Below are 64,851 nucleotides of genomic sequence, written 5' to 3' on the forward strand. Positions count from 1 at the left end.
CAAGTTATGATGGTCAGGGCTCTGGTCTGTCTCTGATTTACTCAAGGGCTTCAAACGTGCCCTGTGACATCATTGATTCCACACACACACACATGCTACAGTATTGTGTTAATTATGTTACAGTATGTTCTGTTTTTATATTTTCACTGGAGTGTTTCCTCTCTCTGAAGTCAGCTCTCCTCTTTGCTGATATAGTGATGGTGGAGTTTCCATGAGCAGACTGAGAGAAAACTAATGCTCTCCATGGCGCTGAAGTGAAAAAGCCCAGGTACATGAGGAGCACATATGAGATCTATATGAGAGAAAACAAACACTCTCCATGGTGCTGAATCCAGACATTTCAGCTCCTTTTTGGTGAAACATCAACAATATGAAGTGAAGAAGCCCAGCTGAAGGTGCATGATGAGCACATATGAGATCTATATGACATCCAGCGTCCTTTTAAAACTTGTGACAGCATGGAGAAGTAAGTGACCCCTCAGTGCTTGCTAACATGCGTCTGTTCCTTCCGGTTTCTCTCTCTCTTTGTCCGTCTCACAGACAGACAAACAGACAATACAAACACTTTCATTTCAAAGTTGAATAAACTCCTACTTTCCTGGAGTAAAAACTATCTCTCCTCTCTTGCTCAGTTTCTTCAGTCTCTCTGGGCGAGTTGGAGGTGAAGCTTGTTCTGCTGCTGAGTTGATCGGACTGTGTACAAAAAAGAGAGTGAGGTTTTAATGTTTAAGTCGTAATCCAAAATCGTGGTCAAAAAACAGGCAAAGGTCAAATCCAGCAAAGGAAAGAAACACAAAAAGACAAACATAACAAGGCAAACAAAGTCCAAAGGGCAAAGGCAAAAAGGGCAAAAGTCAAAAACAGCAAACAGAGTCAAAAACCAGAAAATCACAATAGACAGAAGAAAATACCGCTCAGTAGCTCTTGAATAAGAAGCAACACCTCACATCAAACTAGAATAAAAGCCCAGGCTTTATACTAAACTAATTATGTCAGAACAGGTGTAACCAGTTAATACTCAGGCGACAGAGAGCGGTGATTGGAGCAAGATGGAGGACTGAGAACCATGTGATCCCCCTGGGGATTCTGGGACATGGAGTCCCTAGAGACCTCTGAGCCTGAGGGATGCGTAACGCTAACTAACAATGAAGACAATAAAGATGAATATCTTATTCAAAAATTCATTGTTTTAATGAACTTTCCTGCTAATACAAAAAATAAATAAAACAACAATAGTTTTTTTTTCTGTCAAAATGTAAAATTAAGGATGTGCAAAATAACAGCAATAAAATATAACAAACTTAAATCAGTTATCCCTTAATAACACCAGCGGGTTCTCTGTGCTTCACCAGCCACATGGCCATATCTACACATAAACATCACACAAACAATAAACATCACACAAACATGAGCGTGGATCGCTGCATTCTGTCTGTTGTGTATCCTGTCCCACCTGCTAAGTGAAATGTTTTTGAAAAGAGTAATTTTGGACAGTATCTTAAACTGCCGCTCTGTAATGGTGCTGAAAGCACTCCAGCAACGAAGGTGACTGCCCCAAAATGGCGGCGGCATTGACATGCCTGGCTGGACCCATCACAGTATATGTAGCGTTATGTATATCTATGAGCAACACTATCTCCAGCCATAAACGTGAGTTGCTTTCAAATTCGGCAATCAGTGACGAATGTTTGTTGTAAACATGTTCTCTGTGAACAGTAAAATTTGAACTATTTTGTGTAAACATTCCATTTCAATGGCAAACCTTCGTCCAGCTCCCCTGTAGTGTGTGCGCAAATGTTCACGAAGAAAAACTGTTTGCAAATGTTCTTCTATGTTCGCCAAATTTGAACGCACCGGTGGCCTCACCATTAATACAGCGATGCAAGGTTTAAAACTGATTTGGAATGTAAACAGGTTCATGGTGAATGATACTTTCTTCTCTGTTCCAACTCAACAATTCAGGAGAACATGCATTTCTAAATAAATGTTACAGCTCATAGCATGAAGTAGGACAGCTTTTAACATTAACATTAGCTAACTAGCTAGCACAGCTATCTTACCGACATTTACTCCTGTTTTATCTCAGGCTCTGTCTAATTCTTTCTTTTTAGCTTGTTTTTTGTCATTTGTCTTCTTCTGATTATTTGTCATGTACACTGTTGTTGGCAAATGAGGAATGGCCAGTGTTTTACTTGCTGGTGGTTGTTTATCCAACATTGCTTTTCATGAGATGGTGACAGAGCAGTGATTGACACTCTGTCAGACACCTTTCCTGGCCCTGATTAGTTGTTTTGATTCTGGCGTGGATTCTTCCAAATGGCCTTGGAAGCACTAGGTGGACCCAGAGGAGCCTGTTGCTTTTTTTTAATAAAACAAGTGCAATGATGTGAAACTGCCTTCATTTTATTTTTTAAAGACTTTTTTGGACAAGAACAAATGAATGATTGAAGATTCACAACAAAATATTAGAATGGAAAGAAAACAGAAAAAAGGGAAAAATAGCAAAATGGCAAATAGAATGAATACTTTTTAAAATAAATGGTTCAACGTTTGGTCTGAGAGTTCTGTGTCCTCTCTCTTTTCTGCACTTACACTGATCCTGATTATCTGTCTTAATTAATACAGAGTGTTGGGGTGGGTTGCACCAACAAGAATTAAATTAAAGAGATAAACAGGGATTTGTCACTGTAAGTTTTATTTTAAACTGAGTTGTGTTGCAGCACCTAATCTTAAACATGGATTTAAAAATCTGTAATTAAAGCCTTAATCAATGATTAAAACCTGAACCTGACCTATTATAAATAAACAGTAACAACATTACTCTTGACACCAATCATTGTTTATAATCTATTTTTTTCCATTTTAAGTGAAAATTAGCCTATGGCTACACTACAAATAGCTCTCACCAGTAAAGAGCAAATTTAGTCCTTTAAACAGTCTGTTATTAGACCCGGAGGCTCGACGTCAGGGGGAGTCTTTTAACCAGCACTGACAAGACCGCAATATCTACAAAACCTGTAGATAATTTGAATCTAAATATTTTAAATACAAAGGCTCTGTATGTTATTCTGTAAGTTGCAGTGTAACGGTAAAAGCTTCATAATTACTAAAATCTAAAGCTTAACACTGAATATTATTAGATTAGTACTTTAGCCATTAGCTAGCTGTCTGCCAAGCTGTTCATGCTAGATCAACTAGTTCAGCAAACGCACATTCTTACCTGGAGTGTATTTAGTCGTTCAGCTGTTTACTTCATTTACACACAATTGTAACTATAAAGCATGAGTGCATTAGTGAGATCCCCCTGCTGCGTTTATTTTCTTCTATTTCAGTGATGCACACACAAGCTAATTGAGTGCTAATAGCGCCCCCTTGTGGGGAGAATTGATAACCATACGTGAGTGAGTTACAATTTTTCTATGGTGCTTTATATGTATAGTTTCTCTCGGAGAGAGATTTTCAAACACATTTTGTGAATTTAAACCAACAACTTTTTGGAATTTTAAATTTAATCCCTGAATGAAGTTTAAATCTGAGTTCAAAGTGTTGTGAAAAAAAGATTAAATTTAATTCAGATCTACTGTAAAAGTAATCCAGGATTAAAATGATGGTTTAAAATGCAAACCTGATTATTTTTAAACTAGTTTTAAATTTGGTGCAACATGTTTAATAGATAAACCTTGATTTAATCCAAGTTTAAGCTTAATCCTTGTTGGTGCAACCCACCCTCAGTTTAGTGCCTAAACGTTCTGTCAGTCTTCCTCGTGTTTGAAATGCAGCATGTCCTCTCTTCCAAATTCTATCTTCAACCTCTTTACATCTTTACACATCTTATCTTTACACAAAGATGTTACCTCAGTATAATAACACATCATCAAATACAAAAGGTATCATATATCAGTTCAGACTCAGACAGCAAAAAGAGCTAAAACTAAACACATCATGTCTGAGACATACAGTATCAGAAAGACAGATTAACAGTTATCTGGTGTCCAGAGTTCTTCTGCTGGTCCAGATATAGAGAGGAGAGGACAGTTCAGAATTATCTCTCAGTCCCCAGCAGGAGATTAAGTACATTACACACTTAAATCATAAGAAACTCGATATACAGAAATAAACTTGAAGCAGTGATTAAGGCTGTGTGGAAATGATATCACATAATAATAATCACAATCATTACAGACTTGCAAATGATATAAGAGAGAAAAAGCGAGGAAACGTTTATACTGTAATGCAATATTAGGCAATCTATCTGTTTTATAATTCATTTGTAAACATTTATAATGTTCTGGCCAATTTTTGGGTAACGACAGTACAACTGTCTCTAACACAACAGTGAGAATCACTCGTAGAAAATTATTACAATAAAACAGCACTTAGAACTTCTTGTCTCTACAGCTTTTGTAGCTTCACTCTTTTAAATGATATACAATGAAAATGAACTTCTCTTATTTAAGGTCTTCAGCCCAAACCATTCATATACTTAAACTATAATTAAACATTTTTGGTAGCAAATAGATTTTTTCTACTAACACACTTCTAATAAAACTTGATGCGCTAAATAGACACAACTCAGACTGTAACTGCCTATATTGAATATGATAACACACTGGTAGCATCTGTATAGAGAGTGTAGCTCACTAAGGCGGATAGTTTTCAAAGAAAGCGATGAAAGGTGAAAGGACACTTTGTGATATTTGGCCATAAATCTGGCCTTGACTTTTTCTTAAGACCTTTCTCATAAACAAATTTAAGCAAAAACCTAGGAAGATATTAGTGAATGATGCCCAATTTTTATGCTCCTTGAAATATGAATTATGATCTATAACAAATTCACTTGTTGAGTTTGAAGAGGTTTGAATGTAGTTTCCTGAGGAAAGACACTGGCTGTGGTCTCTCAGTCACATGATTCATCTCTGTCTGAGGCTCCTCCTCCACGTCATCATAGTCTGGAAAATAAGTACATTTAACTCAAATAATACATCTTTATTTTATAGGACACTTTATTCCAACAGTGTCTAAAAATCAGTAAATAGAGAGTGATGTAGGATCTGTTTAGTACTGTAGGCTGCAACTCAGTTAAAATTGTTCATTAAAGTCAACTTAATATCATAATGGGCATTTTCGCCTTATTACTTCTTTATATGTCTGGTCATATTAAGCCCATTTCATCATTTAAAAGACAAAAGTGTGTTCCAGTAATCTTCCATCAAAATATACTGACTTTTGCTTGCCTATAAAACATCTTCTGATTTCTGATTACATCACTAGGCACCAATAGGAAAATAATATTAACCACTAATATTACATTTCACCTCCTCTTTCAACCACCCCCATATATCATCAAGAGGAAATGCTAAACTAGTTCTGAGATTTTCTGTGATACTGTGTTTCACTTACACATACATAACAAACATAACTATGCAGAAAAAATAAAGTTTCATGATTTCCAATTTACATTGACTTTAAATTTTCAGTGACCATAGTGTAATATATTAAAAATGTTTCTATGTGAGTGTTTCAGACAGACAGCTGTACAGATGAGTTAGCTTGTTAGCTTTGTTATGTTTACCAGGTTAGCATCTGTTTACTAAGTTGCTTGATGAGAGTGAGACGGTAGGGAACATATAGTTTTGTTAAAGCTGTGTGGGAGTGACAAGCGACATCAGCCTTGTGGTCAGTCAGACAAGATTAGGACCAAACAAATTTATGCCAGAAAGGAAACAAATTCTGGCAAAATATATCAGTTATTGAACATTTGAAAGTAATTCATTGGACATATTGTGTACATGTATATTGTGTTCCCTCAAAATTAATCTACTTAGAATGCAACACATTTATTGTATTTACTGTTTCCTGGGGCTTTCATTGACAATTCTCTTTCAAAGAAAAAATATATGAACAGAAAGGAATTTTATCAGATGATGTATTCAATATTTACCGAACTAACCAACTTTATGCACAGATGTGTAATGTGTATAAGAGGCTACAGTGCTCTAAGTGAATACTGAATGAGTTTTACCTTAAAGGTAAATTTATAAGTAATCTATAAAGCTGTAAAAAATAATGTGTCTGTATAAAATGTATGATTTATGATAACTGACTTTTTTTTTTCTCTTCAGTGTCTTAGCGATCTCTCATACCACACTCACCATGTGAATAAATATGGCAGAACTTCATGTTTGAATGGACAGTGCAGTAAAAAGACTTACCTTCTGCCCCACATCAAAAAGTGAGGACACTGTTTATTTTTCATATGCCATAGATCAGGGCTGCCCGTTCCTGGAGATCTACCACCCTGGAGAGTTCAGATCCAACATGTCTGGCTCTAATGGTCAGATGCCTCTGAAGGCCTTCATTTTCTGGATCAGGTATCTTTGATTAGGTTTGCAGCTAAACTCTGCAAAGTGGTAGATCTCCAGGACCAGGATTGGGCACCCCTGCCATGGATAATGTAAACATGTTTTTAGCAGGCTTTCTGTGCACTAGATTTAAATCATTTACTCCCCCTCCACATATCATAGCAGAATATACAATAAGATTAGACACTCACCTTTTACCCCTCCTACATCCTATTTAGCAGGGATTACATCATCATAGTTCTCTGGTGTATCCACTACACAAACATGGAAAGATAAATGTTAACAATAAGAAACCAACTGACATTGTACTGTGTTGCATTAATTAAAACTTACTTGTCATAATGTTGGAGTTTAGTCCAGCGGTAACAGCATCACCATAGTTATCTGTCATGTCTTCTGTCAAAATGTGGAGATAAATGTCATTAAATCAGCATCAGTATCATCAGTGACTGTGTTCATGTTTGAGATTACAGTATTGTTACATTACAAGTCAAACCTGTTACAACAGCTGAGCTCTGATCAGCAGTGATGACATCATCATAATTCTCTGCTACGTTCTCTACACCAAAACACAGAGACATTTAAAGGATAGATTTTTAACAGTTGCCTGCCATAGGTATTTGTCAGGCGTTTCACTGTAATCACTGAATGTGGGGTTTTCGCTATTAAATGAAGTTTTGACTTCCATTTGAGTTATTCTGGTTTAAAAAAATAAAATGTATAAATTGCCGCTGTCAGGGCAAAATGTTGTATATCCATTTTTCATATTTGTAAATAATTTGAAATCACCAACTTCTCTTTACATTGCATCAAAATTTCATAGTGAATGGACCAATAGAAATGATCCAAAATTACTTGGAATAAATAATTTCTCTATTAACTTCCATTAAAAATACTAAAGATTTGTCATTATCTTGTAAATTGTAAAGTTAGCTTTTTTGAGATACAATGTTTTGTTCTGGCAGCAACAGTATATATCGATGCTGTCAGAACAAAACCTTGCACTTTCAAAATTAAGGAAGAGAAGAGAAGGAAAAAAACATGATTAGCATATCTTGCAAAAACTGAAAAACCTGCCTGTACATACTTGTGGACTGTAGGGGACAGTAAAGCCCCACAAATGACTTAAAAAGTCATTACAAATATAGACTATTATACCTATTCTATGTTCATAGCATTTGTAATGATTTTTAAACTACTTTAATTTCTACTTCTTTCTAAAACTAAAACCCCGAAACAGAAACACACCTGATACACTATCAGAGATCTGTCCAGCAGTGATGACATCATCATAGCTCTCTGCTGTGTCCTCGTTTGCTGATTCACCTAAATCAAATAAAAGCAGACTGACTTTACAAACAGTGCAGTCATATTTTTACATTGTGGTTTAATATACAGGTAAAATCAGGTGAGTAATTAATAAGGGAACCCACTTATCAGGCCACTGGCGGTGACATCATCATAATATTCTGCCTTTACTCCACTCAGAGACTTTGCTGTAAAAAGAAAAAATAACTTATGTTTAATTAGTTTTATAAATAAAATACTCATTCAGAGATGTTTTAATGTAAATTCATTTTTTTGTGAGCTACCGTGTGTGACTCCTTTAAGATTATGGAGGAAATCATTTTTGACAGATACAGATGTATCAAATATTTAATTGGAGAAACAAACTAGATTTAGCATTGAAGAGAATTTCATTCTAAGATACCAAAGAACAATAAATGTTTCAAGAAATTCTCTAAATCACAACCTGGATAGAGTTGGTTGGGTGGAGGAACCTAAACCCATACCCAATTAAAAATATTGATACTTTAGTTTGAAGCAAAATTATCTTTCCACAAAACAACTTGAGCAGAAGTAAAAATGTACAAGATACATACAAATTAATTAGTAACCAAATGTTAATGACTAAAATGTAACTGGGTAAAAGGTAACCTGAGAGAAGCTCCTCATCCACATTCTCATATCCTGAATGCTGTTCTTCAGAGAGGATACTTCCTGTTAGAGGAGAGCAGAACAGAACATCAAACACGTTCAGAATGCAGAACCACCCACAATTCTCTGAGTGCTATGGATCATTTTGAACTGGGTTCGTTCTAAGAAATGATAGCAGCGCAGCCAGTAGAGGGCGCTCTCTGCCACACTGGTCAACACAACACTCAATCACTCAGTCATTTACTTGGTCAATAACTCACTCGGCCACTTATTTGATCACTTATTCGATCACTCAGCCACTTGCTCTGTCTTTAGGTCACTCATTCACTCACTAAGTCATTCACTTTGTCTCTTGGTCTCTCACTCAGTCACTCATTCACTCACTCAGTTATTGACTAACTTCGTCACTCATTCAGTCTCTTTGTCACCTACTTGGTCACTCATTCGGACACTCTGTCATTTGGTCACTCAGTCACTTATTCACTCAGTCAATCAATTTACTTCTATGTGACTCATTCAATCACTTGACCACGAACTCGGTCACTTGATCCCTCATTCAGTCAGTTGTTTACTCACTCACTTATTAACGTAGTCAATCATTTAGTCACTTGGTCACTCGCTCACTCTGACACTTTGTCACTTATTCACTCGGTCACTCACTCAATTTGTTACTCATTCACTCCTTCACTTGGTCACTCACTCAGCCAGTAAAATGTGCAAAAATGCAAGTATTCAGATCCACAGTCATATCAAGTGAAGTGTTTCAGTGAAATGCAGTACCTATATTTATACAGTGTTCCATAATTTGGAACTGCAAGAAGTGGGGAGTGAGTTAGTCCCATATTTGTTATGTATATGTGTGTGTGGGTCCGTGTGGGTGTTATGTGTATGTGTGTGTGGGTCCGTGGGAGTTGTGGAATCTGATGGCTTGTGGAAAGAAACTGTTGCACATTCTGGCTGTGAGGGCCTGAATGATGTGGTACCTTCTTCCACATGGCAGAAGAGAGAACAGTTTGTGTGAAGGGTGTGCAGGGTCAGTCACAATGCTAGTGGCTTTTGGATGCAGCATGTGGTGTAAATGTCCGTGATGGAGGGGAGAGAGACCCCGATGATCTTTTCAGCTGTCCTCACTATTTGCTGGAGTGTCTTGCGGTCGGAGGTGGTGCAATTCCCAAACCAGGCAGTAATGCAGCTGCTCAGGATGCTTTCTATAGTGCTTCTGTAGAAGGTGGTAAGGATGGTGGGTGGGAGATGAGCTTTCCTTAAATTCTGCAGGAAATAGAGATGCTGCTGGGTTTCCTCGGTTACGAAGCTGGTGTTCAGGGTTTAAGTGAGGTTCTCTGCTAGATGAACACAGAGGAACTTGGTGCTCGCAACAGTTTGCACAAGGGAGTTGTTGATGGTGAGTGAAAAGTGGTCACTCTGTGCTCTCCTGAAGTCAACAACCATTACCTTGTTTTGTCCACATTCAGATGTAGGTTGTTGACTTTACACCAGTCTGTCAGTCGCCGCACTTCCTTTCTGTATGCTGACTCGTTCTTGCTGATGAGACCAACCACAGTCGTGTCATCAACAAACTTTATGATGTGGTTGGAACTGTGAACTGCTGCACAGTCATGAGTTGGCAAAGTGAACAGCAGTGGACTGAGCACACTGCCCTGGGGGGCTCCAGTGCACAGTGTGATGGTGTTAGAGATGCTGCTTCCGATCTGGACTGACTGAGGTCTCTCAGAAAGAAAGTCCAGGATCCAACTGCACAGGGAAGTGTTCAGGCAAAGCAGGGTCAGCTTTCCAACTAGATGCTGAGGGATGATGGTGTTGAATGCTGAACTGAAGTCTATACACATCTGTAGAGCGGTTGGAGCAATATACAGAGGGTCCAATGAAGGAGGCAGCTTGGTCTTGATGTGCCTCATTATGAGTTTTTGAAGGACTTTAAGACTTTTGTTTTTGATCACCCTCATGATGGTTGCTCAAGTGAAGAACTTTTGTGTAAGCTTAAGCAAGGCAATCATTCTGTGTCAACCTACACTATGAAATTCCGCACATTAGCTGCTGGTAGTGGTTGGAATGAGCCTGCTCTCTTAGTAGCATTTCAGAATGGACTCAATCCAGATGTACTCACTGAGTTGGCATGCAAACATGACAATTTGACCTTAGGTCAATGTATTAACCTCTCTATTCTCTATAAGGCTGATCAGCTTCTTCAGAAACAGGCCTTGCACAAAAGTTCTCCTTGCACTCATATGATTTCCAGCTCCAGTTCCTGTTCTGGTTCCCATTTCTGTGCCGATTCCAGTTCCAGCTTGGCTCTAGAACTCATGCAGTGTGACTCATCAAGGCTGTCCAGAGAGGAGAGGCTCCATTGTCTTCACGGAAGTCTGTGTATGTATTGTGGCGCTTCTGGTGCACAGGTGCCAACCCCGGTAAAATGTTTCACCATTAATCGACTCAGGAGCCGAGGGGAATTTCCTACATTCTGAAGTGAATTACTCAGCTTACTTCAACACTCACATCCAGCAAGTCCATCTGTTAGATAATGATTTATTTGTTAAAGGAGAAAAGTGTGATTTTAATTTACAAAGAGTTTCATTCTTAGGCTACATCATTAGTGCTCAGGGAGTCTTAATGGACGATCAAAAGTTAGAGGCTGTGATTAACTGGCCCACTCCTCACCTCTCACTGCTCTACTTAAGGTAGCATTCAAAAGGTTGGATTGTAGCCCAGCAGCACAGCCTGCCTTCGCAATCTCAAGACTACATTTACTTCGGCACCTATTCTCAAACATCCTGATCCCTCTAAACCGTTTGAAGTAGACATGGATGCTTCGGAAACTGGAGTAGGTGCGATCCTGTCCCAGCATAGTGGTAACCCTGAGAAACTTCACTCGATAGCCTTCTAATCACAGAAACTGACCCTCGCAGAATGGGACTATGGTATAGGTGATCATGAACTCTTATCTGTTAAACTCGCAATAGAAGAATGGAGACGTTGGTTTGAGGGAGCTGCTCACCATTTCCTAGTCCTAACTGACCATAAAAACTTAGAGTACCTCCGTTCTGCCAAGTGTTCAGACCCTCGTCAGGCTTGTTGGTCCCTTTTCTTCTCACATTTCCAATTCAGTATCTCTTATCATCCTGGTTCATGTAATTCAAAAGGTGATGCATTGTCAAGAATTCACCAGTGTGACTCTACAAGAGAAAATCCATCCGAGCCTGAGTCTATTCTCCCTTCTTCTGTCCACATAGCATCAATCCACTGGGATATCGACAAAGAGATCACCAGAGCCCTAGAAAACTGCAATGTCCCAGACAGCTGTCCTCAGAATAAATTATACGTACCAGTTCAACTTCATGACCATCTGGTTACTTGGGCTCATTCCTCTTTTACCTCTGGTCATTCTGGTCAATTCTGTACACAACAACTTCTAACAAACCACTACTGGTGGGAAACTCTTAAACAAGATGTACACAAGTTTGTCTTGTTCTGTTTGTTATGTGCTCAAAGCAAAACACCTAAGACTCTCCCAGCTGGTAAACTACTGCCTCTCCCTGTGCCAGAACGTCCATGGTCACACATTGCAATTGATTTTGTTACCGATTTACCCCGCATCTGATGGTTTTACAACTATTCTGACTGTAGTAGATTGTTTCTCAAAAGGCGTTAGGTTTGTTCCTTTTAAATCACTACCCAATGCTTTTGACACTGCCGTAGCACTGTACGACCACATTGTCCATAATTTTGGCATACCTGAAGATATAGTGTCTGATAGAGGTTCTCAGTTCATGTCTAGGGTATGGTCTGGCTTCTGTGAACACATTGGTATCAACGTCAGTCTCACCTCTGGTTATCACCCGCAATCTAATGGGCAATGTGAATGGGTTAATCAGGAGTTAGGAAAATTTCTTCATGCTTTTTGTCAGAATAACCCTGAGGGAGGTCTGGGAGCAGACTCATTCCAGCATTGAGGCGGCCATTCAGCGCACCGAAGAACAAGCTGACAGGCGTCATGGGGAGACCCCCTCCTTTCAGCCCGGAGACTGGGTTTGGTTATCCACCCAGGACCTCAGGTTTAGGGAGGGTAGCCATAAGTTGTAACCCAAGTACACTGGTCCTTTCCAGATTGTTAAGAAAATCAATGATGTCACAAACAGACTTAATATACCTGCTCAGTATCTCACCCACATTTCATGTATCCCTCCTTAAGCCTGTGGTCCCAGGTCCTCTGGATGAGGTGTCACCTGACGGGGCTCCACAGGAACTGCTGGAGGTGGATGGTGCCCCTGTCTACGCTGTTTGTTAGGTGCTGGACTCCCGGTGATGTGGAGGGATCCTCCAATATCTTATTGACTGGGAGGAATATGGACCACAGGAGAGAAACTGCACCAGCGAAAGATGTTCTGGACCCTGGGTTGGTGGTGGATTTCCGTACACTTCCGTACACCGTACATTTTGTCACTCAATTGGTTACTTAGTCATCTACTCAGCCACTGGTATGGACTCTTGGTCAGTTGGTAGCTCATTCAGTAGCTCACTTGGTCAATCTCTGTCATTTGGTCACTTGGTCACTCAGTCCCTTTCTGTGACTTGGTTGCTCACTCACTCAGTCATTCATTCATTGGGTCACTTGGGCACTCATTCACTCACTCCCATGGTCACTCACCCTGACACTTGTTCACTCACTGAGTCACTTTCTATCACTTGGTTGCTCGCTTGCTCACTTGGTCACCTATTTAATCACTCACTTGGTCACTGACTCACATATTCTCTTGGTCACATGCTCAGCCACTTGATCACATTTGGTGAAACTGGTTGGCTTACTCAGTCACGCATTCATTCACATGGTTGTTGGTCACTTAGTCACTCACACATACTTTTTGCTTTGGTCACTCAGCCACCTGGTTACCTACTTGGTCAGTCACTTGGCCACGCAGTTACACTCAGACATTCAGTCACTCACTCGGTCACTCACTCACTCACTTGGCCACGCAGTTACACTCAGACATTCAGTCACTCACTCGGTCACTCACTCACTTAGACATTGTCTCATTTCATCACTCACTTTGTCACTTACTCTGTATCTCACATTCTCTGTCACTTGGTAACTTAATCACTTGGTCACTTACTCCCTCAGTCCATCACTTACTCACTCAGTCAGTCACTTGGTCATCTACTTGGTCATTCAATTAGTCACAAACTCAGTGATTCACTCTTACTCATTTGGCCTTTCTTGCTGACTCCCTTTATCATTTTCTTATATGGTCATTCTTTCACTCACTCCCTCATTTTGTTGGTTATACACTCTCCCTCTTCCCTCTGTCCTTTTTACACACACACATACAAATACCTAGGTGCCTAATAGATGCTTATCAGCAGAACTAACACACTACACTACATGTCGACCTACTCTAACTACACATTTCTTCTAATACACTCTTAAGTCTTATTTAGCTGATTTACCTTTATTATTTTTACAACCCCAATTCCAAAAAAGTGGGGATGCTGTGTAAAATCTAGATAAAAACAGAATGCAATGATTTGCAAATCTCATAGACCCATATTTTATTCACAGTAGAACATAGAACACATATCAGATGTTGAAAGTGAGACATTTTACCATTTCATGAAAAACATTAACTCAATTAGAACTTGATGGCAGAAACGCATCTCAAAAAAGTTGGGACAGGTGCAACAGAAGGCTAGAAGTAAGTGGTACTCATAAAAACAGCTGGAGGAGCAATTTGCAACAAACTCACATGACTGGGTATAAAAAGAGCATTTTAGAGGGCTTTGGATATCCCACCATCTACGTTACATAATATCATCAAAAGATTCGGAGAATCTGTAGAAATCCCTGTATGTAAGGGACAAGGCCGACGGTCAATATTGGACGCTCATGATCTTCAGGCCCCCAGGTGGCACTGCATTAAAAACAGGCATGATTCTCTACTGGAAATCACTGCATGGGCTCAGGAACACTTCTGTGAACACAGTTCGCTGTGCAATCCACATGTGCAAGTTAAAGCTGTATCATGCAAAGAAGAAGCCATATGTCAACATGATCCAGAAATGCCAAAGCTCATTTGAAATGGACTGAGGCAAAATCGAAAACTGTTTTGTGGTCAGATGAATCAAAATTTGAAATTCTATTTGAAAACCATGGATGCCGTGTCCTGTGGACTCAAGAGGAGAGGGACCATCCAGCTTGTTATCAGCACACAGTTGAAAAGCCTGCATCTCTGATGGTATGGGGTTGCATTAGTACCTATGACGTGGACAGCTTACACATTTGGAAAGGCACTATCGATGCAGAACAGTATATAGAGGTTTTAGAACAACATATGCTCCCATCCAGACAACGTCTCTTACAGGGAAGGCCTTGTATATTTCAGCAAGACAATGCTAAACCACATAGTGCATCCATCACAACAGCATGGCTTTGCAGAAGAAGAGTCTGGGTGCTGAACTGGCCTAGCTTCAGTCCAGAACTTTCACCAATAGAAAACATAGCTAGAATCCCACATCAGACAAGAATGGGACAACATTCCTCTCCCAAAACTCCAGCAGTTGGTCTCCTCACTTCCCAGAGGTTTACAGACTGTTTTTAGACTCTTTTTTGAGATGTGTTGTTGCCATCAAGTTCTAAATGAGTTAATGTTTTTCATGAAATGGTAAAATGTCTCGCTTTCAACATCTGACGTGTTCTGTGTTCTACTGTGAATAAAATATGGGTCTATGTGATTTGCAAATCATTGCATTCTGTTTGTATTTACATTTATTTACATTATACACAGTGTCCCAACTTTTTGGAATTGGGGTTGTACATTAAGAAAAAAATAGTGAAAAAAAAAAAATTTAATTATTGATTATTTGTGTCAAGCTCTTAAATCATAGTTCTTTTGAGAACACTATATTTTTTTTTTATAACTAAGAGTGAGCTAGCATTATGTCTAATGTAAGTATACTTTAATTTAATACAATAATCCTCATGTAAAACACTCCATATATCACTCACTCCTTTGAGTTGAGTCATTTCTTTTAGTGATGGATCTGCGGTCGATCTCCTCATAGACTGCCTCAGTGAGAGTCTTACGCCTCCTCTTAGAGAGCACTGTGAGGGAGACAGAGAGAAACATGGAGCCAGTTCAGTAGAAGAGAAGACTGATGACAGACTGAAGGACTAATGATGTTTAGAGAATGTACAGAAAGTGGATTGTAGATGATCTCTGAATCTCTCTACCTCTCCTGAGCACTCTGTTCTGGTAAAACAGCACAACCAGAAGCACTAAGGCCAGGAAGAGCAGCACTCCCAGAACCAGGAGAGACACTGGATAGATGGACAGAACAGCTGCTGAAAGAGTTTGTGAAGGAGTGTTTGCTCTCTCCACTGGCTGACCAACTGCTAATAAAATACAGAATAGAAATGGTGTAAAGCACTGAACAATTTATTCAGAAAATTGAGAAAACTAAAGAGACAAAATTGTACCTGTAGTGATGAAAGTGGTGATTGTTGTTGTGGGTGCAGTAGAGGTAGGTGCAGATATCTCTGAAAATACAGAAAAAAACACAAACAATAAACAGCCAACAACACACACAAAGAACAAGTATCCCATGTCATAATGTGTTGGTACAAAGGCATAATTTTGTTTTATTTGCCTCTGTTGTCCACAGTATTATATCTGTACTTAAACAGTTCACAAGTGGTTAAAGGTGCACATTCTCCGGTTTTAATACAGGGCAATTCAATATCTAGGACATAGCAGTGGTCCAGTAAATTAGTCATGTTTAGTTCTTTGTTGCATATCCTTTGCATGTAATGACTGCTTGAAATCTGTGACTCACAGACATGACCAGGTGTTGAGTATCTTCTCTGGTGATGCTTTATCAGGCTTGTACTTCTGAGCTCCTGCTTGTTTTGGGGGCTATTTCCATTAGGATTTTGCTTCAGCACACAAAACCATGCTCAATAGGATTCAGACCAAGTGATTGACTTGGCCAGTCAAAAAGTTTCCAGTTTTTAGCTTTAAAACTTTGTTGCTTGGGCAGTATGTTTGGGATCATTGTCTTGCTGTATGTTGAAGCGCTCCAATGACTTTGGAAGCATTTTTTGTTGCTAACTAGTAATTTGCATCTTGCAGTGTAGCCTCTGTATATCTGTTTATAAAGTCTTCTGCAGACAGCAGCCATTAATCCACACCTGCCTCATGAAGAGTGTTTCTGATCTGTCACACTGGTTTATGGGGCTTTTTCTTCATCATGGTAAGAATTCTTCGGTCATCAGCTGATAAAGTCTTCCTTGGCCTACCAGTCCCTTTTGTTGACAACCAGCTAAAGCAGACTTCAAAGGTGACCAAAAGCCTAGATTCGAGACTAGATGATGAAAGCTCTCTTACCTGTACTAATGAAGCAATTAATCACAGCTGAGAAATCAAAAACACCTGTGAAGCCCTATGTCCCAAACATTATGGTGGGCACTGCACAGAGTAAAGCTTTTAGTATTAAGTTGCAATTTTGATTCTGATTTCTTACTATTTAAAAACTGAATATGATAAACTAACATTAGAAAATATTAACAAAAATTATTAAAACATTCTGCAGATAAATAACACCATGATATTATTGTGTTTCGTATTGAATAGTGTTTTGATTGGAATCAGGAAATCCAACATCCAGCAGCTCCTCTGACCTGCACAGGTGACTCCAGCGTCCTGACTGTGGGAGCAGTCAGTGTGGTTCTTCAGGGAATGAGGACAGTCCCACAGGTGAATCTCATTCCCTCTACACTTCACTCTGTTCAGCCAGATAGGCCCTACACCAGCACCAAAGACAGCACTCCCATCAGCACTCAGCGCCAGCCCACAGCCCAGCTGCCTGCAGACCACCTGAGCATCCCTGATGTCCCACTGATAATCACAGACAGACCCCCATTCAGCATTATGATATACCTCCAGCCTCCCAGAGCAGCTTCCATTTCCTTCACTCAGCCTGAGAGGCAGGTGATCTACATTACATGAGGAGATACAGAACACTGATTAATTACTGTTTCTGAGCTCATTAAATACAGTAATAGTACTATATTTTTTACTACAGCAAGATATGTTTGGGGCAATAAAGTTCACTTTGAAAAACACAAGAATGCATAAGCTAATGATGTGCATTGAGCTTTGGAGGGCAAGAGCACTTGTGCGACTGATTTCATTGGTTGTCTAGTGTCCTTACTTGAGCACTGTCTCTGGTGGTGAAATGAGGAACATTTAAGATGGTTTTGTAGTGCAAGATGATTTTCCTCTCCTGTGAGTATGAAAAAATACTTTACTAACCATAGAACTTCAACATTCATTTACAAATTTAACTCTAAAGACATTTGAGTCATAGAGATTCCTTATGGTAACATCTAAAAGTATTGTACAGGAGAAAAGAAATTCCTACCTAAGCAGGTAATTTGAGCCACTTCATTGTGATTATCACACATGTTCTCTCTCCAGGGTGAAGATGGACAATGCCACAGAGTGGAGTCATGACTCCTACATTTCAGATCATCTAGCCAGTTAGGAGCTGATTTCACTCTTGCATTGGTAGCCCCCTCATTGCCAGATCTCCCACAGTTCAGCTTCTGACAGATTAAACTTGCTGTTTCTTTATCCATCCTATTTACACACACATTACCCCAGGTTCCATTGTAGAACACTTCCAGATTCCCCTTACAGCCCTCAGTGAGTCTGATCTCCTTAAATTCTGGTGCAAGAAGGATGCATTAAGAAAACTTTTATATTGAGTCAATTTTTATATTCATTTCTCAAACATTGAAAACGCATAGTGTTCTCTTTATAAAACTCCTTAATATCAGCTAATCTTATTTCTATATTGAATATTATATTGGGACTTATATTGTGAAGATTTTGGACGTATGAGATGCACATATTAGACGTTAATAGTCGCCCCATGTCTAAAAAGAGCTTATGTCAATTTCAGACAACACTAGTGGCAGTCATCACGTTACCTGAGCACACAACCCCTACGTCATCCTTGTGTCCACATTCATAATCTTCACACAGCTGAGATCTGCAGTTCCACAGGGATGTCTCGTTCCCCTCACACTCTACCTCATTCAGCCATATGGGTCCAGTTCCAGGTCCAAACCGGGCTGGTACCGGAGCACTGAGGGCCACTCCACAGTGCAGCTGTCTGCAGACCACCTGTGCATCCTTAATATCCCAAAAGTCATCACTCACTGTCCCCCATGAGCCGCTGTGGAAAACCTCCAGCCTTCCTGCACAGTCTCCCCCAGAACCAACCAGCCTGATGGAGCTGTGAGCTAAATTGAAGCACAGGTTCAAAGCCACACACAAAGACAAAAGTAATAAGACTGAATATGTTCTCCACTAAATATAACCAGCTTGTTTTGCTTTAGTAATACTTTTTTGAAATTATTCTCCCAAGTCATAAACTTGTTCTAGTTATTTGAATATGAATTATTCTATTTTTATTCTAGTTAAAATGTTGTAACATTTACTAGAGCAGGTGATTGAGAGCTGTTCTCTGGAGCTGCAGTTGATTGCTTGTGCACTGCTGCAGTTCCTCAGATGAGCTTCACTCCCAGTACAGTTGAAACCCTGTCACACACATGTGTCTGTGTTCAGGACTGGATGTAGAGGAGCTGGAGAAGTTGAACACAGAGCCACAGCCCAGCTGTCTGCAGACCACAGAGGCCTCAGACTCACTCCAGGAGTCCAGCAGAACTCTCCTCCAGTCCTGCCTGAAGTACACCTCCACCTCCCCTTCACACTCCATCCCTCCAGACAACCGCACACGCCCCTCATGAAACTCCAGAGAGGCACCTACAGGAAATATTCAGAACTCAATTTTAGATTTAATTTTATTTTCCAGATTTAATTACCTTTTAAGCCACCAGAAATAAACATATTTATACATGAAGAGGGTGCATATGACATGAGCTCACCACTGCAGATGACTCCAGCATCCTGTTTATGAGAGCATGCAGATCGACTCCATGATGAAATGGGACATTTTGACAGGTGTGTTTCGTTCCCCTGACAATCAAACACATCAGCCCAGATCTGGCCACTCCCCTCCCCAAACCAGTCTGACCCCAACACAGCCACAGCACTCCCACACTTCAGCTGACCACAGAGGACACTGGCACCTCTCATATCCCAGCTTACATCACACACTGTGCCCCACTCACTGAGGTACTGGAGCTCCACTCGACCAGAACAGGAGTCAGAGCTGCTCACCAGTCGAGCCCCTGTGTGACCTGAACACACAACTAAGAAGTTATTAAAACAGCAACTAACAGAATTCAGATATAATGATTTCTTAGTCGTTATGATGATAAATATTTAATGTAAAAAACCAGAATGCTCCAATTTTATACTTAACCTGAACATATAAGTCCCACATCACTGTCATGAGTGCAGTTGTGTTTGAGTGAAGATGATATTGGACAGAGAGTAATTGCAGTTTCGTTGCCACTACACTGAAGCTCCTTTGACCACACCTGACCCTTCCCTCTGCCAAAAGCAGCTGCTCCCAGCACCTCCACAGGAAGCCCACAGCCCAACTCTTGACACACAACCTTTGCATCCTGCTGGTCAAAGTCAGCATCACACACTGTGAACCAGGTCTGACTATGAAGCACCTCCACTCTCCCAGAGCACTGGTGAAAACCATCTGTAAGTCTGGACTTTCTGTGACCTATGTTCATTTAAATAACATTAAAATGAAATGTCATTTATAACAATAATACAGCCATTCAAAAATACTGAGTAATTTTAAAAAATGACTTAGCTACACAAAGTCAACAGGTAACAGAAACCTAAGCTCAACAGGAAGCGTATTCTTTATAAAGTTCTACATCCAAAAAAAATTCCAAAAAAATTGGAACAGTATGTAAAATGGTAATAAAAACAGAAACCATTAGTAAATTGTGTTTAAACTGTATTAAATTGGAAATGCAGAAACATGATATTTGATGTTTTACCTCATTAACTTTATTGCTCATTAGAAACATGATGCCTGCAATACTTTGGGACAGTTGGGACAGCAGCCTGTTCATCAGTGTGTTACATCATCTTTCCTTTTAACAGCATGTAATAAACTTTTGGGGACTGAAAACACCAGTTGATCCAATTTTGAAAATAGAATTTTTTGTCATTCTTTAGTCATACAAGTCCTCACAACTGTGTGGGGACATCGTTGTCATATTTTGCACTTCATAATGCCGCATGTTTTCAATAGGAGATATGTAGGTCAGTCTAGTACCCACACTCTCTGATCACACAGCCATGCTGTTACATATGTATGGCAGCATATGTTGTTTTAAAAACTGTAATTATCTTTCATATTTCAACATTAAGCATGGTGCTTTCACAGATTTTGTTTTGTTATGGTGTCAACACAGATCAGACGCTTACAGATAAAAGGACAAGTTTGAAGTTTACTTGAGGTTTTGATGGAGGTACAGAGGGCGTAGTCAGAACAGGTGTGGGTCAGAACCAGAGAGCAAGAGATCCAAAACAAGCGGGATATCTAGAGAGTAGCCAAAAACCAGTCCGAGTTCAAAAACCAAAATCTCATACAATATCCAGCGAACAAACCAAAAAGGGCAATGACAAAAAGGGCAGGTCAGAAATATGGAAAACAGGTCATACACCAAAGAACTTACACAAACAAAGACCGCTCAATACGCAACAAATGGTGTTGACTATATTTCGCAAAGTTCTAAGCTAAAGCCTGGGCTTAATATACTAACTGACTAATGAGGTGTGACAGTTGGAATAAGAGTCACATGGTCTCCCACTGGTTCATGGGAGTTGAAGTCCTCTGGGCCGTTCAAGGACTCAAGTGATCTGAGGAAACAGGAACAGGTGGAGGAGGCGTCCTCGGCAGGAGGCGCGACATTTTTGATAGCTTTTGAACTTTACCCTGGTAACAATCTGGATAGTCATTTACTTCTATAGCCCAGAGAACACATCACCCATTATATTCATAAATATATGATATCTCAAAGGTTGATTCATTAGACCACAATACAAGTTTTCCCTGAGCATCATTCCATTTCATATAAGTTCAAGCCCAGAGAAGTCAGCAGGGTTTCTGGATGTTGTCGACATATGACCATGGTGCATAGTACAGACTAACTTGAAGTTGTGGATGCAGTGATGAAATGTATTTATTGACAACAGTTTGTCAAAGTATTTCCGAGCCCATGCGGTGATATCCATCACAGAAACACAGATTTTTAATGCAGTGCCGTATGAGGAATCAAAGGTCATGGATGTTCAGTTGTGATTTTCTGCCTTCCTTACACACATATTTATCAAGATTACCTGAATCTTTTGATAGTATTATGCACTGAGGAGGGTGAAATAACTAAAATCCTTGCAATTGCTCATTAAGGAACATTGTTAAACTGTTGCGTTATTTGATGATGCATTTTTTGCATTTTGTGCAAGTAGTGACGCTGACCCATCCTTGCTCAAAAAGACTAGGCCTTTCCTGGATGTTTCCTTTCATACCCAAACAGGATTGCATCACAGTGTTCCTAGTCCCAACTTTGCAGGCATCAATTTCAGAATGAAACACATTACAGAAAATAATTAATTAGATAGGGTAAAACAGGGGTGTCCAATCTTATCTGCAAAGGGCTGGTGTGGTTGCAGGTTGTCATTCCAAATGAGCATTAATTATCTAGTCTTTGTATGTTTTTCATTTATATACAAGTCAAAGTTGATTTACAAACACTTGTTTTTATTTGCACTTTTGGGGTTTTTACATCTCTAATAAATTTTGATACAGGTGACAAGTCAGCGGTTTTCAAAACTTAAACAGACTAAATTGTTATGACTGTTTAAAGCATACCTGAACAGATAGTTTTGATATCGTTATGATGACCACAGCTTTGTTCGCCCCAACCCAGTGATCCACAGTGTTTCAGTGTAGACTCTGATCCACTGCACTGTACATTACTTAGCCAGATTGGCCCAGATCCTGGTAGAATTTCAGTATTCTGTGGTTCTCCACAGTCCAGTTCTCTACACACCACTGCAGCATCACTCTTGTCCCATCCAAGATTACACACTGTTCCCCACTGTCCTCTGTGAAGAACCTCCACTCTCCCGGCACAGCGACTGCCACCATCCACCAACCTCACACTGTCTGTACAACACAGAGAGAGAGAGAGAGAGAGAGAGAGAGAGAGAGAGAGAGAGAGAGGTTTAAAAAGGACAATCCTATGGACAGACAGTGAGATAGAATCTGAGATAATCAAACAGTATTTTTGAAAACTATGTTTTCAAAATATGTGTCTTGTGTTGAACTGTGATATCAATTGTAAAAGTAAATGCAGGTCTTACCTGCACACACCAGTCCCACATCACTGTCATGGGAGCAGTTGTGTTTGAGTGAAGATGATGTTGGACAGAAGTAAATCTGAGATTCGTTGCCTCTGCACTGAAGCGTCTCTGACCACACCTGACCCTCCCCTCTGCCAAAAGCAGCTGCTCCCAGCATCTCCACAGGAAGACCACAGCCCAGCTCTCGACACACAACCTCTGCATCCTGCTGGTCAAAGTCAGCATCACACACTGTGGACCAGGTCTCTCCATGAAGCACCTCCACTCTCCCAGAGCAGTGAGAACCACCAACCAGCTTGACTTCTAAAATATTATCAAGAGAGAGTAAACACCATTCAAGGTTATCTAATGACAAAAAAAAAGAAAAAAAAAATCATTAGAATTTAATAAGCTTGGTGGGAAACACTTCATAAAAGGGAACATGAGCTGACAACAATTAAGGCATTTACTAAGGAACAAGTAACGAGGAAGTAATGAGTTATTAAGCAGGAACAAAAAAAAAATAGTCATATATAAACAACTGTAAGGCTAGATTTTTTAGCATTAAGTAATGCATGTACAAATGTATGAAGGAGGCAATGAAGGCTTATTTCAATTTGTGAATTTCTCAGGAATTAATGTCTTAGTCTCCCCCAAGCACAGTGTTCTATAACATTCTGCCCTCTTATCCCATTCACTTGTGTTTTGTTTGCAGCACCATCCTGTCAGTATCTTGTCCATCTCTGTTTTGTTCTACGTTGTCTGTTTCTAACTACCAGTCTCTGTGTTCACTCAATAAAATCTAATACTTACACTGTTATCCATTAGTCTAAAGTCCTCATTTATGCCATTGTTTTAAAGGGATACCGTTGTAATTGTTTTAATTTATACATCATATTAAAATATAAAAACAAACAAACAAACAAACAAATAAATAAAAAAAACAGAACACTGACAAAATTAAAGTAAATTACACAAAAGTATTTTACCAGGGCATGTGGAAGTGTCAGAGTATGTGAAAACATCAGCAGACTCAGACTGAAGAGAAGCCAACATTAAACATCAAAAACCTAAGTAACCACACAGTTCCACAATGAAAGGGACTATAATGACAAGTCTAACATGCTTAGTGGATTTATTAACAAACCTCAAGTTTATATGTTTCAGGAATAAAAACACAATAAACACAATTATAACCAAATAATAAAGAGAAACAATTGATCCATTATCATGCAACAACCAGATTAAAGGCAGGGTGCATTTGAACTGGGGATGAGGATCGGAGTATCAAGAAATAGGCAGGTAGAGTACTAAGTAACAGGGAGCCCTGCTTAAACAGGAAAAAAAAAGAGTAACACAGAGTTGACCCCACTGGACCAGAGGTGAATTACCCTCTAAAACAAGAAATGATAAACCTATAGATGTGTCAGTTACATAAACTGCTCTTCTTCAAAATTAGGGTCAGCCCTGCCCTGTGGAGATGGCTGAATATAGGTGGCTCATATGGCAGTGAGTATACGGCGTTGTCATCGATATATAGACAACACAGCATCTCCCTTGAAGATTAGCCAACATGGGTTCTATCAGTTGCTGGAATGATGCTGCAGCTGTGGTGAACACAGCCTTCTCTACACTGTCCTGATGATGCCTCACTGTAGCATCTCATGAATGGCTTCCTATATGACCTGTTGCTTCTTCTGGGACTCTCGGTATGGATGGTGGCATATGGGGAGGCCGTCCAGGGTTGTGATGCAGTGTAGCACTGCTGTAGTCTTTCCCACTGTAGTGGCTGCAGCTATTTGGGTTTTCTCAAAAGACAGCCCTGGTTTGGTAACCAGAGTCCAAAGGGTTATAACAGCTCTGGAACCTAGAGGTAATGGACATATGGTTACTAATAAAATGAACTCTGGGTCCCTCTGGCCAAGACTAAGACACTTGGTAACTTTATGACTTGGTTCCCAGACCTCTTCTTCCTTTTTATCTCAAGCCATAAGCTTAGTAATTTCAGGACACTCTCCACACAAGCTTAGTGTGATTTGAATTCTCAATGAAATCTATTCATGCAACATTTCAGAACTATTGCCACTACCACATCGAAACTCAACCTTTTCATCAGAGGCTATGATATGGTTGCATCATTCTGTTGCCTTCTTAGTTTGTCTTAAGTCTAAAATGAATAGTATCTAGCCAACGTTCCATGCTGCCTTTGTTAAGAGATATGTGCCTTCTTCTTTTTAATCTTAAAATGGAATTTCTGTTGAGATTTTTTAAATGTTACATACTTCGTACCTATTAACTCCTGGCCTAATCATGGTCTTAGGAATGTTGGATTGTTAGCTAGTAATATAGAGCCTTGAATTATGTTTATCTAATTAGAAGTCTTAGTATTAGAAAGGTTAGTATTATAGAAAATAAGTGGTGGTGGTTAGGCATATCTTGCAGATTTGTATAATTTTGAGGCTGCATGCGTTTGTTTCACTTATATCTACTGTTTTCTTAATAATTGCATGTAATCATTCCCTTTTTCTTTCTTCCCATTACATTGTTGTGGATGGGATACCACTTATGTCTATAAGTTTTTCCTTATAGTCATATCAGGCTAAAAGCCTCAAGGTATGCAATGTTATATTAATTCTTCTTTGTGGAGTGGTAAATGAGTTTGCTAGATTCCAACCATTCAATCACAGAACAAGGAGGTTAAATAGTCATTAAACATAAACGCTGTAACCAGGTATCTAGGCCAGGTCTCCACCCCAAAGAGGAGGGGTTGGGTCTGAATGACCCAGCTGGCAACCTGACCTCAGTACAGTAAACCTAAACTAGTCCACTAAGAAAGTTCTCCTTTTGTTTCAGATCTGAGAAGTTAAAGTTCCTTGTAGCTTTCATTTGTCTTCTTTGAATTCGTCATAGTGTGCTCACAAGTAAAAATGCGAAGACTCTACCGTTTTTATTAGATTACCATTTTAATTAGATTAGCAAATCACTAGATTAGGAGGAAGCCAGAGACCAAGACAGTCAGCCCAGCATCCCACTGGAGCTTTGCCGAGAAGCCTGCCACTTCAAGAGACTGAGTGAAAGACAGACCAGCCAAACCAAGTCCATGGCACCTTTAATCCAAGCCAAGTCAGACAGCAGGGCACATGAACCGTTGATGGTACCCTGTGCAGAGCGCAAACTGAATCTTGCCCTTCAGTGCCATGTGATCCATGTCTGAGGACTCAAATGCTGTTGATTTTCAGCCCAACACCACTTCCACAGAAAGGACAACCTTTTCAATCATCTGCCCAGTTGATGCTGTAGCAGTTGTCTTTCTTTAGTAAACTTGAGTCAGAAAACTATCTATTTTAGATGCCCCTTTAGCTACCAATTCTCTTCACACACCACAAACTAGTTTCTTAAGAATATCTATGTAAGAATTGTGAATTTTACAGCAGCCAACAGCTCACAGTATCTCTGATAAGTGGGTGTGAGGCGACAGGCTGCAAAGGCATTACTTTCTTTTTTCCCCGATGCAGCTGAGAAAGAACTGCCCCAATACTGTGGTTTGAAGTGTCAGTGCCCAATATGAATTGACCACTGGCAGCAGGGAATGCAAGAATAGGTGCTCAAATGAGACCATGCCTGGTCTCATTTGAGATTCTGCAACAGGCTTGATAGACCTTAGATGCTGGATGATAGATGCTGGATGCTCTACTCTACGTCTCTTCACCCAGAATGATTACATTGTCCAAATATATAAGTAATTTATCCCACTGTAATCCCCTCAACACTAATGCCATGGCTCTTCAGAAGGTGCTAGATGCATTACATAACTCAAAGGGCATCCTGGTGTAATGATATAACCCACATATTAACAAAGTAACAAAGGCTGTTTTGGAATGGTCCTCATTGCTCATCTCTATCTGCCAGTACCCTGACTGTAGATCCAATGTAGAAAAGATTTTCGCTCCACCCAACAATTCAAGGGATTAATTTCTTCTAAGAAAAGGACAGACATCCTTGTTCCCAGATCATCTGAGGCTGCAAAAACAGACTGATGCTCCAGTAACAAAGTGGTTAACTTCTGCTGCTGTGCTTCTGTCAGAGCTTCACTGGAGGCAGTATACAGCTCTTTCAGATGCTCAGGAAGATCAAGAGCACTTATAGTTATTATTCCTCTAATGCTGTGCTCATCAGTGACTTCATAGCCTGAAGTCACTGATAAGGACACTCAGTACTTTCCATCTCTCCTATGTGTCAACCTGTGGTGTGCAGCAATTCGCTACATTCTCTGTAGGGCTGGCTCTGAAAAGAAACTATGTGACTTTCTTTCTTACTCTGACTCACATCAGGGTAGGCCTCCACTAACAGCCCCAAACAAGTTCTTCTCTCTAGGGGTCTGCTAGAAGCAGACATATTACACAACCATTCTGGAATCTGGTGTTTCATCTTAATCATAGTGCTCCTAGAGGAAAGTCCATCGGCCAGGCTAACAGGCTCCAAAACTGCAGGGACTTCTGGTTTTAGGTTATCTACTACCTCCTTACCTGTGTCTGCATTGCAAAGAAACAATTTCTTAGGCTTGTGCAGTTCTTAATGGGAAGAATGCTGAAGGTTTTTTTCCTGACATGATTGTAGATTCTGCCCCTGTATCAATAACTGCAGTCACCTGTATGCTGGCAACACTTACTACAAGGAGTAGGCTGGGACCCCTGCTCTCAGCCCAGTCAACGTGTATGACGTTTTTTCCAGAGACATTATCTTACGGCTTTAGGCAGGACTGATGCTGATGCTGCACAGAGGCTGTACTGACTTCACTGTCAGTAAAGCTGAAGAGGGGCAAGGGGAGTGTAAACAGCTTCTCTTGAAGTGTGCCTCCTCCCCACAGAAGAAACATGGACCCATATTTTTTTTTTGTTGGACTAGGGGACTGTATCCTGGTCTTCTTCATACTACAGTAGGGCTGCTTTGTGTTTCCACCTTCATACCTAGTGACTAGGCGAGGTCCCTCTTGTTGAGGAGATGCAGTTGTAGAGGGTAGGGTGGCATTAGAGGAGGGTGATAGCAAGTGATCTAGCACAAGCTGATGTTTACTGACCTGGTTCTGTGTAACATAAGTGGGAGCTTGAGCTTCCTCATCTGCTAATTCTGTCAGCCCAAGAGACCATTGTGTTCTTCCCTGTAGATCCAGATTGTGGCCCAGATTGTGTTCATAGGTAGCTACCAATGTCTGAGATACATCTAATATTGTCAGGTCATGGTTCATAGCTTCATGTGCTACCTTCTGATTGCTTTAAGAAAGGCATCAGCAGGTATCTGCTCTCTGAGGTCCGTATCAACTCCTGGATAAGCAAGCATGACAAACCTACAGACCTCTTCTGCAAACTCCATGGCTGTTTGTTTAGACTGTCATAATTCTCCAAGTCGTTTTCAGGCTGTAGTTGGAAGTTCTTTCTGCCCAAAGCGGAGAGCCAGTTGTTCTTTCAGCAGAAGTAAGTGCATCACACATAATCTTCACATACATGCTCAGGAAGGTAGCACGAGTACCTGACAGCCGCTCCACACAGACGTTCATGCAGTTTATCACCCCAGTCAGCATTACTCCTTCAGGTGTTCTGACACGAGATGTGGTGTTATTCTGAGTATCAAAAGAAGCATGTGAATCAGCATAGGCACTGCTATCATGGCTGTCGGTGGCTGTTTTTGCAACTATTTGGTGTGCTGTAACACCACCTTTACGTGCAGTAGCGACTGAAATTACTGATTCGGTGCGATAATGAGCGTGGGAGTCTTTCCTTACAGAAATGATTGGAGGTTGCTGTCACTGGGGAAGTAAACCTAGCAACAAGCAAGCACAGGGGCAGCACATGTGGTGATGAGTAACTAACTTTCACTTTAGCACTTGTTTAATATGTTGCAAAGAAGAGTTACTACCAGCCAGTTCCACCTGATCACTCGTTAGGACAAATTCAGCAGCATATATAAACTATTATATCCCTCTCTTGTTGGACAGAAGGCTGCTCCTCTCACACACCGGATGGCAGGCTATGTTTCTTGCTTGCGAGACAGCAGGCTAAGTCCTCTTCGGATAGCAGGCTACTTTCCTTGCTCGTTGGTAGCAGGCAAATTTCCTCATTCTTTTATTATTTTGCGTAGACAGCACTTGTCATGCTCACTTTCTCTGTGTGGGTGGAGGCATGGAATGACTCACACAACAACTGAAGATGTAGTTGGAAGGTGGATTAACTTGTAGATAAAGTCTTGCAACAGAAGATGTGAATAGAGAGGGAAGTGCTCTTTCTCAGTACCATTACTCACTACCATTACAGTATTATTGTCTTTCAAAGTATGATGCCTTGCTATAGGCAAATATACCATTTTTAAGGACCTCAACATATACTGTTAATCTTATTTTCTTCCATATTAACACTGTAACTATTTGTTTTTCCATGGGACTACTTTTCTTTGAAACTTTTTTCATTTGTTTAAGTGCCACCATGGTTACAGTTTAGGTTAAATTAGTATTAACATTGAACATTATCATGCACTGAGACAGGGGGGCTAGGGCTATGGCAGTTTGCAGCTAAGTAAAAAAATAAGCAGTAAGGAGCTGATCGCTATGTCAGTAATCTTGTGCGCATTAACCCTAACACCTTGTGTGATTATTAAATCTAATTTTGCCCATGAATATAGGTTGGCTCAGTAATGTGTTGAGAAAGGTCAAATGAATGCAAGACATGCAAAAAATCCATGGCCTTACAGTCAGTATGGTTGTCAACGTAAAGGTTAAAATCATTTTGTTAAAAGAATCATGTCATAATCTGTAACACAAACTCAAAAAAAATTCTGAGAAGTTGGGGAGAAAGGATGGTGTATGTTTAGGTGGACGATAGACTGTTAAACAACAATGATGGTTAGCTACTAAATAAAAATCTTAGGTACTTTAGTGAAGGTTTTTAGTGAATCTTACAGGTGTGAGGGTTGCAAGCCCACCACTATTTCTATCCTCCTGAATCGAGGATATGAAACTGTACTGAGGAGGACAGGTTTCAGTCAAGGTATAGGTGCATCACTAGAACAATACCAGGTCTCAGTCAGAAACATCAAGTCTAACACATTATCAAATAAGATCGTTTACATAAGTGTTTTTATTCTTGAGTGACCTGACATTTAGAAGAGCCAAATTAAGTCAGGCACTAGATAACAACTAAATTATAGACATACTACTGTAGAGGAAGAAGTAACAGTGATTGATTGTTTGTCCATGCACATATTCAGTAACATATCCTAGCACTGAGAATTTATGATTAATGTGTAAGTCTCTAATGATTTGCTAATTTTTTGACTGTAGTACGGCCTGTGCTACCCTGGGCTCAAGAAGGACACTGAAGGCAGGAGAAGTGTCTGCAGCAGCCATTTAACTTTATTTTTGACTCCAAACAAACATGAAATCTCACCAAATCAAAAGCTGACCACTTTTCAGTGGCTTCAAAATCTTCTCCCCAGCGTCCCTGAGGGTTTAGTCTGTGCCCTGTGGCCGTCATCGGTGCCCAGGGGATGGGTGCATGCCATAGTGACAAACTAATTTAAAGTGATGCAGACAGCTTAGTTGTGAATCAAAAGTTATCCATGTTAAAACATTTATTTAGAAGAATGAAGATGCCTGAAGATAAAACAATTCTCCTTTATTCAGCAATGGCTTTTACACCATATTGCTTGAAAGTCATGCGCAAATATTGAAAAAAAAATGTATATGAGACTGTTGGAAACAGGCTTGTACTAAGCTCTGGTGCCCTGTGAGTATGCTTTGACAAAAAAACTTAGCGGTACATACATCCATGTGTTTGTGTGCAAGTGTGGCTAAGGAATAGTATACCAATTTGTGGTGACTAGTAAAGGTTTCCTTCCTTTTGGTGACATTCATTGTACCCTACTATTCAAGCTTCTTCTAAGCTTTGTATTAAAATAAAAATAAGTAAGGTCAAGTAAGCAAAAATGGCTGTTTATGCAACACAGACAACTCAGTCATCTACTGTAAATGGTGCTGCATACTCTTGTAACACACTGGTATCAAATAGAGCATCACTAGGAATGTAAGACACTTGAAAGTGCATATAATGATGCTGTATTTTTTTTTCGTAAAAATGCCTCTAGAACAGCGATTGTGGGACGGTGCGTGAATCACAAACACTGCCGAGGGACACGAGTGATGGCGGGAGGAGACAGGGAGGCGGAGCATCGAGCTCTCGTTCCCTCTCGGCTCAGGTGCTCACGTGTCCTTCACGAGCCTGGGGTAGCACATAACGTGCTACAAATGTAAATCTATAATGCATTGACAGACACAGTACTGAGGACCATGCTCCAGAACTATAGTACGTAAGTATTGTACAAAATAATTTTGTTTTGAAATGAGATAAAATAAGATTTTAGTCTATGTTGTGCTGAACCAATTAAACCAATTAGCAAATTGAGTGTTGACCAGATCTTATTTGGGTGGTGAACCATTCTCAGCACAGTGAGGAGGATGGTTCAAGTGGCAAAAGAATCTCAAAGGACCACAGCTGGGAAATTGCAGACATTAGTTAGATAATGGGGTCAGAACATCTACTAAACTACAACTAGACTCCACCTGCTGTCAAGGACCAACAAACTCAAACGCCTACACTTTGCCAGACGCTACTGGATCTTTCAGTGGGACTGTGTTCTATGGTCAAATGAGACCAAAGTAGAGGTTTTGGGCACCAGATACTAAGATAGCCATGCAGAAAAGGTCAAAAGGATAAGCAATAAATAATTTTTTTACAGCCCATTTTGCTCATGTTTACCAGGGGAGGGCCCTGTATTTAGTATAGGTAAGTAACGTAGTAAGATGTGTCTGGTAAACAATAATATAATAATATAGTCAATACTAACTAGTACTATCTGCTTATGGATTAATAAAAGATGATACAAACTACACTGAATTTACATTTGTGTGTCCAGACATTTCTAATGCCATATCCCAATTTAACATTTTTTTATGTTTGCAAATTTAAAATGCAAAAATATGTAGGGATCACAGAATACACTCTCTGGCCATTTCTGCAGTCCAACATTACAGCCGCTGCATTGTCTCCGTCATATCAGTATAAACAGATTGAGGCCCTAAAACAAGAAAGTCAAATCCTCTACAATGTTTATGGCCCTAAGCGATAAAGGTGTCATGTAAGCCTTTCTGAGGGCAAGAATTTCTCAGGTCAGACTTCTTCTGAAAGCATCATAAAAAGTGTCTCTGTTAACTCAACCTTCAGGAACAATGGCAGACCAAAGCCATAAAACAATGATTGCTATAAGGGTATCACACACAGCCCTCAAAGGAAATTTTCCATTAACAACACTGAAATTTCACAGCACACCATAACATTCTGTTATATGCCACATGCTGCTTATGCAATGTTGTATGGATGAAAAAAAATGAAAAGTTTTTCACATAGAATTCATAAATTCAGTCTGATTCGCTCATCAGAAGATGAGATAACACATGCAAACTTCTGGACTGATACCAGGGGACCACTGACTGACACTGCCGGAAATGCTTTAAATGCCTTTTAAATTCCTGATTTAAAATGAAAAGTGCTATATAAATAAAAATAGGAGAGATTGGAAAAGATTGGAAAAAAATGGAAAACTGTGTAAAGCTGATTTTTGCCAAAACACATTTAATTGCAAGAACAGAATTAAAGTGGAGCTTCTAGCAGTAGGATTATGTGCATTAACTTTAACTGATTATGACTTTTCTTCCAGACTGTTTCAGATTAATGACTCTTAACTTTCTGTTTAATTATTCATTAGTAAATGCCTTAATTACTGTCAGTTTATGCACACTTACTATAGAGTGTTAATGGTACTAAAGCTAAAGGAGGATATCATTGCTGGCTGGTTTAAAACAGTAGGCTCTCTGGAAATGAACACAACACAAATGGTCAAAACTGGTCTAACAGATCCTGAAAAATCCATATGTCCATTACCAGAGAAAATACTATGAGATGCTTTATTTGCTGTTCCTCAAAATATAGCCCAACAAATGCAAGTCCCTAAAATATTAAAGATCATAACTAGTTTAAGTAAAAAATAAAGTAAATGTGATAGCCTATAAGCTAAATTCCTTTTGGATGTTTCTATAGTTTACCTGAGCAGATGACTCCAGCATCTGAACTGTGACTACAGTTATGTTTACCCCATCCTGCTGATCTACAGTTCTTCAGTGTAGACTCTGATCCACTACACTCTATGTTATCCATCCAGATTGGTCCTGATCCTGGTCCAAAGTGAGCTCTACTCAGTGCATCTACAGCCTCTCCACAGCGCAGCTCTCTACACACCACTGCAGCATCACTCATATCCCAGTTCTTACTACACACTGTTCCCCACTGTCCTCTATGAAGAGCCTCCACTCTCCCAGCACAGCGACTGCCACCATCCACCAACCTCACACTGTCTGTATAACAAAGACAGAGAGAGAGAGAGAGAGAGAGAGAGAGAGAGAGAGAGAGAGAGAGAGAGAGAGAGATGGACATCATATACATTTTTATATAGTGAACATAAAAACCCTTATTGAAATTGTAGGTTTTTGTGATGTTGTCACACTTCCGGGTTCTCCTCCCTTGTCTAATGCTCTCCAGGACTCCAATTCCCATAATCCCAATCCTGATGATGTCACTCCGTCCACCAATCACAAACAGCTTCCTCGTTCTCAGTCACCTGAGTACTAATGCTTTACACCTGTGTTTTAGGCTTTATATAGTTCCTGGTTTGTTCTCCTCACTGCGAGGTATTGCCCTTTTTTGGACTACTGAGCGTTTCTTTGACTGTTTTTCTAATCTTGTGTATCAGACCCTTTGCCTGTTTCTGGATATTGCGTTTTTGTGTTTGCCCTTTTGCTCTGGTTGTTTGTGCATTTTTGTGTCCTCTGGTTTTCGACTTTGGCAAGGCTTTTTGGATTCCGATTTTTGGATTTGCCCTTATACTGTCTCTCATTAAACCATTTCCTTTTTAAGATCCGCGAGCGTCTTTCTGTGTTTGTGCAGCATTACAGATGTAAAGACATTAGGTTAAACCATGTCACTTTTTCATCTTTAATGGGATCTTGCAAGTAACAAAATTCAAGAAAAAGGGAAACAGATTATTAAAAATAAAAATAATTGAAAATAATACCAAAATAAAAACTTTTTCTCAAAAAAGTCATTTTCAAAATGATGTCAAAAGACAGGCAACAAACACCTGCAATCCATTAATGTAATTCTGATCCCAAAAAAGAATCAGCTGTTCCTTTAGCTTAACAGCTTTAATAGGAACAAAACTTCCTTTTAGAGATCTCCTTTCCTGCAGATTTCCCACCTGTATCTAACATGTTTCCCCCCTAGTTACTTAACACTAATGCATCTGATACAGCCAATCAAGGACTTCTGAAGAAGTTAAATAGCTGGAGCAGGTGTGGCAGATTGTGATTGGAACTAGACTCTGTAGGATGGTAGATCCAGTGTTGGTGACCACAGCTGTAGCATTTTCATGATTGCATCCTTCTGGGATAGGTCAGGAAAATCCTCAACACTTGATGACAGGACAAGAAGAAAAATGATCAGGGAGGCTATAAGAGGCATACTGCGACAATAAAAAGCTGGAGGAATTTCTGGCAGGTACCGGCCACTCCTTACATCTGACAACAATCTCCCATGTTCTACATATGTTGGGCTATAGGGTATAGCAAAAAAAATAAAAAAGTCATTTTTCACAAAAGAGATCATCCAAGCCCATCTAAAGTTTGCAAAAACACATAAAATCACCCCCCAAAAAAATCTGATGACACAAATGTTGGAGTGTTTGGCTTGAATTCTATAGAATATTTTTGGCACCACGACAACTCAGCTCTCACCCAAAATCATCTGATGAGACAGATGTTGAAGCTTTTGGCCTGAACTTTTAAAAATATTTTAGAAAAACAGTTGTGGGCATGCTCTGTATTGAAAAAAAAAATCTTTGCTTTAAACGCTGTTTGAGTTGGGTGCTCTTTGGTGTTAGGGGAAAAAAATCAGTGAGGAAAAAAAGAGATAGAAAAAAAAACTGTCCAAACCAAGGCACTCCTTAAATTAAAATGTTTTTATTGTAGTGATATTTCCTAGCTGAACTGTTAAAAAATGCCCATGTGTAGCAGCTTATGCTTTCTTCAGGGCATAGTACAAGTGGGCTAAAGGGAGGTATTTAGACATGGCAAGTTAATTAGTCAGGCACAAACACAGGTGCCTATGATCAGTCAGGTGAAAAGTACACCAACAAGACCCGAGACAAAGAAAAAAAGGAAAATACACATACAAGAAAACATAAGTGAAAAATGCATGAACTATAAAACTTTTCAATATTAAAAAATTGCATTTAACACACATACAAAAACACAATTGAAGTAAACCTCACCATCATCACAGAAATGGTCTATAATCTATTTCTTCATGAAGACCTGGGTATTCCATAGCTTTTAATTTCCAGATCCAAAACGTTGAAGTAACAGCTTCAGTCCATCACCCCCATGAATGGACCTTATAATTTCAATACTCTGACTTTTTTCAAATACAAAGGGTTACTGCAATCTACTTCCTTGTGGTGCTAGCCATGAAGTAGTGTTCATTATTAACATGGACTGTGTATTTGTGTTCTGCAAAACACTCTTTTAGCTTATTTTTTGTTCTATCCCACATAGAAGCACCAACATGGACACTGTCGTTCAAATCAGAGAAAGAATTCACGGTAATCAACATATCAAAATGTGTGCCAACACAAGACTCCATAAATGTTCTATAAAGAAAAAAAACTGTCATTTGCCCCCACATGCAATACCAGTGAGTTTCAAAGAAAAGTAGACCTTTCCCGATTTTAGAGAAACCTTCACCTTAAAGTACGTTACCACCAGAAGAAAAAAACATTTAAATAGCACATCTGAATAAATGTTAGAATAATGTTAGAATAAATTCTAACCCCACTTTTGTTTTCACTAGAAAGACATCTCCTGACAATATGTTAGGAAAAGGACTAAACAAAACAAAGAAAATTATTTAGAGAGAGGGACACACTCAACATTCTAGAGTGAAATTAACAAATTATCATAAAACCTGCAGATAAAGGGGGTGCAGTAGTGGTCATGGATAAAAGCTTTTATAGTGATGAGGTCCAGAGCTACTATCCACTTGAAATCTTAAAATTCTTATCCCAAGCTAGAGAACAAAACTGGATGTAAGAAAACAAACTTGCCTGTCAAATAAATGAAAATCCTCGAATTCTGTGTTTTTATATGTTACCCAAGACTCACAAAAATTTGGAACATCCTGAGGGTGGACCCATTATCTCTGGTAATGAATCTCTAACTGAGCCGTGTTCTCAGTTTGTTGACTTTTTAATAAAACCTTTTGTGAGAGATCTTCCCTCTTTTCTTGAAGACACCACGGATGTATAGTGTAAATGAATATTGGGCTACAGACCTAAACTGTGACTCTAGATATAGCCTCTCTATACACCAATGTAGATCATCATGAAGGCCGTCTAGCCCTACAGTATTATTTGTCATAGAGTTCTGGTACTTCTCCACCGAATCATTTTCTGCTTTCGGTGGTTTTTACATAATAATGTGTTTCTTTTTCAGGATTCCGTCTATAGGCAGCATAAGGGCACAGCAATGGGTGCCTGTTTTGCATCTAATTATGCAAACATATTTTTGGGTCATTGGGAAAAAGTGCATATTCATAACCAGTTAAATCATCCTGTTTGTCATGATATTAAGTTTTGAGTTACTTGAACTTCATAACTACATTAACACCATCAATCCAAATATAAAACTATCAGTTGGTTACTCCAGAACACTTAGGCTATGTTCACATTACAAGTTTCATTGCTCAAATCCAATTTTTTGTTCAGATCCAGTCTCTCTAACGTGATGGTTCACACTTGTTTATGTGAACCAGCGTCCTGAAATGACCCACATGCGCACATTCTACTCACATCACGTGAGTAAATCACGTGCGTCATGAAGGACAAACAAACTAACGAGTAGAACGAGCCTTTGGTGCCAAGATTATTAACTCTGGGCACCTCTCAGCTGTTCATTATTGTGTGAAAAAGGTGTGATGTGTTGCTTTTCCACCGTTTCACAGGGCTTTAACTTCTGTTTAGCGCTGCTGCCATGATAAGGTTGAAAGATGGTGAGTGCGCAGTGGAAAAAAATACATGAAATCTGATCTGAGCCTTCTCATTAAGGTCGCATGGCCACGAATTGGATCTGTGTCCGATCTATGACCACATGAAAGTGGCTCAGGTCGGATTTGCAAAAGATCAGATTTGTGTGTCCACACAGCTCTGAAAACATCAGATCTGACATTAGGGCAAAAAAACTGATTTGTGTCACTTCAACCTGGTAATGTAAATGTACCTTATTAATTTTCTGGATTTGGCTCAGTACAGATGAGAATCGTTTTCCTCATACTTCAATATATCACAAATGTATGGACAAGAATACAGTATTAAGTGTTGACAGTTGTCATTAAGGGGACTTAAATACAATATCCCTTTTGGACATTTCCAGCCTTTAAGACATATTTGTGATGAGGAGTCTGTTTTTGAAGAGCAGGGTCAAGAAATGAAATCTATATCCAACACCATTAATTGAGAGTGCAATAACCAAGGCAGGATCATTAACATGCAGTGATCTCCTGAAAGAAAAAAAAATGTTTTATGACACAACATAGTTGCCATGTCTAAAGGATTAAACAAATTATAAAATGGAACATAATGCAAAGTGACCCAACATTTAAAGAAAGGCACCTTCCATAAAAGATAGGTATGGAACTATCTACCAGGTTTTAAACCAAGAAGATGGCTCAACAAAGACCTTTTGGGGACTTTTAAATGTGGCACATGCAACCGTTGTGAGGGTATTATCCAAAATAGAACATACTGTTATTTAAGGATGCAGAGAGAGTACAAAAAGACCACAGTACAGAAGTACACCACAGTAACCCTTTGTCTTTAAAAATTTAGGATATTAAATTCATGAAAAGGTCCATTTATGGGGGTGATGGACTGAAGCTGATACTTCAACGTGAAACATTTTGGATCTGGAAATTAAAAGCTATGGAATACCCAGGTCTTCATGAAGAAATAAATTATAGACCATTTCTGTGATGATGGTGAGCTTTACTTCAATTGTGTTTTTGTATGTGTGTTAAATGCAATTTTTCAATATTGAAAAGTTTTATAGTTCATGCATTTTTCACTTAGTGGTTGTGTTGTGTTTTTATATGTATATTGTCCTTTTTTTGTGGGTATGTGTTTGAGAGACATCTTCGTATATGCCACCTGTGTTTGTGCCTGGTTCTGATTAAGGAAGAAGGGGCCAAAAATTCTACAATACTATAAAGACATTTTAATTTAAGGAGTGCTTTTGTTTTGGAGAGTTTTTTTCTTTCTTTTTTTCCTCATGTAAAAAAAAATATATATTTTTGGCACAGTGACAACCCAGCTCATTAACTAAAGATCATCATACCTAGTGTAAAGCATGTTGGTGGGAGCACCATGTTTGGGGGCTGCTTCTCTTCAGCAGAGACAGGTGATCTGGTCAAGATAAATGGGATACTGACAAGCTCCAAATATCAAGATATTGTGGCACAAAACCTGCTGGTCTTTGTCAGAAAACTGAACATAAAGAAGAATTTCTATTTCCAACAAGATAATCCAAACCTCACACCCCAAGTTAACCAAGAAATGGTTTCAAAAAGGAATATCAGTGTTAAGAATGGCCCAGTGTTCTGGCCTAAGTTGCAGTTAACCACCTTGCCACTACATGGTGCATTTTTTTGTTCTGTGACAGCAAAATACACTGTTAAGAGCACATTACATCTGCACATAGCTCTAAAATGCATCTTTATCCACTCTGCCTGTAATAATATATTCAAGCATCGTCTGTAAGTAGACTTTGTATTGATATGCTTAAATGTATATTTCTTTATTGGAGAATGATGAGCTTGAATTTTTTACACATTAAATATGTGCTAACTGTATGATTGTTCGGCTAGCAGCACATTTCTTAGCTGTTGTACTCACCGAGGAAACGCTGTAAATTATTTGACAATTACTAACAAAGGTAATTTAATTCAGCAGTTGTATCTGCTGTAATGAATGCTTTCACAGTATTATATGAGTTCCTGGAGCACTATTCCACTGAATTGTGAATGGCAATAAATCCATTCAAATATAGAGGTTTATCTGTCTGCCCAGCTGTTGAAGCAGACGTGACAAGTGAGGGCAGAATACCCAGTTAAGAATCCAAACCTCAGTCCCATTGAGACCTGAGAAATGACCTAAATTGCGCTGAGCACATAAGATCACTTGGCAATTTGAAGGAGCTTGAATTTTTCTGAAGTAAGAGTTTCACAGGTGTAAAACCTATCACTTAAAGACTCACTGCTGTAAAAAATGCAAAAGGTATTACAATCTCATTTCCAAAAAAGTTGTCACGCTGGGTAGAATGTAAATAAAAATTGGATGCAATGATAGGCAAATCATTTAAACCGTATTTTTAAAGGAAAATACTACAAAGACAACACATGAAATGTTGAAACTGAAAAATTTGATTGTTTTTCGAAAAATATATGCCCATTTTGAATTTGATGCCAACCACATGTTCCAAAAAAGTTAGGACAGGGGCCTGTTGACCACTGCGTTTCATCACCTCTTCTTTTAACAACACTCTGTAAGCGTTTGGGAACTGAGGAGACCAACTGCTGTAGCTTTGAAAGTTAAATGTTTTCCCATTCTTGTTTGATATAGGATTTCAGCTGTTCAACAGCTCGGGGTCTCCCTTGTCATATTTTTCATTTCATAATGCAGCTAATGTTATCAGTGGTGTCAGTTTAGCACCCGGACTTAATACGGAGCAATGCTGTTGTAATACATGCAGAATGTGGTTTGACACTGTCTTGCTGAAATAAATAAGGCCTTCCCTGAAGAAGACGGCATCTAGATGGCAGCATATGTTGCCAAAACATGTATATATCATTGAGCATTAATGGCGCTTTCACAGATGTGTACATCACCCATGCCATGTGCACTAAAGCACCCTTATACCATCGTGAATATTGGCTTTTGAACTGTGCACTGATAACAAGATGAGTGGTCTTTATCCCAGAGGACACAGCGTCCATGATTTCCAAAAAGAATTTCAAATGTTGATTCATCAGACCACAGGACACTTTTCCACTTCCCCTCAGTCCATTTTAAATGAGCTCAGGCCCAGAGAAGGTGGCAGCATTCCTGGATCCTGTTTATATATGGTTTGTTCTTTGCATTTTAGAGTTTTAACTTGCATTTGTGGATGTAGCAATGAACTGTTTTCAAAGACAGTGGTTTTCAGAAGTGTTTCTGAGCCCATGCAGTGATTCCCACCATAGAATCATGTCTGTTTTAATTCAGTGCCGCCTGAGGGCCCAAAGATCACGGCCAGCAAATACTGGTTTTTGGCCTTGTCCCTTGCATACAGAGATTTCTCCAGATTGTCTGAACCTTTTAATGATATTATGTTCTGCAGATGATGAAAAACAAAAGTTCTTTGCTATTTTATGTTGAGAAACGTTGTTCTTGAATCGATGCACTATTTGATCGTGCAGTCTTTCACAGAGTGGTGAACCCCTCCTCATCTTTACTTCTGAAAGACTCTCTGGTATGCTTTATTTATACCTAGTCATGTTACTGACCTGTTGCCAATTAACCACCAGGTGTTTTTTTAGCATTACACAACTTTACCAGCCTTTTGTTGTCCCTGTCCCAACTTTTTGGAACGTGTTGCTGGCATCAAAATGGGCATATATCAGAGTGAGAGTGAGACAGACAGACAGATAGACAGACAGACAGACAGAGAGAGACTGAGACTGGGACTAACCACACAACAGCAGCAACTAGAGAAGATTGTTCACAGCAAGCATTTCGTCTTTGTCTTATCATTCTTTTTATCTTGATGTTGGCTGAAAAGCCACAACTCTTTGAAAAGAAACTTCATTAAAGCAACTGCGGTGGTGCTACCTTCTGCTCCCATGTCCTCCCTTTCCCATATCACATCCAGGGAACATTACAGTATCTATTTGGTTTTCTCTTGAAATTTGTAAGTTGGAAGTTTATTTTAAAGATAGAGAATGTTTGCCATGATTTGATTTCTGGCTTTATATCACAAAAACCTGTAACTTTAATAAGGTTTGTAGAATGTTTGTGTATATTGCATACATTTTTCTCTCTATCATGAAGAATGAAAAAGGCAAGGTTAAGATAGACACAACAAGCTATTAATTGCAGGCTACAGGAGGCATGCTCCTACACTTGAATTTGAACTGAACCGAAGAGTATTGACACCCAAGTTAAATAGCATCTTCCCTCCCCATATGTCCGGCACCAGTGGAGGGCCTGACAAGTGTTTTTGTTTTCAATACTGCAATTCAGTGAAAAATGAGATAATCAGAGAAGCAGTTCTTACCAGCACACACCAGTCCCACATCACTGTCATGGGTGCAGTTGTGTTTGAGTGAAGATGATGTTGGACAGAAGTGAATCTGAGATTCGTTGCCTCTACACTGAAGCTCCTCTGACCACACCTGACCCTCCCCTCTGCCAAAAGCAGCTGCTCCCAGCATCTCCACAGGAATCCCACAGCCCAGCTCTCGACACACAACCTCTGCATCCTGCTGGTCAAAGTCAGCATCACACACTGTGGACCAGGTCCCTCCATAAAGCACCTCCACTCTCCCAGAGCAGCGAGAACCACCAACCAGCCTGACTTCTAAAATATTATTATGCGAGAGAAAGGAGAATGTGTACTGACATTAAATATGTTGGAAAGAAATACTATTGAAAAAAGGGAAAATATTAATCAGGAAAGTAGATTCAGTGATTTTCATATTGTTGTTTACAACAGTCTACCTGAGCAGATGACTCCAGCATCTTTAGTGTGATCACAGGTATGTTTGACCAATCCTGTTGATTCACAGTTCTTCAGTGTAGACTCTGATCCACTACACTCTATGTTATCCATCCAGATTGGTCCTGATCCTGGTCCAAAGTGAGCATCACTCAGTGCATCTACAGCCTCTCCACAGTCCAGCTCTCTACACACCACTGCAGCATCTCTCATATCCCAGTTATCATCACACACTGTTCCCCACTGTCCTCTATGAAGAACCTCCACTCTCCCAGCACAGCGACTGCCACCATCCACCAACCTCACACCACCTGTGCAAGAAGAAAGAATTGGAATAACAAAATAAAGGAAGAGGTTGCTGACATATATGCATGCAGAATCAGAGATACAGCAAGATATAGATAATATGTTGACCTCCTAAATAAATGTACCTGCGCACACCAGTCCCACATCACTGTCATGGGAGCAGTTGTGTTTGAGTGAAGATGATGTTGGACAGAAGTGAATCTGAGATTCATTGCCTCTACACTGAAGCTCCTCTGACCACACCTGACCCTCCCCTCTGCCAAAAGCAGCTGCTCCCAGCACCTCCACAGGAAGCCCACAGCCCAGCTCTCGACACACAACCTCTGCATCCTGCTGGTCAAAGTCAGCATCACACACTGTGGACCAGGTCTCTCCATGAAGCACCTCCACTCTCCCAGAGCACAGATGAGGACCACCAACCAGCCTGACTCCTGTTATATTAATGTGAGAGCACAGAGGTTATGTAGTTCTTTCTTATGACTGAGATTGTGCTTATTTACATTAATTTTATTAAAATGTACTGAATCTTCAATATTATTTACCACCACTGAGATAAACAATTACAAAATCTCTTGTATTCAGCAGTGGAAAGTAACAAATTACAGCTTCTCTCGTTACAGCAGGGTGAACTCAGCAAAAGTGGTAAACTTTTTGATAAATGTGCTAGGGGACAACTGAACATTTATATGTTTACATCTTATGAGTTTTTGTTATCACAGTTATCACAACTAAACGTACAAGTGTAAAAGGGTTAAAACTTTAATAAATACAGTTTTTATCTGAATGTATTAAACCTAGAACAAGGTAAGGTACAATGTTTCACTTGGGATGTTTTGACTGCAAAAAGAACAGTGTTTTATGCTTGTAAGACATTTACATATTTAGGGCACCACAGTGGCGCAGTGGGTAGCACTGTTGCCTCTCAGCAAGAAGGGCCTGGGTTTGATTACCGGCCAGGCAACCAGGGTCCTTTCTGTGTGGAGTTTGCATGTTCTCCCTGTGTCTGCATGAGTTTCCTCTGGGTGCTCGAGTTGTCTCCCACAGTACAAAAAGACATGCAGTCAGGCCAATTGGACACGCTAAACTGCCCCTAGGTATTTAGCCAAATGTGACAAAATATTTTTGTCACATTTGGCTAAACAGTCATAAACTGTGCTGACTTAATATTTTTAAAAAGAAGCTCATTTGAAGAGTGGCATGGAACTCCCTCACTCTACCTAAACTGCTCTCTATATAGTATATTCAGTATTTAATCTCAGAATATTTAGTATTTAGTTCATTTCTAGTAAGGTACTTTTGCCTTGCTACTGTAATAGCTGTTACAGAGTAAAAATAAATGTGCATATCAGCTCATATACCAATCAGAAGAAGGGCTGATTAAATTTAAAAGGTTCAGTTCTGAAAGCCAATCAAAAAAGAGCACCTTCAAGCCACAAAAACTATTCAGTTCAGCCCTGATGAGTGTGTTATGATACTTGAAGGAATAAGGAACATGAGCTGAAGGAAATCTGAAAGACTAAAGATTAACCGAAATTGTAAAAGTCTAGAGCCATGTGCTTCAGTAGTAGCCTAATATTTAATCAGAAAGAACACAGAATGAACAGAATCTTCACTAGTTGAGGACAGCCCTCAGCCTTTTGCATGCAGGTTTACGTGGAGAGCTGAGGGCTCCAGGTGACCAGAACTGCAAAAACTTCAAATCAGACCAATCAAGCAGGATGTCAGGCTTTTCTTAAGAATGTTCATTAAATACTGACCTCATTATTCACAAAGTTCTTCTTAGTGTTTTGCCAGCAGGTTGCAAATTTCAGTCAAAATAAATAAGTAAAGGCTATAAGAGTAGATGCAAGAGATTAATCATAATATTAATAATTATCATAGTAATAATAATGATAATAATAATAATAATAATAATAGCTTATTATTATCATAATAATTTGTATTGTTAACAATAATAATCCTCATCATAATATTAAAATAGTGTATTATGCATTTAATTTATTAATATGATACAATCTAAAAATATTCTGTAGTACATTACATAATATTACATTATATTATATTTATTATAGTATCAGACACTCCTTGTAGTATTATTATTACTGTGGTTAATGTAGCCTTCCAAATATTCCTCCTCCGAATGCTCCTAAAAGTTGACAAGGCTGAAGTTCGCTTGCTATTCACATTTTCCCATTCCACTTTAAATCGTGCAGTTCCATTCTGCACCAGAATTTACGCATGCCACCTCTGCCTGGTGTGAGCCAATCTGCAGTGTGACTGATGCAGCTTGTATGTGCTGGCTGTTCATACATACAGCATTTGTGCCGTGGAGCAGGGGTGCATTTCCCAAAAGTATAGTTGCTCACTATGTTAGCAACTTGCATACTTGGAACCAAGCAGTTGCGATGTGTCTCCCAAAAACATAGTTGGAACTATCAAGGTAACTATGTTGGTAATTTACGTAGTATGAACTGTTGTTAAGTGACACAGGTGTTTCTTAAAACCATAGTTCGACTGAACGTTCACAAACAATGTTGTTAAGTTAAGGCAGGAAACACGCTGGACAGGTCGCCAGAAATGGCTTTTTTATTGCATGGCTAATTTGGCACAATGTTGAATGTTATTTCTGCACGAGTCCTGTGGCTCTCCTAGTAAAGCTTCCATGTAGGCCATTGTTTGAACTTTTCAAAGAGCAAACTATGCAATTATTGTTAATTTTATTTTGATCATAAAGAGGAAAATAGACCTTGACGGTCAAGACTGTTGAACAATTACACTAGAAACAGCTGTCATATACCACTGAAATACTGTATCTAAAATATTGGTAACACTTTACATTAAGGGTCGCTAATCAATCATTAAATATATAATAATCAACTATTAGTTTCCCATTATTTAGTTATTAGTTAACTCTTCATTAAGCATTAGCTATTACTTAGTAATTGATTAAGCACTTGTCAATTAGTAATTAAGTACACCATTAGTTGATAAGTTAGTTTGTCGTTAGTTTGTGACTTACTTACTCATTATCTGTGTGCTAATTGCTGCTTATTACATTGTTAATTAACTAATAAGTATTTTTCTTCATACAAAGAAGTAACGTGATAACTTACTAGCACTTATGTGTTAATCCCGCTAATTATCTGTTAATTAACTTTCCATCACCTCCATATATTCAGTTGCTTCACTTTTCTCACTTTGGTTCATTAAAGATGCTTATGGTCACATCTGACCGTAAAATGAGTGCACACAAATTCATGGACGGTTTTGTTATTCATCACATTCATCTTGGCATATCTGTACTCATATCTGGTAGGAGTGCATGTACATTTGGGCATAAATGCTGGATATGTGGCTAATTAACCAAAACTATTAACAACATAATCTGTAATAGTAAAAATAAAAACAACAATAGAAAATTTCAATAATACTAATTTGTGTGCATGACAGGCCAGTACAAAAGTGGATGTACTTACTTTACATGCACAATGATATAAACAAGTGCTGCAACTATTTCATGTTCCATTTAAAGACACATTACACTGTGCTTTTGTTTCATACTACTGACTCACAGCTTCGGTCATACACTGCAATAATACAGCGTTTATTTTAGGGAATTAATTACACTAAACAATCACTCTACTATGTTAACAACACAGAGTATTTAGTTTTATTTCACATTTTATTTTTTCCAGTTGTTGTCATTTTAATACTATTAAGTTTGGTCAGCAGGGGAGGAGTGCACTCACTGCTGGACATCAAACTCCACCCACGAGCACGGCCATTGGCTTTCATGCCAAACACTGCCGTTTTATTGGCTGGCTACTGAAACATCTGCATGAATTAGGGTGTGCTTCATGTAAATGATATGTAAATGAGGTGCTGGTAGGCTGGTTTCATGCACTGAAGCTGATTTATCATTTATGCTCAAATCTCCATTTGTTTCCACATCGTACAAAGTTGTTATGAATCAGACGCAGAGCAGTTCATACCTTATAAAAGGCAAAAAAAAAACGTGTTCTTTTTTTTACGTAACTTTGATGATTAATGGGCCCTTTTCACAAGATTCGTGACTACTTTCGGTTTAAGCATTAGCAGGGTAAAACTCACTTCCTGCAGACGCGATGTCAGAGTGTTTAGTAGTGAACTGTAGCGTTAACGCTCAAACACGGAGCTACAGCAGCTGTATTTTAGTTTTCCTGCACGGTTGTGACAGTGAGAGTAAGAAGTGGACGGAGGCTCTGATTTAACTGTAAACAGAGCTAAAATGCTGTGTGTTGTTTTTTCCTGCAGTTCTGCTGCAGCTACTTAACATCAAGCAGCCTCTGTGTCTTTGTACAACCTGCCAGCGATTTCGGTAATCTTCTGTTTTCAAAAGAAAGAAGAACTTTTATATGTAGCATGAATGTTATAGACTCTGCTTATATTAAGCTAGCTATACTGGCTAGAAGCTACTGCTAACCAAACTAGCCCGGCTAACATGAAGCAGCTTTTTCAGATGTTTTTTTCAGCTAGGAGTCTCGTTTTTGACTGAGCAGTGAAAGGTGGATGTTTTCTGAAGTGCTGCTTCAAAAATTGCCATGAAACTATAAGAATAATGCTGTTTGGCAGATCGCTAACACAGCCAGCGTTAGAGCGAACTTAGCTTTAGAGTTTGATGCTCATAGGAAGCTGGAGTTTCTCAAACTGCTAATGGTAGGCTAGCTAATTAGCGACTGTAGCCTGCTAGCCTACCGTAAGCTAATACAGTGTAAACGATGTCTATCAAATAGACTTTACATATAAAAGTTTTTGTTTGTGTTTATGTCAGAAGTCACTGCCATCATGTAGCTAAATGTGTCACAGAACCTGCTCCACATTAGCCGGCTGGTGGCAGCAGCTGATGAAAGCTAGCATTAACTAACTAGCTTCCTTATTTTGGGAACACAGCTACAGTTAGAAATGGCTTCTAGCGTTGCTAGCTAACCTAGCTACAGCTAAACAACGTCTACCAAATTCATACTACACAGAAGAACTTTAATTTCTTTTGAAAACAGAAATATTACAGAAATCGCTGGCATGTTGTACAACTACAGAGACACTGCTTGATGTGAGCAGCTGCAGCAGCAGTACGCAGGGCTCCACCACACACAGCATTTTAGCTGTGTTTACAGTTAAATCGGTAACACTTTACATTAAGGGTCGCTAATCAATCATTAAATATATAATAATCAACTATTAATTTCCCGTTATTTAGTTATTAGTTAACTCTTCATTAAGCATTAGCTATTACTTAGTAATTAATTAAGCACTTATCAATTAGTAATTAAGTACACTGTTAGGTCATAAGTTAGTTTGTCGTTAGTTTATGGCTTACTTATTATCTGTGTACTAACTGCTGCTTAGTGGATGTACTTACTTTTCATGCACATTGATATAAACAAGTGCTGCAACTATTTCATGTTCCATTTAAAGACACATTACACTGTGCTTTTGTTTCATACTACTGACTCACAAACACAGCTTCGGTCATACACTGCAATAATACAGCGTTTATTTTAGGGAATTAACTACACTAAACAATCACTCTACTATGTTAACAACACTGAGTATTTAGTTTTATTTCACATTTTATTTTTTCCAGTTGTCATTTTAATACTATTAAGTTTGGTCAGCAGGGGAGGAGTGCACTCACTGCTAGACATCAAACTCCACCCACGAGCACGGCCATTAGCTTTCATGCCAAACACTGCCGTTTTATTGGCTGGCTACTGAAACATCTGCATGAATCAGCGTGTGATTCATGTAAATGATATGTAAATGAGGTGCTGGTAGGCTGGTTTCACGCACTGAAGCAGATTTATCATTTATGCTCAAATCTCCACTTGTTTCCACATCGTACAAAATTGTTATGAATCAGACGCAGAGCAGTTCATTAAGGTAATGACACAGAGCAGTTCATTAAGCTAATGCTTAATGAAGAGTTAACGAATAACTAAATAATGGGAAATTAATAGTTGATTATTCTAAATTTAATAATTAATTAGCGACCCTTACTGTAAAGTGTTACCGTTTACTGTCTTTAGATGTTGCTGATTATTAATGTAAGCTAACATTTAAGGAGCTAATAGGCATTAGGACTGTCACTAAAATTTACTATTATTAATTGCAACATGTTATTTTAACTTTTAATTTAATTAATTGTTTTTGGCCAAACTAAACAGTAACAAACTCTAAAGAGCCTTTCACTGAAACTACAGGGAGATTCACTCGAAAGAGGCCCCGAATATTCTGCAGGACCTCCCGTTAGGATGAAGCAATCTGAACCAAAAAAAAATACGCTACATACCTTGACGTATGTGTAATCAACTGCATTACATGCGATGCTGAAAGTGATCTCAGTTTTCTGCCAGACACATGAAGGACTACGGGGGTATGCAAAGTTGCAAACAGAGGTTAAACGTCACGACGGCTGTCAGGATTCACTGTAAAACTGCTACATACACAATATGGCGAAAAGTATGTGAACACCCCTTCTAATGACTGAGTTCAGGCGTTTCAGCCACACCTACTGTTATTAGGTGTTTAAAATCAAGCACATAGACATGCAAATCTCCATAGACAATAGAACAGACAGTAGACAAAATAAGAACATATTAAAAGAGCACAGTGTCTATTTGGATAAGACTCCTGGCCAGCAAGCTAACTTCCCTAACTTTGAGAAGCATATTTGATGGCTCATAATGACATTTTCTTTAATTGATTTTAAACAAATGAAGATGACAAATTGGGCAAATTCTGTTCCTCTTGTGTGCTCAGCGATGGTTCTAAACTATAGGAGCCCTATGCAGGATTTTACTGTAAAGGCACCCCCAAGTGAACCTGACTTAGCATTTGTTTGCTTAATTGGCTATTTGAGTAAGAAATTAAATAAAAAGTATTGTCTTGTAATGTTTTTTTTGTGCAACATAGAATGTCTTGTTGTTGTTGTTGTTGTTGTTGTTGTTTTTATTTAATATACTTCCACTGCATACATCCACTTCAAATTTACACACATGATTTTTGTACTTACAAATATGAAAAGGTATGTATTGATAAGTATAAAAGGGAAAAAATTCAGAAGTAAAAAGAAAAATAAATCTACACTTTAATGCAAAAATAAAAATAAAAATGTTGTGTGGCATCATTATAAAAGGTATTAGCATTGGCTGAGAAGATTTCACACAAGTAGCAGTTATGGTGAAGGTGAAAAGTTCTTAACATTCTTAAAGTTCTCAGGGACTACATGATAAAAATGACTTTAAATACTAATTTATTGTTCAAATTTATAAATACAAATCTGTGTGTAAATTTGAAATTACCAACAGGTTTTGTGAATATTTTAAGCAGTCTTCTCTGCAAAGTTTAGACAGCTCCCTCGACGCAGATCCCCAGGGTCTAATAATGGTAGAGTGTTTAAATATTCCAGTGAGAGCTGTTTTGAGGTAGCCCTGTGCTGGTGTTCACTCAAATGAGAAGGAAAATAGTACAGATAATGGTAGGTCAAGGTTTTAAACACCGATTAAGGCTTTAATCGCAGATTTGTTACTCCATGTTAAAAAAATTGGTGCAAAATAACTCAAATTGAAAAAAAAAACCTAGATTAAGAAATCCTTGTTCAGCTTTAAGGTCTGTTCAATTTAATCATTGTTGGTGTAATCTACCCCATATTTCTGAACACATCAGGGCCGAACTGTAGTGTTTAGTAGATGAGCACTGCTGTGCTTTGATTGGCATTCAGAAATTAATCTTTTAAATTTAACCTGGCTTTCTTCAAACTGGTTTATAACTAGAAACACACATTTTTCGCTCTATGTAGTGTAGTTCTGTATTGAGGTCATTGTCTTGTGAGATTTGGGGGAAAAACAAGGTGAGACAATAATGTGTGGTTGGAACTAGAGAACATTTAAAAACAATTAGAGGCTGACAGCATTTTAACCGGAATTTGACTCAGCTAACACTACCTGGATCTCTGAACCTCAAAACAGTTGATTAGTATTTCGAATACAAAATGAGTCCTACAAGTTTTTTTAATACTACTGCATTGCACAGGAGCTCTGGTACAGTGAATCTTTGCCAACCTATCAGGTGAGAAAGGTCAGAAGAAAGGCTTGACGCGTGCTTAAATTCATTAAGAGAGTTTGCTAAACTTGAAAATTCAGCATTCTTAAGTCAGACATGTTGCGAGATCAACTGGTAGAAAAGTGCTTCAACAAGTGACTGTGTGACAACCTCCTGCAAGAAAAAGAGTTAACTCCAGACACATTGTTAACAGTAGCAAGAATCACAGGCAGCACAGACGAATTAAATAAGCTGTTGGAGCAGATGAGTAATTTGAAAGTCAGTCACAATAATTTCACTAAAGTGAATAAGAGCAAATAGAAAATGACTTGAGAGAATGTAATGAAACTGATGCAAAACACTTTATAAGTGGTTTATCAACACACCTATTAAATGAGTGTGGAGCAAAAGCAGAGACATCCCAGGATCACAAACCAGACAAAAAGAAATAAACGACTGAACGACTCGTGAGAATGCTTTGCAAACTAAGCTGCGAGGACTCTGAGGAATTCATCTACACCATTGATTCTGAAGGAAGAGACCACAGTCAAGGTAAATGTACAAAGGTTTAAAGTGACCCTTGACACTGGTAGAAAAGAAACTAGTGGAAAGCACTCTGTAGGTGTTTTAAGAGGCTGTTTATGCATGAAGGTACCACTCTTAACAAGACAGACAACAAGTTCTATGCATATGCCCAGGATGTTCCTCTAAGGGAGGGGTGCCCAATCTTATCCACAAAGGGCTGGTGTGGCTGCAGGTTTTAACTCAGCACACCTGATTCCACTTGTTTAATCAGTTGGTTTCAGGCTTCAACCTACTGATCAGGTGATCTCCTGCTTTGCTGGAATGAAAACCCGCAGCCACTGTGGCCCTTTGTGAATCAGATTGAACATCCCTGTTCTAAGGTTTGCAGGCTACTTTGAGACAAGCCTAAAGTAGAAGAAAATAGTAATTACAGATCATATTTTGTCTGTGTAATTCAGGGAAATTTGAGCCTTTGCTAGAGATAAGAGCTTGTTTTGAGTTTGAGTCAGTTTCTCCTCTAAAGTGCACAAAGTACAGCAGTATACAAACAAGTTCGCAGTACTTAACAAAGAGTGGCTGAGTGGAGGCCTAATGTGTACAGTGAAAATTTCAGATGCCCCTCCACTGATTCTGCCCTGGCAGTTGCCCTGTTGTTCTATAAGACAATATAATTCTGCCACTTTCCTTGAAAAGCTTGAAAAGACATGTTGCAGTACAAAATGACTATAAGATATGATTTCATTACAGATAAGTATAATTTATAAGTTCATAAATAAGCCATAGCATGGCTCAGCATGTGTCTATCACTGAACAGGTTTGTTAGACACAATGCACCATATAAACGCTGTCCTTCAAACAGATGAGTGATTTGCCATCTTCCCCTCTTGCTTAACAGTTGTTGTTTTCTTCTTCCTCTCTACATGTCTCTACCTCTCCTTCGAGCAGATAATTGATTGACAGGCACAGAGCAGAGGCGGGACAACCAAATGACAGAGAAATCCTGTCGCTGCCCGCCTCGTTCTATAATGAAATGGATACAGCCCTGGGCATCTTCGCTCCCATGGACGCTACTACAGCCAGTACATTTCTGTTATCAAAACTGTAAAGTGCCCCAGCTTGGGGATAGTTACACTGAACTGTTGTCTGAGTGGTTTCAGTTGACCAGTCACTCACTAACGCCCCACAGATGACAATAAATAATACAAGCATGTCTATAAAGTGAAAGCCATATTTATAATGCCATAACATATAAATGCATTATAACATATAAATGCATTATAATGTCATGAATGTGTTTATATATTCTTAGATATGAAACTTCTAGGACTATGAGAATAATACTTGGATTCATTATGCTTAGAAGTGTTGATAGTAAAAGAGAAAGTGGACAGCCAGTAACATAATTGATTTATACAATCAGAGGAATCGTGAACAAGCCAATAAGAAGCTCAATGACCCAGCAGACAAGATTAGAAGAAACGCTATCTATGTGGTTGCCAGGAGTCAGAATGATTGACAGCCCTTAATAATAATTTCCTTTATTAATACTTTCACTAAAACAAATTAACACTGCAGTTTCAATCTTCTTACTTATGTGTACATTTTCAGTATTTTTCTATCTCTGCTGTTTTTGCAAAAACGTAATGCAAGCTTTGAAGCATTAAATAGAGTTATATGAAGAAATAGTACAGTTTACCTGAACAGATGACTCCAGCATCTTTAGAATGATCACAGTTATGTTTACCCCATCCTGGTGATGTACAATGTTTTAGTGTAGACTCTGATCCTGTACAGTACACATCATCCATCCAGATTGGTCCTGATCCTGGTCCAAAGTGAGCATCACTCAGTGTAGCTACAGCCTCTCCACAGCGCAGCTCTCTACACACCACTGCAGCAGCATTCATATCCCAGTCATCACTACACACTGTTCCCCACTGTCCTCTATGAAGAACCTCCACTCTCCCAGCACAGCGACTGCCACCATCCACCAACCGCACACTGGCTGTACAACAGATACAGACAGAGACTTTACCACAATTCTAAACAGTGAGCTAAACAGTGAGCAATCTGGTTGACTTAATTTTTTTAGTTCATCCATCATGGGTTTATTCCTACTATTCACATTTTAACTTGATAAATAGATTTGTTTACATTTTATTATAGTTGAACATGTAGCCTAGATTATTTGCTCTTATTTATCCTGCTAACATTGTTGTGCATTTATTACATATGACAATGGTAGGGCTGTCCAATACATTCCTAATATTTTCCTGTACCTGTTGTGGAAATGCCAGTAGGCTACCTACTTCTCCTAGCAGTTTTCCTTTGGTGAGCTTGGGGCCTGCCTGTCAGTGCTAACCAAGTGAGCAGTTAAAAACCCTCTGCGCACATCAACGTGCTTTCAATAACCAGCTCTGGGGCACAATCACGTTGGCCCCATGCTGAGAGCAGCCAATAAAACATAATAATAAATTTACATATGTCCAGACATTTGGTAAGCGTTGTTTTACGGTATGGATGTTGCCTCGCAGCTAGCGCTCATCAGTTGTGGTAGCCTCTCCTAATAGCAAGGCAGTATAATGAGTTAAGTCGAAAACATAATAAAAGTTGAATTTGGTACCAGTCACTAGAGCAGAAATTAGAGATCAAACCACACCAGTCAGAGGATTTCAACATCATTCAACCTGGAAAGGACAAAAACTGCTCTTTCAGTCCAGAGTGGTTCAAGAGAAAAACATGACTAACTGCGAGTGCAGCTAAAAACACTCTCCTGCTTTCCTTCCCTGCACTTTTATGTGCTTGCTATGCTATCAATTGAATTCATACCTGGATTAGTGGACCTTGTGAGAAAAGTTTTTTACAAGTTTGCCCAGATGAACCCTGTGACCCAGAAAGATAAGCAGCTTGGAAAATGTGTGTGTGTGTGTGTGTGTGTGTGTGTGTGTGTGTGTGCCCAGATGAAAGATTTTTGAGCAGCGAACGTCACTTTCGCATTATTACAAGCCATGTTATTCCTAATGCCCAGAAAGCAATGTGGTTCCCTGCTCTGAAATGTTGCTTTGGCCATGTAGTTGTGAGATCTACTGCTGTTATCATATCACTCATATTCCTGTCTCCACTTCCACAAACTCATCATGTTACGTTAATTTGTGAATTTGTGATTTCACTGATGGATTGCGTTTGTGTGTGGATCAGGTTTATGTGTAGTTTCACTGAGGAGTCGCCTGCTGCCCCTACAGTTTTTGTGCCCCACCAGGCTTTCTGTGCCAGAGATGCCACTGATCAAGAGTTAAATTGATTAGTGATTTTAAGTAGGAAGACTGGGATTTTCAGTAGTTTGAAAAGTGTAGTTTTTAAATGTTTTTAAAATCTGAATGGATGTCATTGAACACTTGGCAGTAAAGTACTGCATAGAGGTGAACCATTTCACAAGACTGTTTTGTCTCTACCTTCAGTCTTTTAAACAGGAAGTAGCTGAACTAAGTGTACAGTTAAAAGGGATAGGAAGGTTTTTTGATGCCAGATGAGTGGGATTATTGTTTGGAACAGTTCATTTTGCTAGTCTAAAGGCTTTAGTTTGACTTTCATCTTTGTCAGAAAAGAATCAGAAGATATATTTGTGATTTTGACACCAAAACTACAAAAATAGCAAACAAGGAATACTTAAAACATAAAAACATAAAAATAGAGCTCATCTCATGAATCTCAAATTTAATCCCTGCTCAAAACCAAATCATTACATCTATTTATGTTTCATGTAGACAATTACCATTCGCATTGTTTGGATTCATTCAGTGCAGGCACTGGTTGCATTCAGAGCCAGCACTGAATGCCAAGAAACTTTTAATCCATAACACCTGTGTTTGTAGAGAGCAAAAGATGAGGTATTTTGTTATGAATGAGTTTTTTTGTACAGTTTTGTTTTGCAGAAAGAAACACTGGTAACACTTCACTTGAGCTCTGCTGCTTAACATAACCATACCATAAACATGTAATAGCAGATGTCATAATAATGTCATAATGTTTGATGTCATCACATAATATCTTTTGGTAATTGTTCTCTAGTTAGTAAGGGTGTAACAATAAGCAAATTTCACAATGATACATAACACAATACAATTTTGATACAGAATTCGAAAAGAAATGCAAACATAACTTTTGCATTTATTTGTTTGTTTGTTCATTTGTTCATTCGATCAGTAATTCCTGATATATTTTTTCCCAAAAAGGAATGAATAACTGGCACAAGTCATTTTCTTAGAAGACATAAAATAAATAAAAATAATATAAACAAAAGAGCAAGATGTATATCAACCAGACTCCTCCAATGCACAGAGCAGGCAACGTTCTGGACCTGATATTCAGCAGACCTACCTCTGCGCTCACAGTAACTCCCCTTCACTGCTCTGATCACCACTTTCTATCTTTCACACTCTCCCTCCCTGCTTCTCCTGTCCATACCACCCCTTCATGCTCTTCTACTCAACGCAACCTGCACTCTATTCCTCCCTCATCTTTCACTTCAACTATCCTGACCACCCTTCCCCATCCTGACTCATTTTCTTCTCTCTCACTAGACACAGCTACAGCTGTTTTCCTTTCTTCACTCTCATCTGCAATTAACCTTCTGTGTCCTCTCTCCTCCAGGCCAGCAAGATCCTCCCCACCTGCCCCCTGGCTGACAGGTGTCCTGCACAGCAACTGGCAAGAGCTAAGGAAGGCTGAGAGAAGGTGGAGGAAATCCCAGCTTGACTCGGATCTTCACTCCCACCAATCTCTCCTTTCTAAGTTCTCACTTGAAGTTACTACTGCAAAGTCATCTTTCTACAGAGGGAAACTGGAAGCATCAGCATCTGATCCACGCAAGCTCATTTTTTCCTCTTTCCTCAACCCTCCTCCTCCCCCTCCACCCTTGTCTCTCACCTCTGAGGATTTTGTCACCTTCTTTGAGGAGAAGGTTGTTAGAATTTGCCAGTCTTTTTCCTCTGTCTCCATTCCTTCCACTAGACCTTGTCCTCTTGTTCTCAATCTCCTAAACTGTTTTTCTTCTCTTTCCACAGATGATGTCCTACAACTGATCAAACCCAGTAATCCAACCATCTGCCCACTGGATCCCATCCCATCCACTTTGTTCCAGTCAATCTCCATGGATCTACTGCCCTTCATCACTTTTCTCAACTCCTAAACAAATCCTTGTCATCAGGTCAGGTTCCACCAGCTTTCAAGACTACAAGAGGGCTTCCCATCCTGAAGAAGCTGATGCTTGATAGCTCTGATGTCAACAGCTACAGACGGTATTACTCCTTTCTTTCCTTTCAAAAATTCTTGATCGTGCAGTGTATAATCTCCCTTTCTCACGCAGAACCAGCTCCAGGACCCCAACCAGTCTGGCTTCAAACCGGCGCACTCAACAGAAACTGCCCTTATAGCAGTGACTGAGAAGCTCCAGGCAGCAAGATCAGCCAAACTGCCATGTGTTCTGAATCTTCTTGACCTCTCAGCAGCCTTTGACATGGTCAACCATACAATCCAAGGTTGGTGAGGACATCCAGAAGGAATCACTGGCTCTGCGTGGATGGTTCAAGTCCTATCTGGAGGGTTGCTCTTATCATGTAACATGGGGTGGGTCCACATCCTCTCCATGCAGGCTCTCCATTGGTGTCCCACATGCTGATGACAATCAACTAATGCTTTCCTTGCCACCTTCTGACATCCAGGTTCCCAATCGCATCTCGGCATGTCTGATTGACATGGATGGCAGCTCACCACCTGAAGCTCACTCCTAGCAAGACTGAGCTGCTACTCATCCCTGCAACTACAGGTCCTCATCATGATCTTGCATCTCATTTGAGAACTCTCTGATTGTTCTGTCTGAAGATGCAAGAAGTCTTGGTGTGATTCTGGTTGGCTAGTTATTGCGCTCATATCGCAAACCTAACTCAGTCATGCAGGTTTCTCCTGTACAACGTCCGGAGGATTCGACCCTTCCGCACTCAAGAGGCCACCCTTGCACCTTGCACCTACAAGTTCAGTTTCTTGTCATCTCAAGGCTTGACCACTGCAACTCACTCTTGGCTGGTCTTTCTATGCAGGCCATCAAGCCTCTGCAATTCATCCAGAACGCAGCAGCACGGCTTGTCTTCAGTCTTCCTAAGTTCAGTCACGTCACTCCACTGCTGCGCTCCCTTCATTGGCTTTCTGTAGCTACATGCATCAGATTTAAAACCCTAATGCTTGCCAACAAAGCCAAAAATGGACCAGCCCCTCCCCACCTAATGGCAATGGTAAAAACTTGAACTGTACCTTGAGCCCTTCAAGCTTCAAGTACAGCTTGGCTGGACCTGCCATGTTCAAGATGCATGGAAAACAAGCATCAAGACTGTCGTCTGTCCTGGCACCCAGGTGGTGGAATGAACTCCCACTGGCTGTCCGTTTAATTCTGTTTCTTTTTCTCTAGGTATCAACATGGGCTTTTGTTGCTCAGGACTAGCTTTCTCTCTAGCCTATTTGTAACTAGCAAAGATACTTTCCCTAGGTAGACAAAGCACTTTTTGTAAGTCGCTCTGGATAAGAGCGTCTGCTAAATGCTGTAAATGTAAATGCATATTAGGCTACGTGTTGCATATGTGTGGCAAACATGTGGATCATGGTTGTGCAAGGCCCCTGGGCTCAAGCACCTTTAGAGGCCCACCCAAAGTCAGCAATAAATAAATAAATAAATAAATAAGTGACATTAAACAACAGTTCACATTTGTGTTGATACTGAGCTATGCAAATGTATTTTTGCATTAAAAATAAACAAAAATAACTGTCTTAATGTGCAATATCCTGTTGTGGCTATACAGTAATAGTTTGTGGTTTTTGTGTTAGATTAGCATATCTAAAGACATACAAAACTGAGTTCTAATATAAAAGTATACAACTATCACACACTATCTAAAACATCCCATTTGAATAGACAAAATCCTATGAGTCAGTAATAATGAAAATGAGAACAAATAGTATGTCATTAATTTAATTAATTTAGTCATTTGTACATATTTCAATGGCTATTCACTTGTCTAATGGTTATAGCTGCAGTGGATTGTTCTAAGTTTTTGAGCTCTCACAGGCCTTGTGATGTGAGACCGCCCTGGTAGTTAGAGACCCCTGGGCACTGGCCCCGTTGGTCAATAATCCACCCTTGATTATTGTGGCTTATAAAAAATAAAAGTACGCAAAATGGACTGTAAGGCTACATCACAAATTAAAAGAACTGAACATTTACAGTTAGATTTTGTGTGTCTATATTAAGAACGGCTTTTACCTTCTGGATCAAATGAGCATAAGGGGACTCCAAATCATGGCTCAATATCTCCTAGCAAACTGTGGAATCCAGGACTCCAGTTTAGTTTAGTCAGAATTGACACTTAGCGACTGCTTGAATCACTGCTGTGACTGGTGTTTTCTCCTCACTCTGTTAACAGAGAGTTTTGGGTGATATCTTCACAAGTGAGTTAGTAAAGTTGAGGTATTCATATGGGCAAATGATATCCGAGCAATGTCCGCACAATGTCACCCTTCAGTCTACCACTCTTTGCCAAACATTATTGTATTTGACTGAGAAACCAAAGCAGTCTCAAGCAGGAGACGAATGCAAGGTTGACTAATCAACCATCCAAGACAAAGCTAAGTTCTTATCTTAAGCTTATCTTCTCATTTGTGAGCTTGTTATTAGAATTTTCCTCAGGTGACTGCTGCACTATTTAAGGTGGAACTGAAAATTTAAATAAGCTAGCTAAAGCTTTGTCCAAGGTTGGCTAAGCAAACTAGTTTTTTCCAGTTCTGAGAGCTATGCAGCAGTTGATGGTCATTACTTTTGGGAATATTATGGATTATGTTAAATAAATCCTAGTACCATTCCTAGTATCATGCATTGTTTAGCATTGAATTTAACTGTATTCAATTCACAGCACATATCAAGGAAAAACAAACATTTATGTGTGTATGTGTGTATCTCTTTAGTGATATGAGAAATATTAACTTTAACCATAATTCAATTATGCTGTAGAGATGTCCACAGACGAAAATCCTATGGAACAGTGGAGCCTCACATCAATCACACTGTGTGTCCTTGTTCTAATTTCTAAAGTAAGCCATTTACCTATTCTTCACACTCTATAACAGACACAACTCATTAGTCATAAAATTTCCATTAATGAACCCATTTTCTACCTAACTTTTACAGACATGTGATGAATTAAAGACATTTATTTATTCTCAAATTAAAGCAACCCCTTATAAATTTTCAGACACTAAGGCAAGAGACCTGATGCAAGAGATTTGTTGCTACTTATAAACTAACATGTTCAGCTCAGTACTGTAATCTGCTGCAAGTCATTGTAAGAATTGTCTTGTGACACTACAACCTCAGACTGCCCCAGGGGCTCCTACTGTCTCCACAAGGTAGCTATCAGATATCAGGTCTCTAGCCAACAAATCATTTTTAGTTAATGACATTATAATATCCTACAATTTCGCTTTCTGTCTCTTACTCTTCTCAACAAGACAGTACCAGTAACTTCAGTTTCATGAATATGTGCCAAACTGGTAATGGAAGGAAGAAGGATAAGTAGCTGCTTTATTTTAAGATACATTCCAGAGACTGTACTTAGTAAATTGTTTCTTTTGAATACCTCTGTTTCTGTTTTGAAGGGTACTCCCAAAATTCGGTTTTTAACCATTTACAGATCTCCAAGATACTCTGCAAATTTTACTGATGACTTTGCTGAACTACTGTCAGTTATCTCCATTGAATACAACTTTTTCATCAAAACAGGATTGTAACATCCACACAGACAATAACATGGACAATAATGTCAGTGAACTTTTTGCTCTATTTGACACGTCTCTCACAACAAGTGAAAGAGCCTATGCATACTCAAGGCCACACTCTGCATCTGGTTATTTCTAAAGCTCTCGACATTTCATCTGTTGTGGTCAAGGACTTGGCCCTTTCTGATCACTTCTGTGTCTTCTTTGACTTACTGATAACTCCAGATGCTCAAATAAGATCTGTTTCTTTAAGAAAACAAAAAGCACCATGGAGAAACACCATGATGGTAAAAGCTCTGAAAAGAAAATGCAGAACAGCTGAATGTAAGTGGAAAAAACTAAACTTCAGATCTACTATGACCTCTATAAGCAACACCTTTGTAGTTTTAACTATGAGTTATGCAGAGCTAGACAGCTACATGTTTGTAACGGGTTTTGCAATTCTTAATATTATTATTGCTAGAAACTTATGTGAGGGTGTGAGGTAACCTGGATTTATTTGAAGTCTACAGACCAGGGCAAGAGAGAGAAACGCTCGCACCAAGGATGCTTCAGAAAAGGGAATTTATTGGCTAAATATCAAACTACTTTTGGACTACATTCAGTGATAAACAATAGAAAATAAAACAAGAAAACAAAACAAAACAGTAATGAAAGACCAAATAGCTCAAGTAAGTTAGAGTGATTCACAGCTAAATGGTATGAGGTGGTGTGGTTTGGGGAGTCGCTTGGGAGAGCCTCTAGAGAATTAAGCTAAGCGTGGATGGGAATAACTATATGGCTGGATGCACCTATTAAAAGTTCTCTTATTAAATAAATTGGCGTCAGGGCCCTGACTGCAAATTGATGGAACCAGCTTACGTTGTAGTCGGGGGCTGACTTCAGGCGGGGTCGTCTCAGGACACACTCGATCGAAGGCTGGAGCTCACGCGGTGGTTCCTCTCCTCGCTGGCCGTGGATGCTGCTTCTCCATGCGGGCACGCGCCTTTCCGTCAGTGATTGGGCGGAGGCGTCTCGTGGCCATCTGACGGTGGAGCTTGGGCAGCCTTTTGATGGTCGATCTGTTCACAGATCAGTGCGTGGCTCTGGGTGCGATGCTGGGTCTCTGTGGCGTCAGAACTGCTCCCACTCCGCTGGCGAGGTTCAGGTTGCAATCAGGGTTCTGAGGCTGGTGATACTAATTTAACTAACTACCTCTCTTTAGCAGAATCGAAAGTTATGGATATATTCTCCCTGGCCAGACAAGAAATATCCACCTTCCTTCTCTGAGGGTGGTTCAAACTTAAGGTGTGTAGACGAACAGGCAAGTTACAAAACAAGGGTTTCAGATCTGAAAATTTAGCGTTCTAATACTTCTGTCCTGTCTTTCTGACCAAGGCCGGCACAAACTTAGAAACTTAGCTATCCTCTTGTTGCGAACGCAGGAATCTGAACTGAACCACCGAAATTTGCGGTGCACTCTATAAGCACAAGTCCTTATGGTGGTGATGTGGTAATTCGCGGTTTCACCCCTTGGGGTGCTGTGGGTCCATGCTTGAGATCCCTAGGGAATTTAGAAAGTTGAAATTTGCCGTCCAAAGTCGTACGAGTTCCATTCTTGGTATGTCTAGTTTAGTTAAAAAGAGTTCTAACGAATGGTTGCAGTTTGGAGTGGACATATACCTTAGAAATGTACTTTCTGTTACTTAAAGGTAATTCCAGGGAGGTGTTGCCCCCTGGGTCGAGGGAGAGGGGTGCTGGTTCTTGGTTCAATCGTAAATTTGACTAAGTTTGGGGTTGGGAGTGTTAAGTGACAGATTTACACTTTCAACTCCAGACACGCTGGAGCCAAAAGGCCCTTAACTTTGGGTTGTTGATACGTTAGAAACACTCAGCCTGGGGGTAAAGTTTTAGCCAGTGTTCGCTACAATTTTTCTAGGATAATTAACAGGAGCATCAACAATACCCGTACTCTATTCGTCATGGTTGGCAAGCTTACAACTTCCCCAAAACAGATCGCCCCAGAACTTCTTTCCTCAGAGAAATGTAATGAATTTGCTTGTTTTTTTAGTGAAAAAAATCTAAACTATTAGACTGACCATTAATGCCACAATGAAACTATGCCATCTCTACAACCACCTAGAAATAACTTGATATTATGTCACAACTTCATACACTTGACCAACAAACTCTAGAGGAAACAGTTTGGCATCTTAAATCATCAACATGACACACTGACCTCTAATTTTTTAAAAACTATTTTCAACTCTGTAGCCACTGATTTGCAGCATTTTCCCAAAGTCACTAAAAACAGCTGCCATTAAGCCTCTCTTAAAAAAGAGAACTCTGGATGCTTCTGTGTTAAACTACAGACCTGTCTCAAATCTGCCTTTTATATCTAAGACCATTGAGAAATTGTTTTCAGTCAACTTAGTAGTATTTATTTTTAACTCCAGCCAGAGGTACTTTGTCACCGTTGGCAATTATGAATCCCCCAGGGATCAGTCCTCGACCTCTTCTTTTCAATGTCTGTATGTCTTTGGGCCAAATTCTACACAAAACAACATAGATTACCATAGTTGTACTGAAGACATTCTGTCACCAGATGATTGCAGCCCAATCGACTCGCTGTGTCAATGTTAACTGTATATTGACTGTATGAGCCAATTTTCTCTAGAATTAAATAAGGACAAGACAGAAATTGTTGTGTTTGGCAACAAAGATAAAGTTATTATTATTATTATTAGTGAACACCTCAATTCTCAGGCTCTAAAATCCAAAGGCAGAGTCTGAAATCAGCATTCTAAGACTCAGATCTCACCTCACCTCAGCCATATCAAAGGCATCACCAATACAGCCTTTTATCATCTTAAAAATATAGCCAGGATCAAGGGATCTAGAGATCTAGAGAAGCACATTCATACTTTTATCTCTAGTAGGGTGGACTACTGTAATGATCTCTTAACTGGACTTCCCAAAAAGACAATTAAACACCCATAGACACATTTTCTAAGCTGCTTATCATTCTGGGTCACGGGGGGAGCTGGAGCCTATCCCAGTGGTCATTGGACAGAAGGCAGGAAACAGCCTGGACAGGACGCCAGTCCATTGCAGGGCAGACAGACAGACATATACATTCACACACACACTCAAACCTAGGGGCAATTTAGCATGTCCAGTCAGCCTGACTGCATGTCTTTGGACTGTGGGAGGAAACCGAAGCACCTGGAGGAAACCCACGCAGACATGGGGAGAACATGCACACTCCACACAGAAAGGACCCTGGTCGCCCGGCGGGGGATCAAACCCAGGCCCTTCTTGCTGTGAGACAACAGTGCCACCGTGCTGCCCGACCATTAAACAGCTACAGCTTATTCTTCAGAATGCGGCTGCTAAAGTTTTAACCAGGACCAGGAGAACAGAGCACATTACTCCAGATCTAGAATCTTTACTCTGGCTTCCAGTGAGTTACAGAATAGACTTTAAAGTGCTGCTACTAGTTTATAAATCACTGAGTGGTATCAGCCCAGAATACATCTCTGATATGTTTAAAGAATATAAACCAAGTAGGTCTCTTAGATCCATGGACTCAGGTCAGCTAGAAGAGCCCAGAGTTCAAACTAAACATGGCGAATCAGCATTTAGCTGATATGCTGCATACAACTGGAACAAACAGCCCGAAGATCTTAGATGTGCTCCAAATGTAGCAATTTTAAATCCAGGTTAAAAACTTTTTCATGTGCCTACTTTTAAACTCTATATTTGCACTCTACTCTCACTGCACTTTACCCTTAATAAGCTAATTTTAATACTTTATTCCTTGATTTTAATTCCCTTTTTATATTGTTATTAGACTTTATGTACTTTCTAATATCTTTTAATTTTGTTTCAGAATTTTATCTTTTATATTTTTTACTTAGAAGCACTTTGTCATTATGTTTCTTTTTACTTTTATTTATGTAGAGCACATTGAATTGCCTTTGTGTATGAAATGTACTGTATAAATAAACTTGCCTTGCCTTGCCTTAAAGCTGCACTAAGTTTTTTTTGTTTGTTTTTGTTTTTTTTATTTTTTTTAATTGAAAGAAGCAATATTATTGTGTCAGGAGAAAAAAAGGAAACATGCTGTCATGGCGCTGCCATGAGTTTTTGGAGCACGTCATATGTCTTTATAAATTAACCAGTGGTGTAGTCCTAAGAAAAAAGTGGGTATACTGTAAGTCTATGCTGGCCCAGTGCCAGCCCAGCACACAAGGTCATATTTCTGTTTTTTTTTTCCATGTAGATAATATTTTAACATATTTCTACTTGTGTGACTGGGGATGTTCACAATTTTGCAAACAACTTATACACGTATTCACTTTTTTAAAAAAGTGTTTGTCAAGCTCATTTCGCATTTAATATTATACATACTCAATATAAAACTCATTAGACATTTAGCCTCAGTAACTGAACATTGTTACTGCATTAGCATGTAGCTGAATGTTGAAGATTTTTAGACATTTATCTCAAAATGTTGAAAATAAGCATTTTTGGCCTGGCCTTGAGGAGCTGTGAGTACGGGGCACTGTTATGGACAGATATGGACGTGTTTATTGTGGTATTCTCTGCTGGACTGTGGGTTTGATTGGAGGGGTTAATGTGTCTACCGTCATGTAAGATGTGTGGTGACTGGTGACCTGCCTTGCTCTGCCCCGTTCAGCCAGTGCTGAGTGGCGGGTTTTACCTGCTGCTGTGCTCAATAAAGGTCACTTGTTTAAAGCCCTGTTTCCCATGTCTTCTTCTTCTATGCTGATGCCACAATATTATATGTAGGGTATAGTGAATTACAACTTTAGTGTCTACATTGTTCTTATAAACATATTATAATGTGTTATGGAACATGACATTATAAAGTTGTAGACTCTTGCTCATAAAGTGTTATGCATGGTTGGTGAAGCACAGAGAACCTGCTGGTGTGATTATGGGAAAACTGATTTAGTTTTGTTACATTTTATTGCTGCTACTTTGCACATCCTTAATTTTAAATTTTAACAGGAAAATATATTGTCTAATTTATATTTTGCATTAACAGGAAAGTTCATTAAAACAGTGAATTTTTAAATAAGGTTTTCATCTTTATTGTCTTTATTGTTAGTTAGCAAATGCATAAAACAACCTCAAGCTAAATTCAAAAGCTGATAGCTACATAACAGTTATTTGGTAATTGAGCGATTCATAATCCAAATAATCGATTATTCATTTCAATAATCAATAGATTATTTGACTATCAAATAGTCATTTGTTGCAGCCCTAAACTGCACTGAAATTATGAGTAAATTCATCATTAATGGTAATCGTATTTTAAACTAGAAAATATTGTATAATAACTATTTTTGTGCTATTTTTAGATACTGCCCAGGCCCAGTGGCTTATGACATGAACATGCAAGAGTGGGTTGTTGATTGGTGTCCCGAAAACACCCATTCTCCACAATGCACTGTCACCCCTCCAGGATACACAATTTCATATTTTTCATTGTGATATTGTGATG

General features: G+C 39.3%; 1 pseudogene; it reads right to left on the minus strand.

The window, feature by feature from the left end:
- Positions 1-12,537: 12,537 nt before the first annotated feature.
- On the minus strand, positions 12,538-44,158 carry LOC118811215 (annotated as a pseudogene).
- Positions 44,159-64,851: the final 20,693 nt, after the last annotated feature.

The sequence above is a fragment of the Colossoma macropomum genome, unplaced genomic scaffold (genome assembly GCF_904425465.1).
Source record: "Colossoma macropomum unplaced genomic scaffold, Colossoma_macropomum, whole genome shotgun sequence".
In the NCBI taxonomy this organism is placed as follows: Eukaryota; Metazoa; Chordata; class Actinopteri; order Characiformes; family Serrasalmidae; genus Colossoma; species Colossoma macropomum.